This window comes from Helianthus annuus, chromosome 9, assembly GCF_002127325.2.
Source record: "Helianthus annuus cultivar XRQ/B chromosome 9, HanXRQr2.0-SUNRISE, whole genome shotgun sequence".
NCBI lineage: Eukaryota > Viridiplantae > Streptophyta > Magnoliopsida > Asterales > Asteraceae > Helianthus > Helianthus annuus.
This window is the reverse complement of record NC_035441.2, coordinates 13,999,076-14,071,164: the sequence shown is the minus strand read 5'-3', so window position 1 is coordinate 14,071,164 and position 72,089 is coordinate 13,999,076. Positions and strand designations below refer to the sequence as shown.

The window sequence follows — 72,089 nt, the reverse complement described above, 5'->3', positions numbered from 1 at the left end:
ACAAGTGACATCATCATGATGATCTCATGGTGATGTGGCGCCTCGAGAATGCTCGCGGCTCTCCGCGCTTCGCGTGTCGAACTCTAGGGCGCACGACAGAGGAATGTCATGACGTCGAGCTTGAGCCGAACCTAACCGAGTCGAAACCAAGTTGAACCGACTCGAGTCGAGTCGCGTCCACATAAAGTGTACCAACAAACTCCCCCTTGGAAGCTACTCGTGAGGTTCATCTTCCATGTCTTCCATGTCGGAGGATCTTCAAAGTCTTCACGTGTTGTAAGCAGAAAGTGTATCAACAAACTCCCCCTTAACATAAGCTCCCCCTTGAGTTATGCTCGTGAATCTTTTGATCTTCGATTCTTTAGATCCTTGTGGTTTTAATGATGGGTCAGCGGTAACTCAATCATCTTTATCTCTTGAGTGCCTCCATGTCGTGTCTTTATTCCGAAGCTTGTCATCGAACATGTTCTCTTCCCCTTTAGCATCTGCACATGCAAGAAATCTAAACGCGTAATGAGAACAACTGCTTGGAATATAGTTAACATAAATAAATGACACACATGTGACCATTATTCAATCAACTACCGTCCGACAGTTTGAAAGTTTAACAAATTTATCAATTTTAGTTTTTAACTTTCAAAACATGCAAATTTTGACCATTTATGAAGATTTAATCGATTTGGTTTTCAATCAGGTTTCAGGTAACGAAGACTCGAGCTCCAACATCGTACAATCGAAAATAAGATAGAAATAAAATCTTTTTGACTTTTAAAAAGTTTATATTAAAACACACCTAAAATCTTTTTGGAATTTTGAATATTTCAAATGAAGGACAGAAAAGCAGTAAATAAATATATACAAAGATGTAGAAATTGAAAGCATTAAATAAATATTTACAGACATTCTTTTTGTGAGTTTCGAGGGTAAGAGAATCATATCAGTGTACGGTCATGCCAAAACGCTCTTGTTGTTCTTTTAGTTAACATTTAGATAAGCATCCTATAACAATTATCGGTATTGTTGTCCACATAAGGTCAACTTATCAGATGTAATCATGGCGAGGGGATACGTTAAGTTATGATTTATACTTACCGACCGGTGTTCATCCACATCATGACACATTCCCGTATCAAGGTATGCACGAGGGTTCATCTTACCGGTGAGTATACCGATAATCATCTGTTTTGACGTTTATGATGTGAGAAACTCACTTATTTTGATTTTGAAAACAAGCCCTATGTGATAGAATCACTTATTGATGAGGAACTTGATTTTCATATGCATGAGGGCACAGGAGCAAGTCCGTGAACAGGTCAGTACTTTCGTACAGCAGAGAGACGAACTTGACTCCCGAATAAATGTGATATTTTATCACTTATTTTGAGGGACATGTGATTGTTTATCACTTATTGAGGTCGAATGCAATATGTACACGTATGTATGGTATCATCGAAGATCTAGACTTGCGTCCCCGTTATTTTTCGGTAAAAGATACAACCATGATACCCAGATAATAAGCAGCATAAAGACCGAATATCTCAGAACCTCGGCAATCTCTCAAACGAAATTTCGGTACTAAGACCATATGCCCATGAATGGTTCCCACCTGGTCTTCAGTCGATTTAAGTTTATATCACCCTGCACACTTTAAAATGATTGTGAGCCTACCGATACATCTTATATAAAGCTACTTATCGTTTTTCATTTAAGGTTTAAAGAGGTTTGGATAGACCACTGATGTACTATCATATTCTCTTTTGCTCGCTAGGAAACTCATTTTAGTTTTTCTATGGTTTTTGTGTTTTTAAAATTTTTCGATGTTTTTGTATTTTTCAAATTTTGGATTTACTCCCCCTAAAATCAACAAACTAAGATAAATTTAAAACACAAAGGTATTTACAAAAATGATTTTCCGATGTTGGTTTTACTCTTGCTTGACCTTAATGCCGTTCACCAATAATAAAAAGTCAAACCTTGATTTGCACATGAACTCACATGATTAGTTGGTGATGGGGACCCAAGCCATTGTGGTCTTGGGTCTTCCATTTTCATCAACAACAATTACTTCCACTTTTTGATGGCTAGGAAATTGTGATGGTCCCCCTGAATTTGTGGTCATTTTAGGTTTCCAAGTCTGTTGAGTTTTACCAGTTTGATTGTTTGAAAATTTAACTTCGTGATTGTTTGAAGTTTTTGGAAACTTTGAACTTTCTGGTTTAACTGAAATAGATTGTTTTTGAACCACATCAGTTTTAAGTGCTTTCTCAATTACCTTGACACGTTGGCGTTTCTGTTTCTTTTCCCTTTCTCGTACAAGGCGGGGATCTTGTTTTAAGAAAACAGATCGCTTTTGGTAATTTCGTTCACGGGGATCATCAACTTTGTCTTTTAACTTATGAAGATACGGACAATTTCGAATGATATGCTCAATTTCACCACATTCAAAACATGATCTTCGTTCAATAAACGCCGAATAACATGTGATTGTCTTGTCAATGATGAACTTTGTGATCCCGAGGTACTTGGTTTTTGTGACACCTGTGTCACTGTGACCGTCAAACAAATGCCAAACCAATGAAATTTTGTACTTGGGATTTGTGAAAATATGTGTATCATTTGCACATATCAATTCTTATTCGATTTCGGGCCTTAAATCGCTTTCTGGAAGGTTATACGCGACCTGATGCGTAAATATAGCCAGTTTAATGCAACAAACACTCCGGAACAGTGACATAGGCTTAACATACCTTAAATAACCTTTACATAACTTAGAAATAAGTTTTGGATGGTTTGGTATGCCGAAATCAAGTTTATTCGCTTACAGGGACTAAATTCGACAAACTGCGAAAGTATGCCGATTTGTACTGTAATGAACAATCTGGAACTTGACCATAAGTTAAACACACCTTAAATATCCTTTACGTAGCTTATAAATAGGCTTTGAGGGGTTCGGTGTGCTAAAATAAACTCTATGCTCATTCAGGGACTAAAAGTGTCAAAAACGGCGTAAGTTTGCATTTTCGCGCATATCTTACGTTCTGAATACATCCAAACATCCAAAAATTTATGTAATCATTAAAATATTTTATTTTAGTGATTGGCATGATAAAATTCCATTCATCGCTTAATTTGGATCGTTTTTGCGTCCGTTACGACTTTCGTCGTAATTAACCGAACAACGCTATCGTACGACCAAACGAACCGACGTCCGAGATGTTATTGAGCATGTTTTGAGTTCCCAATACTTTAAATTCGTTTTAGAGCCTTGAAATGAGGTTAACGGGGCTTAAACGTGTCAAAAATGGGCCGAAATGCATGTTTTGCAAGTGCAGGGACCCGTTTTGACATTTCTGCCAAACTTTCCTCAGGCGGGGTGGATAAGACTTCTTTGAGTCTTACGCGGGGTGCGTGAGAGTGCCAGCGACCAGAAAGTTTGTTTTTGGCATTCTGTTTGAACTTCAGGGGCTGTTAATGTAAATTCTTTGTGTGGTAACCAAGTTACCACCTCCCCAAGGCTTCTAACCCACATCAAACAAGTGTATGGCTAGGATCTTATGCTTGGAGGTTACACAAACATGTGTAATGATCTTGTGAACTTCCTACAAGTATAAATAGCCATGCTTTCTTCCATTTCCATTGCTCATTTCCTTTTTCTCTTCTCCTCATCTGACTTGGAGAGCTCCCCTTAGTGTTTGGAGCTTTCTAATATCATTGGGAACTTGGTTTTCTTATAGAAAAGATAGGAAGGACCCATTGTGAGTATTCTTTCATTCTTTTTATTTCTTTTCTAGTTTGGAAGTCAAATTTAGTTTGACTTTCAGCTTTGACCACAAGTTGGTCAACGAGTAGTTCGTTTGAACTTTGCAAGGTGAGTGTAATCACGATGGTTATAGTCCTTAGTGACTATACCTACTGATTACCACGTTGATTAGGCGTAGTGACGAGTCGTAGTTTCGGTCAAAATGCGCATTTAAGCGTATTTTGCCACCAAACTACTCTTGGTATCAAAACACTTTGTTTTGATATCAACACCTGTTTTCTAACTTAGTTAAGCATGTTTTAACATGCTTAGCTCGTCACTTTTAGGTTAGTGCTTGTTTAGAGTCGTAAGTCAAGCGGTCTAAACCACCGCTTAGACTTTTGAACTCGACCCGTTTGGTCGATCATTAGGATCCGACCAAGCATGTTTAGTGACCATAGTTGTATAGGGAATAACCTTCCGAGGTTATACCTTATGGTCACATAGTCTAAGTAGTTGTATGATAGGTAGATTATATGTCTTAGGTAAATGACCAAAATGCCCTTTTCATGCATAATTGGATTTTAAGCATACGTAACCTAAGCATTTGTCACCTAACTGATTATGCAACATAATTAAACATGTTTAGGCATATAATACTTCTCATAGGACTAGTTAGACGTCTCGAACGCATTTTACGCGAACGACGCATTAAAGTAGTGTAAGCTACCTAAACGGGTCGTAACGGGTCGAAAGCACTTAGGTTAGGTTTCCTTTTAGGATGTAGGCTTTGTTAAACCATATCACATGAGTTCCAACACTCATTTGGTTTACAAGACCTCATTCTATCCGATCTCCTGATTAGGTCCGGTTATTTACATAGTTACCTATATAGGGTGCCGTTTGATTCCCTGATCACTCTAGCTTTGCTTGGTTGTTGTTCAAGACTTCTAAGCACCCTCAGGTGAGTAAATAGTCCCCTCTTTTACTGTTTTCAAACTGTTTTGGGGTGGAACACATGTGCCTACTTGATACTTTCATGTTTCCCATGTTTTTATATCATATACTTACTATGTTCAATAGTACAGTATTAGTACATGATTTCATTATGTTTTGCTATGTATGTTCACTTAACATGCTAGCACATTGATTTCCGTATATTACATTTTGTCGCATATGCTCAGCCAGCATATGGACACATTGTTTTACATTTTGAACCGTAGTAACGTATGATCCTGTGAACCGTTGTAACCGTTTGATCCTGTGAACCGTTTGTGACTACTTGATTATGTGAACCGTTAGTAACCGTTTGATTATGTGAACCGTTTTTGACTACTTGACTATGTGAACCGTTTGTAATCGCTGATTGACATGAACCGTTTGAAATCTGTTTGAACCGTTGGGTTAGGGAAGTGATTAGGTAACGGGACGGGTGTAATGTGTTAAAAGCATGGCGGATACGCCGCTGGTACTTCCTATATATAAGTGCTTTTAATACATTATATATCGTTGCGTTGTCTAGATTACTTGGGCAATGGTAAACAAAACAAAGTTGTATTACAAGGTTTTTCCAACAATATATTATACTATTCGAGTTTTTATTCCAAAAACGATTTACAAATCTGGATTTAATTAAACAAATGTTTTGGAGTTAAGAATCATGGCTACGAGATTTTGTAAACTGTAACCAATTTGATTTGAGTTGGTTAATTATGTCGCAATACTATACTTTTAAAAACAAGGTTTTTAAATAAGTATTGCAACATGTAAAACGAGCCATGAATTTGAAACTCATACAAAACCTATGTACTCACCGGCATTTTTATGCTGACGTACCTATTTTCACATGTGTTTCAGGTACAATAGTTGATGATGCTTGATGATGATATTGGTGTACTCTCACATAGGAATGGACAAGGCCTTAGCGACTTTAAAACTTGAAAGATAACACTTGTATTTATCTAATTTGTATCAAAAACATTTAGTTCAATAATTCAATAAAACAAAACTGTTTACTCCATGGTTGTGAAACAATGATTCTGTTACAACACTCCCCGACGTTTACGCCACGTTTTGTTGCTTTACGTGGTCGGGGTGTGACAGTTTTGAACTGTTTGGTTCATTTCTTTTCAACACTTTTGCTTGCTTAACAAAATCTAAGTTAGATTTGTTTTCAAATGTTTCAATTTTGTCCGTTCTCTTTGATTTCACAAAGTTCACCTTCTTGTCCCTTTTCTGACTCTGTTTCTTTTGACCTTGAGTAGGTGATTTACCTTTTGGTTTGGTATGCTTTTGCTGCTTTTTCATTGTTGGTAATTTCTGATTGCCATATTGTTTTCGAACTTTGGCCTTTGGAATCGGAGGGCACTGTGTTACCACAACATGTGAACCCGACTTTCCCAAAAACTTACTTGTCGAATCCTCAAAAATTTTACTAATTAAAGATTGATTAACATTCTTAATAGGAAAATCTTTGTCAGGGTAGATTTTATCATCACCAACAAGAGTGTACAGCAAATTCACACTCTCAGACTCTTTTGCAGACGTAGACTCGACCAGAACAGTCTTAGCAGGTTTTGCGGGAGGATCACATAGAATATGATTCTCAAGAGGTATGTCCTCTTCTTTGATCACCGCATCAGACTTTGTTGAGTTAGTATCATAAGATTCATCATCAGAAAAATCAACATCCTCAACAACAACTGGAGGATCCTGATTCTGTTCAGCAGAAGACACACATGTATCTGCTGACACATCCGAATCTGGTGATACTTCCTTCTTGTATCCAAGTCCGGTCGCAAACTCCTCAATGTCTAAAGGAACAGACGGTTCAAAATAAGTTCTATCCTCCTCATCAGGCATGGCATCATAATTGTGTCTAACAGGTGGTGGACATTTCTTATATCCAATGCCTTTGACATCCTTTTTATCTTTCTGAACATCAATGATGTGATCTAACACATAGCTAGAGCTTAAATAGCTGTCTAACTTGAGCTTGATCGCCTCACTTTCAGTTTTCACACAAGCCATCTCTTTTTGCATTATCTCAAGGCGATTGATATACAAATTTATGTCAGTTTGTTTTCTTGAAACCATTTTTGTCAGCTTGGTTTTATCTTTATTTAATTTTTCAATCATCGATTTAAATTCCTTTTCAGGGTTTTCATAAATCATGTTGGCTTCTGTGCATTTAGAAAGATCTACTGTCAACTTTTGGTTGTGGATGAATGTCACATCATACTTGTTTCGCAAAGCCTCATGTTTGCTTTGCAAATCACACCCCTTAGCATCCAAAGAATCATGTTTGTTTTGAAAGTCAAACAAATTAGCTTTTAAAGCATCATGTTTGCCTTGCAACTCAGACATATTTGCATCCAAATCGGCACATTTAATACTTAATCTATCACAATTATCTCAATTAACAAAAGTAGGTTCATCGACACATACCTGACATGACGAACTGCCAACATTAGCCATAAAGGCTGAATGTAGAGAAGAAGAAGAATAAGCAGCTTGATCCACCAGTATAGATGTTCTATGATTTCCTGCTGCAGCTTCTTCCAATAGCTCATCAATATCTGCGTCGACTGACACACTTGACGTGCCATCCAAATGATCATCGCCTGAAGTTGAGGATTCTTCATCTGAGCTTCTACTGTAACCGGAACTATCTTCGTCTTCAGAAGATTCATCACCATTGGTGGAAGATTCTCCACCACTGGCGTGTTTAAGATCCTTGACAACCTCAGCAAAACAAGCTGCTCCATCCGGTACATCATTTCCCAACTGAATTGACCAATCACAACCTTCATCTACTTGTACTACAAGAGCCTGGTTGGCATTTGATGGTCCTGCTTGACTTGGGTTGTTAACATGTATCAACGTACGCTCGTTATTCCTGTTATGATTCTATTGGTTGCCTTGATTGCCTTGATTCCTGAACGGATTCTGGTTCCCATGCTGAGCTGGCTTTGTACATTCTCTCTTGAAGTGACCCCGTTCACCACAATAGAAGCACTTGACAGCCTGCTTATCGAACCCATACTTGGTGTCTTTCTTGCTTTCCAAGCTGGTTCGGCCAGTCCTTTCCATAAAATCCTTTACTCGCCTTACAACACTTGCAAAAACCCATTTGATGTCCATCAAATCCATTTCCTCCTTATCGATCTGCTGATAATCTTCTTGTGTCAGATTGATGTTTCCAATCTGACCTTCTACTAACCCACAATACGCGCTCACCAAAGTGTTCAGTAACTCCATAAGTTCCTTTGCTACTTCAACAGTTACTTTCGAGAAGCTTGAAGTGTCGAGCCGTACTGTATTTGGCTTAGATGGCTGACCAGCAGATGATGTGCTCCCATTACAAGCTTGTTGTTGAAAAGGGAGTCGATTCCCATATAAATCGATTGCTACAGGAGATGGTCGATAGGCTTGTTGTTGTGGAGCCGGTTGTAGAGGATTTCCATACAAGTCTGTTGTTGGAGCTGGCTTTACTGGAACTTTTATCGGATTGCCATATAGATCTGTGCTTGTGATAAACGTTGTTTGAAGTGGAGCATGTGAAACTTGTCTTGCAGAAGAAGTGCTGGAAGTTCCATAATTCATATCAGGATTCTGTGGCACTGGAACCCTCTTCGCCTTTAGGGTTTCTTCCTGATCTTTGTTTTCCAAGAGCTGTACAAAGTCATTGACATTTGTCATAGCCAACACTCCATTGTATTTCAGGATTTCCAAGAAACTATTCCATTGAGGTGGCAATGCATCGGCAAACTTTGTGACTACCTCTACTGGAGTTGTGACTACACCATAATTACCCAATTCAGTCAGCAAGTGATAAAACCGACTAGTCAAATCTCCCAAAGATTCTTTTTCCATACACATGAAGCCATCAAACTATTTCTTGAGTAAGTCGTGTCACAATTGGCGAGTTGCTTCGTTTCCTACCCCTCTCGTCTTCAACGCATCCCATAATCGCTTTGTCGTTTTGAAGCTGACAAATTGATGATAGATATCCTTGCTCAATGCCTGAGTTAGAATAGCATATGCCTTCTTTTCTAAATCATATGCCTTTTTCTGATCTTTCGAAAGATCGGCAAATGTAGCAGCAGTTGAAGCGGCAACCTCGAGAGCTTGATCGAAATCTGTGGTAAAACGTAACCACAATTCCGTGTTTTCCCCAAGGACGTATGTATGGAATCTATCCACCCATCCAGGATATTCGTTTATATGCATCAATTTCGGTGGGCGATTTAGACTTTCGGTTTCGCTTTCTCTCAGGAGAATGCTTTGAATACTTGGAGTTTGATTTGAAACAAACGCCCATTGACCTATCAAAACTGGATTCATTTGCGAAGAAACGGGTGCCGGGGATTCAGCCCACGATGGCGAAAAACCCGTACTTCTATACTTGCTTTCTACGGTAGACGGATTACCCCACCAATCCGGATTCATTTTGAATCAAAAAAAAAAAATACCTGATGAAATCACTTGAAAACACACTATTAAAATAGTTTTGCGAAGCCTCTGTTAAAAAAATTAACAACTTTCGACGAAACTTGTTTGATGTAACTCCAGAGAATTATGGCGAAACTCTTGATGTTTTGTCAAAATCAATTTTTGAAAAGAAAAACAGGTTTCGTCAAAAATAAATTTTGAGAAAGAAAGAAAAAAAATATGGGGTTTTCTTGACTAAAGGTGTATGACAACTTTACTAGAAATAAAAAATAAAAATAAAAATAAAAAGTCAAATCCGTTTAACCCCTGACACAAGGAGTGTTGAGCCACAATTTTCAAACAACCATACCCTTACCTATTTTGTCCATCATCTTTGTCTGACATTAGAACACTCTAGTCTACCAACTCACAACTCACCATACCTTGAAAACACCATTTTCAAACAAGATATATATTTTTTAATTTAACAACAACTTCAACAGTTAATTTGTGAAAGATCAAAAAGTGAACACATATGAACTTTTTGAATGTTTCATGAAGGTATGAAGTTTTTGGTCAAATAGATGATGATTCCGGTGACCGAAGAAATTTCGGAAACACGATTTTGCTTGAAACTTCACTAAAAACCAAATTTTAACATGTGAATATTAAGTTTAATATGGTTTTTATAAGAACTAACAGCAAAATACTAGTATTTTCAAAATTATAAACCGATTTTTCCATAAATTATAAACTTCAAACACTCGAAAAACACCCGGTTTTAACAAGGAGAAGAGCCAAGGCTCTGATACCACTTGTAGGAACGTGTTTCGGGACCGAAACCGTGATTAGTGTGAGATCGGTTCAACACGGGAGAGATTAGAGATGGATAAAGACACTTCTTTGTATTAATCGGTAGTATAACATTACAAATCGGCCCGATTAAAAGCTAACCGAACTAATACCAAAGGAGTATACATCCGGGGAGAGACCAACTGGTGATCTCTCCCTCACAGAATAAAGCAAACTAAGGAATGACCATATAACATGATGGTTTAAACTTTGAATTTATAATACATTCTCTTGTATCTTACATTTTTGTATTACATACGTGCAAGTAATACATATGCGATCATAATCCAAAGGTTTATGGATCATAAGTATTTAGTTAGTTGGCATGACCGGTTAGACCACACCGAGTCATTAATGATAATGTGAAAAGTATCGAAGAACAAGATGTCACACCCCAACCGATGGCGGAAACATCGGGATGAGACGAACAAATTGCTCAAAACAACATAACACTAAATGTGACAATATGAATTAAATCATTTTATTAAAACTAAAGAATAGTACATTGTTTCAAATAGTACATAACACTAAATGTGACATATACCTGCAACATGTATTAAAATAACATCAACAAAAAAATGTTGGCGAGTATACAAGTTTGATACATAGCATAGTAGAATAAAACAAGTTTTGAAGTTGCTCAATATCCAACATGAAGACGATGACACTAGCTACCACTTTTCAACATTGTTCAAGTTGCTTTCAAATATCGTTCAAGTTGCATGTAATGAAGTTGCATTCAAAGAGTGTTGAAGTTGCATTCAAATGAAGTTGCACTCAAAGAGTGTTGAAGTTGCATCCACATGAAGTTGCACTCAAAGAGTGTTGAAGTTGCATTCAAATAAAGTTGCATATAATGAAGTTGCACTCAAAGAGTGTTGAAGTGGCATATAATGAAGTTGCACTCAAAGAGTGTTGAAGTTGCATTGAATGTGGGGTGACAAGCATCAAATCGTTTCACGTTTAAATGTGGATAGAGTGTGACGAAAACAAGACTCAAGTGTTGTGTAATTTGAATATGTAATACATGTTGCACCCAAATGTGTTTAAAACGAAAATGAGATCGAGTATACTCACATTGGTTACGTAGCGTTTTCTTGTAATAACGCACGAGTAAAGATTAGATATCCAAAAGAACGCACAGGATGGTTATCCTAAAGATATAAAATGTCACATAACGAATTCATTATTATTTAAATAAGGTTCATAATATACAATCCTAATATTTATTGTTTAAATAAATTATTAATTTGTATATCATATTTATATCACTATAATCTTTATAGTTATAAAAGAAATAAAGTTAACAATTTATTTTCATTAGAGTTTTGTTATAAAAGGAAAAGAACTAAAATTAACATGATACTTACTTATTTATGGTGATTACGTTTTTAAGAGAAAAGAAGGAATTAAAGGTAAAACTTATTAATTAAGAATATTACTTATTAATAAGGGTTTTATATAAAAATAAAACGAATGGATTTATAATAAAGAAAAAAATCAAAATAAAGACTATGGATTTAAAGGGGTTTGTAAACATTAAGAGAATTAAATGCAAGAGGAATTATAAAGTTTTTATTTTAAAAAAATAAAAAGGGAAAATGAATCTAAATTAAAACACTAACTTAGTTAACCCACTTATTGTTTTATGTAAAAGAGAAAATTATATCAACAGTGCATGAGGCCGGGTTCGAACCCGTGACCTCCGATATACTTGTAACACAATTAACCATTAGAACATGACAAGATTCATGTTGAATTATTATTTGATTTAAGAGAGAAAACAAAAAAGAAAACTTAATGATATTCGCATTAAATAAAATAAGGAAAAATAATATCAAACTAATGCATGCCTTTCTCAACTTTTTGGCTAAAATCAAGTGTAGTACTGTTCTCAGCAGTTTACTAACAAAATTAATAAAGTCCATACTAGACTTCACATTTTTCTTTTTCCCTTTTACATAAACTGTTAATATACATATATGTATTTGTTAAAGGTTCAGTTCATGTGTTCATATATACAAACTATAGGTACTTAGTATTAAAACAAAATAAGTGACAGAACAATAGAAAAGTATACCGAAACTAGCGAGTTAATCTCCGACGTGAAACCCGGTTGTTCCGTCGTCTTCGAATTCCGGTTTGTAGAGATGATACAGATGTGTTGCCGGACTGCCGAACAAGGTTTGCGGGTTTACGATGATCCAAAAACGTCCAGTGGGTGTCAGCAAGCGATGGAACTGAGTTCGTATAATGAGAGTCCGACGTAAAACCCGGCAACGACTCGTAGCTTCGACAAGGGTGTAAGTGACACAGAAAGTGTAGTGAGATAAGGGTGGTAAACGGAATCGAAAACAGGCTGCGTAAATGGGCTCTTCCGGTCGCCAACTCCGAGTCTCCGGTGAGCTTCAAACCTCCAACGGTTTCAGGTATTTCCGGCAACTGATTGCTGCAACGGAGAGTGTAAGAGGGTGTCGAGTTGTGGTGGTGTCGAGATTGCAGGTGGTCTTCCGGCGATGGTTGCAGCGTTCCGACAGGCGGGTTTGAAGGTGGTTGTGGTGCGGTTTTTGGAGGAGGAACGGAGCCGGTATATATAGTAACGGAAGACGTCTTGCATATTTGGAAACAGTTTCGTAATTACGGAAATATATTCGTGATTGATTCTCATATACGGTAAATGGCGAGAAAGAAGAAATGATTGGTGACCGCTCGAAAAAGGAAGGTCACGCTGTTGCTGAACTGTTTCATTTTGGCGGTTTATGTTTAAATTTGGTTCAAACGAATCAGTATATAAAAGTAATTAAGTTTGAGATCTATCAGCTCCTGCCTGGAGGAAAAACTGGCTAAGACACTTGTATTTGAACTGAAGGTCGCGCGTTCGAGTCCCACGCATACCGGTTCCAGGGGGTTTATCCCCTTTTTGCTATTTTTCTTTGACACTAACTGAGTTTTCTAACTGAGTTTTCTAACTGAGTTTTCTAACTCAGTTAGTTGGTTCCTTTATAAAAACTAACCAAGTTAGGCTTAACTTGGTTAAATTCATTGTTTCTAAAGGCTTAGTTAACCTAGTTAGTCTAAACTAACTTAACTTTAATAAAATTCATTTCATTTATTTATTTCGTATAATTTGATAAAATAATTTATTTATTTAATTAAAATATTAATTAATTATTTAATATTAATAATATTGTAATTATTTGATTTATCCCAACTTTCTGGTAAACTACCGAATTAACGTACAAATTCCCGACTTTTGTTCGGTTTAGGGTAATCTCTTGATATTACTTGTTTCGAGGGCCAAGATTAGGATATCTTTCCACTGTTTTTACGTGTTTAACATAGTTTGACGTGTTTTAACGTGTTATCTCATAACATAGAAATCAAACAACCATATGATCAAAACAATGCATTTTTCATTATGATTCAAGTCTCGAAGTACAAAATAGGATGCAACGAGAGTACAACTGTCTAAATTGGGAAAGTTCAACACATATTGCCAAAAATGGAAAGTACAGAAATACGAAACGTTACACAAGAAGATTATCTTGATAATTACATGTCATGTTTGCTCTCAAGTGAAGTTAAGTACTGATCAACAAAAGTAGGGTGTGAATCCCCAAATATTCTGGAAATGATAACGAAAATAAATATACAAACATGATACCATTTGGTATTTTAAAATCGATGCATCATCTAAATGGTTATCAAATCCACAACCTGAAGCTTGTGTGATTGTGGCTTAGCTAATGTGACAGCAAGCATATTAATCCAGAATAGTATATTTATTTGATAATAATGAATTTGATTCACAAACTATTCACAATCATTGGAATAAGTGTTTTTGTTGAGATAATCACTAAACGTCTACTATTGGTTACAAAGCCAATGATCATGAGAGGAGAAAAGGTTCATTTAGGTACATGTAATTTTATATATAGTACCATCAGTTCACATCAAGCCAATAAGTGATAGCTCTCCCCATACAATTGGTTTTTGGTCAGGAACCAAAGATGTCTCATCAAAGATTTTGGTTGTGCGACATATATTGAAACTCATCCACCACACCACACAAAGATGGGACTTCTAAAAAGTTTGAGAATATGTTGGGTATAAATAATCGTATATGATTAAATACTTAAAGCCGTTAGTGAGAAATTCGTTTATGGCTCATTGGTTTTTACTTTAGTGAATGAATGTTCCCAACATTAGGGGGAGATAACAAGCAGTTGGAAAGTGAAAAGTAAAAATGAATTATCATGTCATCTTGATCCTCAGACTTTAAACTATGAACTAGAAGTTTAAAGTATAATTCATTTACCAATATTAAAGTACAAATTACCAGACAAGTTCACTGACCTAAATAAGTGACCAAGTAAGTCACATAATCAACTGCTTATGCTCCAGTTATCTTTGTGTCCTAAGAGGACAACCACATATTTTTGTAATCAGTCTATTGCACGCCTATAGCGTGGTAGACTAGTTGATTCCAACAATAAAATTCCTCGAAAATTGGAGCAGGTAATTAAGATGATCAAGTCGAGGTTATAGTAATAAGATCCCCTGAAGGGACAATAGACATGATGGTTCAAGAAGAACCCCAGGTACCTGAAAATAAAGAGATCTCGCTATGTTGTATCATGTCAAAGATATGTATGGAATCGAAATAAAAATCGGCGTCGTTATACTTTTGTATATATTATAGCGCTTAAAATGATTAAATGATGAGGATCAAGATTTAAGATCTGCCTATGAATGAATATTAAGAAATGATTGGCCAAAATAGAAAGACGCAAATAAGGCAGAGTTTAGTTCTCTAATGAAATGGAAATTTTCTGGACCAACAGTCCATACAACTGAAGTTGTAAAATATGTTGGATACAAAAGTGTCTTTACGCGAATCATGTGAAAATCAAATTAAGTGATATAAGTCAAAATTGGTGGCACAAGAATTTTCACAAATACCTATGATTGATTATGAGAAAACGTATTCTTCAGTGGTGGATGCATTGACTTTCCAATATCTTATTAGTCTGGTTTCTTATGAAAGTTATGTATCACTTGATACTAAGTCATATAAAATAGTTCTCGAGAATATTATGATTATTATATAAATTCAGATCTGAATACATATACATGTTGTATATGTTATTGAATTGAATATAATTGGAACTCCCATAAGTATCCTAAACCATTTGAGTGCTTTAGAGGTTAATTGTAACACCTTATGGATGTAATTACAGTGCACCAATACTCCAATATACATACATAGAAAATGTGTACCTGGTTATTATGGCATCTCAATGTACACTGTGTACAAACATGGCACAATATGAATTTTGGAGATAAAAGCAAATGTTCTTGATATTTTTGCATATGATATAGATATATCTATGTGTTAAAAGGGCAAGTTTATATAGCAAAACTTCTAAGAGTGAAAACACATGCATATTTGGATAAGATAGAAAGAATTCCCTCATGAATTGATAATGCTAGAAGCATTAATGTTGTAAAAACCGCAAGAACGTATTATATGAAGTTGACAAAATACGTATGGACTAAAATAGAAATAGTTGGGTCGAGTGTTGTACAACTCGAGATATTCACATAAAGAGGGATATAAGTTTAATTAAATTAGCCATGTTCTATGAAAATTCTACTTTTAAAAGTTCACTATAATCGCAATTTACAGTAATGATTCTAGACATCATTGAGAGAAATTGTCGAGCTTTTAGAGGGAGAATTTTTTAATGACCTTGGCACGGTCTAATTATTAGCGAACTGCAGTTCGAGTATATATGTAATCATATTTTATTAATCCCTCAAGTACATCTAGAAGATGATGTTTGGATATTTTAGTATGGACATAGTTGAACGTTAAAGTATGTTAAAGGTTGTTAAGTCATTTTTTATAAGAAATGACTATTATCATCTCCTACCAAAGTAGGGATTCTCATTCCAAAAGTACCATGGCTAAAGTGCAATTGTACATTAATATTTATTTCTATCTATGCATAATATGTTTTTCTTTGCAATTGTGCATTAATATTTCTTTCTATCTATGCATAATATGTTTTTCTTATTTGAATTTATCAACATGATATAGCACATGTACAATGAGGAGACATTTGAATGGTAAAGAAGATATGTCGATACCCTAAAGGTAAGAATGATATGTGTTTATATTTTACCAACCTATGAAATCTAGTTTCGTTAGTCTTGTAGATGTAAAGAATGTAACACAACATAGTAGTGGATCTTATGGTATTTGTTTGCAAGAGGAAGCACTAGAAGTCTCACAAAAAGGTTTTACAACATTACTCAATATAAAGTATTGCACTTCAAGGCATCAAACAACAAATTATTCTACAAAAGTTTTGAGTAACATTCGATGAAGATGGACACATGTTACTTAAAGGATACATAATATAATGAGGGGGAGATTTTTTTAAGTTGCACTCTTTTTCCCTTAACTAAGTTTTGTCCCATTGGGTTTTCTTGGTAAGGTTTTTAACGAGGCAACATACCTGATCCAGAAGTATCAGAATAAGAAAATACGTGCTGCACTCTTTTTCCCTTAGCTGAGGTTTTGTCCCACTGGGTTTTCCTAGCAAGGTTTTTAACGAGGCAGTATCACCAAGCGTATTAAAAGTATGTGGATAGTCAAGGGGGAGTGTTATGAATGAGTCATTTATATGGTGACTCTCCACATACATAACTCATATCTCTTTATTTTCTTTGTATTAATGTATATGCCTAAATATATAGAGGCATTTGTATATGGTGAAGATTGATTAATGAATAAGAATTCTCCATGTTCTATTCTCTACATGATTTTATAGTTTTGTTCTCATGTTTATATAATTATATATTAGTAGCTAATAGACCATTGTTTTACAACACATTCTCTATTTTACTACAAATTTTGCTATGGTTTTTATTTAACATTTTATAGATGATTTCTAAATATTTATTTTCATTGTTTTGCTATGGATTTTGCTACAATATTTTCTTTTATATTTATTTTCTGAGTTTTGCCACGGATTTGCTATGAATTTTGCTACGAATATCATTTGCAACGGAATATCTGTAGCAAAATGGTAGCAAAATGTATTTGTAGCTAATCCGTAGCTAATTCGTAGCGAAATTCGCGACCGAATTTTCCCCGTAGCGAAAGTTCATAGCAAATGCCTCTTTTTGTAGTAGTGAATGTGCACGAAGAATCCCAGCTCGTACTTCGTAGGTTTGATCTTTCAGCAACATCAACGAAAAAACCTTCATGTTTAGTGGCTTGAGCTGGGTTATTGGGCTATATATAACAGTTCAGATCCACATTTTAGCTGAGCTTGGATGAGCTAGAGAGAGAGAGTTGTCTGTGTGCTTGTTTTTTGTATAAATCTTGTAACGAAACTCTGCTCGATCTAATACACGAACATGTTAATCGTTGTATCTTTGTATTGTGTTTACTCTCTCGCTTGGTTTGTGTCATTACGGGGATTCCGCACACGTTACGGCATCCGAAACAAGAAATCATCGTAGTCCGACGATCCGTATCGGGGCCTACAACAATGAGTCTGATGTGCAGGTCAAGTTCCTCACCGACTGAATATAATACGCGTATCGGGCGATAGATTAGAGTTATATATACATGCAAATGGAATTCATACTTGAATCTTAAAAAAAATTACACAAATCATGTTAATCAAAAGGATATATGATTTTAAGTAAAACCAAATACTTACAACTTCGCAATCGAAAGAACACAAGTAGGGGTGGCAATAAAAACCATTTGGGTATTTTGGGTCATTTTAAAATAAGAGGCAGGTCACATTGGGCCATGAAATAAGTTGGGATGGGTTAGGATAGGTAAAAAATTACCCTTCTAGTTTTATCACAGGCCAGGATGAGTTTTCTAACTTTCTAACCTAAAAGTAAAAGGTATCAGCATTCTCGCTTGACTTTTGAATCTATCACGCTTGACTCGCTTTTCAATCCCATTCGTGGATTCAAGTTTCTTGCCCTAAATCACCGTCATCGTGAATTCCAAACCCCATAATTTCGTGAATCTATCAGCCGTTTTGCTTGCGTCGCTTGCCATCACTAAATTCGATTTTGGGATAAGGGTTTGTATCCAATTAAGGTTTGATTTCTGAATTTGATTATTATTATTTAATAGATGGAGAGTAGTTTGATGTGTTATTTGTTGAATTTTGAGTTCAATTTGTGAGAAATTTAGGATTGATTGTAAAGATGCGTAGAACCTGTTTGATGAAATGCTTCAAAGAAGTTTAGTCCAAGTTGTAAATGTTATTTGATGTTATTTGTATCTTTGTTTGCATGGTTTTTAGTATTTCTCTATATTGGTTTGTTAATGATGGTGTTATTGAATAATTGTATATTTGCTTGGAAAGGCTTGATTGTTCATTTTTTATATGCCTAACTGCAACTTTGGAGAAATTCATTTACCGCAAACCTTCTCAAAACTCTTCGTGCAGCTTCCAATACTTTCATTGTTTATGAAAATGTTCTCAGTTTGCTCAAACGGAAAAAGACGAGGGACTGATTTCTCACTTTCTTCATTATTTATGTACTTTTTATATACCATGTTTTGGTACAAATTAACATAAACTTTCATATGCATTTTTTAAATATTTGATGAGCAGTTGTGATATCTTTTTGTTCAGCTACTAAATAAACCGTTTGGGTTGGTAGCCGTAGTGGTGTTTAAGTGTTATGGGTCTTTTCGCAAGTTGGACGCATGAACTCAAAAAATCATGTCTAATCTTGATCTGATTATCATCATTTTCTTGTTTGATTAGGCTGGGAATTTTTATGAATTTTGAGTTCTAGTTGAATAAAAGTATACATTTTTTTCATTCTAGGATAAAACCCCTTTTCCTTTTTTTAACTGATTAATAATGCAAAAATTTCCAGTCTTGATCTGGTTGTCATCATTTTCTTGTTTGATTAGGGTGTAGTTAGTCTAGGATTTTTATATATCTTGAGTTCAGAGGCGGACCTAGAGTGGGGGGGGGGGGGGGGATATTCCACGGTCCTCCCAACCGCCGAGGTGATCCCACCTCGCAGACCTAGAGTGATAGAAGGGGTAACCTCCGTTCCCCCTTGACGCTCTGATGACGCTCCGACGCTAGTGTAAATATTGGAAAAATTTGACGTTTTTTCGATTTCGTTACCCCTTTTTATTGAAACGTGTTCTAATTGAATCAAGTTCTAGTCGATTATCATTAATTCTCTAGAGAATGATTAATACAGTATATGTGTTTATTTATTTGTAGGAGACACAAATATTTTTTAGTATTTATTATTTTGATTTTTTTTAATTTTTTTAATTTTTTTAATTTTTTTAATTTTTTTAATTTTTTTGATTTTTTTTTTAATTTTTTTGATTTTTTTTAATTTTTTTGATTTTTTAATTTTTTTTTATTTTTTCTTTATTTATATTTTTAGCCTATCATGCCCAAATCCATCTTGACAAAAACCTATCATGACCTAAACTCATCCTATCTCATTTCTTAATAAAACCATCCTAACCCAAACTCATCCTAACCTATACCCTCAAGTCTCAATCGACAATCAAACCCAATAGAAAAGATGAAGAAAAGAATTTAGATCGTATAATTCTCAATCTTATTAATCAGAAAATAACAAAAAACTGATTACAAACTCTTAAACCCTAACTCAGTTTCTCCCTAGTCTTGTCTCTCTTCTCTTGTCTCTTAATAATGTCTTAACCCCACCTTGGTTTATATAGGCTAACCCTAACTTGGTGACCAAGACATTACCAAATATAATTATAATGTAATTAGGAAACTTAACCAATTATGACCAACTTATCAACATTGATCCCTCAAGTTCACCGACTTGTGACTTGAACTCCTTTATCACCCCTTTCCATCATCGACTTGTGATGAGCCGGGAATTACCGCCAACAATCACCCCCTTAATTTTCGAATCGAAATAAGTAGTTTCTAACATGTCTTCTTTGTTTTGATTCTCATAGAATTCATCTTGATCTCTAGCTGTGTTTTTCGGCATCTTCCTAGCTCAAACATTCTTGCGAACTTGTACTCGACTAGTCATTTCTCCACGACTCGTCCTTTGGTCATAAGAACTCGCACCACCATTGACTCGGTTGCGATCTTGAGCAAACACTCACTTTCTTGGATCATTAAATGTACCTCCTTGGGTTTGAATCCCTTACTTAACCTTTTCTTTGAATTCTTGAACATTTTTCTTTGGACTTTGAATTTTGGTTTTCTTCATTAAACTTGAATCTTTGTGAAGATTTTGACTCGTACTTGGAATATCACCTTTCAGTTCAACTCTTTGTAGACCTCTACCCGCAAAATTCTTTATTCCAATCATGTCAGCTTGTGTATCGAAACTTACTATCTTGAGGTTGATCTTGTACAAATGGTTCTTGGTCCTTGTACCTTCATCATAAGCTTACATGTATCATCATGAATGGTTAGCAAATCACGTTTCATGTGAATATCACATCCACCTTCTGTTGCTTTACCAAGACTTATGATATTGCTTTGCATACTCGGTATGTAGTAAACATCGGTTAACTGGCGCTTTTCCCCCGTTTTCCCTTCAAGTAATACCGATCCCTTTCCCCGTATATCAATACAAGATCCATCTCCAAACTTCACCTTTCCTGTGACATGCTCATTAAGTTCAAAGAAATAAGCTCGATTACCCGTCATGTGATTCGATGCTCCGTTGTCGAGATACCAAGTGTCTTTCTCCATTGGCTCAGTCTCGAAACGCTTTGGATTCACCCATTCTTCATTTAGAAAAACCGTCTCTTGATCACATCTCATCATGAATAATGATGGATCAAAATCATCGGATTTAGCTAAGTTGGCTTCATCTTGTTTCTTCATACGATCCGGACACCCTGACGCGAAGTGACCAAATTTATCACAACGATAACACTGATAACACTGAACCTGTGATCTATCTTTCCTTCCTTTTTGGCGATCATTGGTTCTTTTTTGACCCATCTGTTTTGACCCATGACCTTGACCATCTCGGCTTTGACTTCCATCTTGGTCCTCATTATCCCGGTCTTGACGTCTGCCTCGGTAACTTGAACAGCCTCGCCCACGCTCCCACGTATTTTCATAGGATTTGGATTTTGAGGACGACTCACCATTGGCAAACATTAGATTTCCTTCATTTTCTACTAAAGACTCGATACCTTTAATCCTGTCTTTGAACGTCTTCAGTCTACCGATTGCTGCCTGAAACGTCATTGCCTTCAAATCTGCTAATTGTTCAATTGAAGCTACAATTGGAACATACTTTGCTGGAACAGAGTATAATAACTTTCTAGTTAGCTTTTTTTCCGTAGGTGGTTCCCAAACTGGCTGCTTTGGTCACCAACTGACTTATTCTGCCCGCGAAAGAATCAATCGTCACTGTTTCTTTTATCTTCAAGGAGTCGAACTCATTTTCCAGTTGCTCAATCTTTGCCTCTCGAACCCGTTCAACCCCAATATACGGTGTCTTCAACGCTTCCCAGATTTCCATTACAGTCTGAAACTGAGCTACTTAAAACACGAGCTCTTCGGGTATTGCCTGAAGTAGAAGTGCAACTGCCATGTCATCCTTTTTGGCTTCTACCTCATCTTCACCTGGTTCTAAAGCTTTCTGTATTCCATAAACCTTGAATATCGCTTTGCACCCAGATGTTTTAATTAGTTTCTGTTAATATTGGACATTGTAAGGTGTGGTACTTTGATCCTTAACCACAACCAGTGGTGGTCTGTTCCCGTCCATCATTGATTTCTGAACAACTTTTCAGAACCGAACGTGTTTGCTCGCATAAACCCGGAATAAAGGACAAATCTTGAGTTGAACCCGCTTGTTCAACCCAAATAATAATGAACGTTTAATGATTAAAACCCAAACTTAGTTTAAACCAAAAAATAATTATGATAACCCAACTTGTTATAATATTATTATTTTTGTTTCAGACGTTGTTCCAAAAAAAAACAATAAAACGTTTTGACTTTTGGTTTCTTTCTATACCCAGTTGAATTTTAGCTCCAACTTAATTAATTACCTTCACGAATCATCCATCGCAAAAGACGATCAAAATTTATCAACTTTTCAAAAACGATTTAGCAATGCCTTGTGTCACCACCGGTGTTCCTTTTTCAGTCTCTTTGACGCCGGAAAAACCCCGATGAATTGTGATTCCAGTTACTTCCCTTTAATTGTCGGTTACGTGAACTCCTTCCGGAACAACCTCGCTTGTAGGTATAACTCACCTATTGTCACACCCCGATATTTCCACATATTACCGGTGGGCCCGGTGGGGAGTATCGTGACGTAGTTGATATCATCATGGTCAAACATACACAGAATAGGACAACGGAAGTCTTGGAATATAAAATATTATTACAAACCCGATTGTCTGAAATATCAAAGTATTTATTATAGACGAGCCTGTAATTTCAAATCCACAGGTGGATCTTTACATAATTGTATAAGATGAAGTTTAGCAGACTTTAAGGCATCTTTAACGATTTGCAAGATCCTCTATTTCGACGCCGTGCAGCTACCAGCCTATTACGAGTAGTGTTGGTGCATGCATCTGTCGACTTCGTCTTGTATCGAGTCTTACATTGTACTGTATACATTAGGGCACGTGTTACGAGAAAACAGGATAGCATATGTGTATTAGATGAAGGTTTCGCTTATAGGGACATAGGGGGTTTCGCTTATATGTCAAATGAAGGTTTCGCTCATGTGAACATGTACCTTGGAGCGAAACCTCATGCACTATATATAGGTGCTTATAAGCGAAATTATGTATCAGTTGTGCAATTTCATACTGAGGTGCTGCCGGTGTGAGATTTGAATGTAATCTGTCAGATATCAATACAGAAAGGTGTTAAAAGTGATTTGCTAGTTGTTTCTAAGTCAGATACTTGTTTTCCGCACCTGTATCTGATCAAAACTCCTCTGAACGACTCGTTCGGGTCGAAACACGATCCTACAAGTAGTACCTGTCACTTAGTCTTTGGAAAATACGTCAGTTTTCACTGGTAAATACAATTAACTAACTCTTTTGAAAAGAGTTTGTGAAAATTGATTTAGGCGCACAAGGCACGAAACCATTTATAATTTGGGACAATTATTTAAGATAATCTTGTATACAGTTTTATATGTTTGTCATACATATGGGGCCGGTTTGGAAGCCGATCATGATTAACCGACTTACCACTATAAAACCCACAAAGGAGTTATCCCCAACATGTGGGTTATTTAGCATTTTGCATCTGTCAGGTGTATGCCTACACCCCGTGCATAGGTCGTGGTCATTTACAAATGAAATGAGCCAAGGATATCCAGGACACGGTCGTATTAACCCCCAATGTTTATGTTATCAAACAAAACAGATTAAAACGGGTTATGTAAATTTATTAATCACAGTCCGATTAAATGATTTCATACCCGACCAAGCGGTATTATTATTATAATACCGTATCCCAAGCTCGTATAACGGAAAATAAGTTAAAAGTATTTACCTGAGCTAATACTTGATTCACAGCAAAATAACTCAGTCGTATCCAATCTATCTAAATGTAAGTAGCTTTTACTGGGTGGCTCTAGTCTGGAGTGATGGTAATATATAACCAATTCAGAATGCTAACGGTCTTATTTAAGTCGTAGACTTAGACCGGCTAGCTTAAAGTATCTAAGACGATACGATACGCTAGATTAAGCGATGACCGGAATAGAATGCTATTTAAACCCAACAAGTACGAAGACTTGTATAATATGGGTAAACTAAGTACATTTTGGATTTTGAAGTATAAACGATACCCGTTTCGGCAAACTTACGTAAACTAGTTATGTAAACCGATCTGAACGCGTAAATGCATAACGGGTAACCAAATGAACCATATACAAGTCCCATATGTTATTATGCTTAAAATGTGTTAATACATCAGTAGGATGTTAACATATATGCCCAAAAAGTATTTAAAACCAAATTAAGTCCCTTAGGGGCATTTTGGTCATTTTAATATTTATAAGAGAGGTTTTAAAGCAAACTGAGGTTCTGGTCTAAAATGCTTAGTAAAAATAATTATTTTATCATGTTACATCAGTAAGATATCATACATGTGTGACGTTCACCATTTATGGCCAAACTATGCACCGTAGGGGCATTTTGGTCATTTCACATATGCTTTTAGGGATTGGAAGTCTGAGTTCAAAATTTATACTTACTGTTAAAGTATTAAAATTTATTTATAAAATAAGTAGGTAACAAGTCTTAGGTGCTAAACATGCTTTTAAACCATACTATGCGCCTAATTAGCGTAAAAATCGCTAATTGACGATATTTGTGATATTTGTGTGATTCTGAGATTTTGGACAGCCTTGTATGTTTAAAATATTATTATTTTTCATATCAAGTGAGTAGAAACAGGTTTGGTATGCTAATCACATGTAATTCTCATTTTATTACTTAATAGGGTATTATCATCAATTAAGGAATTAATGCAAGAACTCTATGATATGGTTAGATTATAATCTGATCAAAAATTCTAAAAATCCCTAAAAATAATATCTTAACAGTAAGTAATGAGTTTTGGGTCAAAATCCATGTTTAAACATGCCTTATGCAAGATAGCGTAATTTAATTAATAAAAAGTTCCAATTTCCGATATCTTGCATAACTTTAGTTTGAAACCAGAAACTAATGTCAAATTTTCGGGACATACTTATATATCAGTAATAAAACTTTTTGTCCTCTCATATTTTCAAAAATCTCGTTTATATGACATAAGGGCAAAATGGGCATTTATAAGCATATTAACGGAAACTAGCATATAATTGAAAATATAAATGACCGGTAATATAACTCCAGAGGGTTATACTACAACATAATGTGGTCCTAATGGAAGCTTAAAACATAGAAGAATTAAGCTTAATCGGGTTAGAACTAAAAGTCAAAGCAAAAGTCAAGCTTTTGCAACTTTCAGTTGCGAACCGACCCTAAACTCAGAATTGTCGGGTTGAACATGTTTGAACATGTTCTAATAATAATTACTAAGTTATTAGAGTGTTAGAAGATAATTTATAACCTCTGCATTATTAGTTTTAATTATTATTTGAAATTCTATCCAGTTTAACTTTTTAACTAAATAGTTTGACCCGACAATTAACTAAGGAAACGAAATAATTAGGAGGTGCCCTTTAAAGGGTTTAACACCTACCTAATTATGGTCACATAACCACATTCATTTCGAATAATGGCTGGACAATTTGAGTTTAAACCGAAGGTCAAAGTCAGATTACGATAACTTTGACTTTTCGTTTTAAATTATAAAACTAAACTAAAGAAGGGGCTAAGACACTTACAAAGGATCCAAGCAATCTTTTCTACAAGAATTAGTTTCCTTTTTGGTCAGGAAACTCCAGAATTTGAGAGAAGGAAGATAGAAATCAAATGGTGCAATTGAATGTGATGGAAGAACACCTATTTATAGTGCTTGAGGATTTCATGGATTATTGACATGTGTTTTAGGGGTCCTTAAGATCACAACAGGTGTAATTCCAGCTGTTTAAAACCATCTAATGGCCTCTTGATTCGTTTAACATGGTTTAGGATTGGTTTGGAGTGGAGAGCAAGCAAAAACAAATAACAAAAAAATAAACTACAGATATAAGGCTCTCGCGGCCCGCGTAGTATCTGGGCAGCTCGTTCGCGGCCCGCGAGCTAGCCCAGTTCGGGCTACATGTTTGGCAGCTTAGCTGTTTGGGTCCCTGTGCTTTCTAAATGCCTTTTTAACTTTCAAAAATGACTAAATCAGTCCCTGCACTCATGTTAATCCCTTTTAAACTTTCAGAATGATCAGATCAGTCTTTACACTCTTTTTAAATCCCGTTTACACTTTCAAAAATGTCCAGATCAGTCCCTGACTTCATTAAGCATGCTTTACTTTCAGAATTGACATAATTGGCACATAACTTTCTAATTTCACGTATATCTTCATTATAAGGTGTGAAGGTGTTAGTGGCCAACCTTCGGCACACCCGGGAGTTTGACTGACCATAATGGAGTTCCCGATTCGTTCAAAGGACCTCTCAAACGCGTAGTTTCACCCGTTGACGCGTTTGTCCTTTTAACACATAAAGTGGTGTGTAACATTGTTTACGACATCAAGGTCTTACATAGCCCATATTAGGGATTCCCGAGAATGTACGGAGTTCCTGGTTCTTTTAAAAGGTCACTCGAAACGTAGTTTCGCTTGTTGACGCCTTTAATCCTTTTTACGCACAAAGTTGCGCGTAATATCACGTATCGATATCAAAGCCTTCCAGTTCCCATACTAGGCATTCCCGAGCGTATGCTCAAATATTATGACGCTCCAGTTCGCTTAAATGGTCACTTAAAGGTGTAGTTTTAGATGTTGACGCTTTTGGTCCCTTTAACGCGCAAACTTGCGCGTATCATCATTTAATAGTATCAAAGCCCTATGTAGCCCATATTAAGCATTCTCGAGAGTATGATTGCACATCATAATGCTAAGGGTTCGTTAAAAGGTCATTCAGAGGTATAATTAAACATGTTAACGCTTTTAACCCCTCTAACTTACAAACTTACGCGCAACTTCACTTATTGGCATTAAAGCCTTGAATGGCCAATATTAGGCGTTCCCGAGAATATAATCAAACATTATGAAGCTCTCGGTTTGTTAAAAGGTCACTCAGAGGTAAGAATTAACATGTTGACACTTTTAACCCTTCGTCGCGCAAACTTTCAAATAATTACGCAAATGGCTCCTCTCGTCCAACAAGTGGCTCGTTTGAGAATACGGACACCGTATAAGGTTTTCAAATAATAACGCAAACGGCTCCTCTTGTTCAAATAATTATGCAAACGGAATGTTGAGACTTTCATTCCTTCTATATTCAAGGTTTTCGATTTTTGACGAAATTAGCCCCTCAAAGTCAACATTTGACTTTATTAGGGTTTATTACACATGTCAACACATCATTGGACAAAATTTTACGAGGTGTTACACCTATAGATCTTCAAGAATAGTTCTACGGTTTCTGTTCTCCTTAGCCGTCGATCTCGAGTACACGTTTGATTTCGAAAATTGAACTTGGCTCTGATACAAATTCAAGTCCCCATCGACAATTAAACCATATAGAAAAAATGAAGAAAAGAATATAGATCGAATAACTCTCAATCTTATTAATCAGACTATAACTCAAAACTGATTACAGTCTCTTAACCCATAACTCAGTTTCTCTCTGGTCATGTCTCTCTTCTCTTGTCTCTTAATAATGTATAACCCTACCTTGGTTTATATATGCTAACCCTAACTTGGTGACCAAGACATTACCAAATAACCCTAACTTGGTGACCAAGACATTACCAAATATAATTATAATGTAATTAGTAGACTTAACCAATTATGACCAACTTGTCAGCATTGATCCCTCAAATTCACCGAGTTGTGACTTGAACTCCTTTATCACCCTTTTCCATCAACGACTTGTGATGAGTCGGGAATTACCGCCAACATACCCATCCTAACCCATTACCCAAACCTGTCCAACCCACCCATTTTGCCACCCCTAAACACAAGTGTCATAATAATCAAATAAAAACAAAACATCATTATCATCATACTCAGTAAATCCCATCAATAGCAAAGCAAATGTAGGGTCTGAGGAGGGTAAGATGTAGAAAGTCTTACCTCTACCCCGTAAGAATAGAGAGACTACTTCTAGTGAGACTCCCGGCTCGATAAAAACGATTTCAAATTTACCTGTCAACTATTTCGATAAACCTGTCACCAAAATATATCACATTTAATTTATCCCTTTCTAGTAAATATTTATATCTTCAATTGTGATAACCTTAAGTCCAATAAATCCAATTACAGGGTGTTTTATGTAGCTTTTGGATTAATTACAAAATAACATTATTTTGTAAATTTGTGGAGGACTGCGAGGTTCGTCCCGTTCTTTCGTGTCCTAGTATAAAGAAAATTTCAGAATCAGAGGCAGATTGGTTGGAGGCTCACTTCTCGGTTAATGAGATTAAAAGTATTGTGTTCAAGTGCAGGGATGATCGGGCGCCCGGACCAGATGGTTTTAATTTCAGGTTTTTTAAACGGTTCTGGAGTTTCTTTGTGGGAGATTTTGTAGCTTTGGTGGAGGCGTTCTTTGAGACATGTAATATTAATTGGGTTGTGGTTCTTCTTTTATTGCCTTAATTCCCAAAAAGAAAGATCCTTTGGGTCTTTCATATTATCGACCAATTAGTCTAGTTAGGGTGGTGAATAAGGTGATTTCAAAGTTACTAGCTAATAGACTAAAGAAAGTTCTCGGCTTGGTTATTTCTGATAATTAATCAGTGTTCTTGAGGAATAGGTACATTTTGGATGGGCCCCTTATTATTAATGAGGTTTGGTCGTGGCTTAAAAAAACAAAAAAAAGAAAGCTTTTTTTTACTCAAAATTGATTTTGAAAAGGCCTACGATAACATCAATTGGAGATTTGTGGTGGATGTCTTTCGCCAAATGGGTTTTGGGGATAAGTGGTGTAAGTGGCTCGGAGGAATTCTTTCGTCGGCTCGTGCCTCTGTTTTGGTTAACGGTTCGCCTACTTTTAAGTTCAAATGTGGTAAAGGGATGAGGCAAGGTGATCCCATTTCTCCGTTTCTTTTTGTCACGGTTATCGAAGTCTTGTCTTGTTTAATTGACAAGGCGGGGGAAGTGGGCATTTTTTCATGTATTAAGCTTCCCAACGATGGTCCTTTGTTGTCCCACTTATTCTTTGCGGATGACGCTTTGATAATCGGTGACTGGGATGAAAATAATGCTTTAAATATTATTAGAATTTTAAGGTGCTTCCATGCGTGCTCTGGGTTGAAAATTAATTTGGGGAAGTCTAATTTGATGGGTATTGGTGTCGATGGGTCAGAAGTAGAAGTTATGGCGGATATCGTTGGATGTAAACTAGATTCTCTTCCGTTTAAGTATCTTGGTCTAAAGGTTGGGGCTAATATGAACCGTGTTAATAATTGGAGGCCGGTGTACGACATTTTTGAGGCTAGGCTTGCTTTATGGAAGTGCGCTTTGTTGTCTATAGGAGGGAGAGTTACGCTCATTCGTTCTGTACTTGAGAGTCTTCCAACTTATTACTTCTCTTTGTATAAGGCGCCTATGAAAGTTGTTAAAGATCTTGAAAGCATCATCAAAAAGTTTCTTTGGGGAGGGTCGAATGAGGTAAGAAAGACTCACTAGGTGGCGTGGGATAGAGTTACTCTTCCAAAGAAGTGTGGAGGATTGGGAATTACTAAACTCAGTAGTATTAACAAAGCTCTTTTATGTAAGTGGGGCTGGAGGTATAAAAGAGAAAAAGACAACATGTGGGTTAAGGTGGTGGATGCAATTCACTCAGGTGGTTCTGGTTGGTTGTTTCTTCCGGTTAAAAAAGCTTTAGGAGGAGTTTGGAATAGTATTGCTACGGTCATCAACAAGCCGTTCGTCGGTAGTTCACGGCTTCGGGATTCCTTTAGGGGTTCTGTGGGTAGGGGAGACAGTATTCTGTTTTGGTTGGATCCTTGGCTGATGGAGGTTCCTTTGAAGGATGCATTCCCTAAGATTTTTGCGCTTGAAATTGTGAAGACGTGCTCGGTGAATGATCGGCTGTCCGGTGTTTGGCTTTGGAAATATGATCCCGACATGGTCCGAGTTGGCGGAGTTGCAGGCGCTCAACGAAGCCATCGGTTCGATTTCTTTAAGTGACAGGAAGGATGAGTGGAAATGGTCTCCCGATAAGTCCGGCTCCTTTTCTGTTAGGTCCGTGAAGTATGTTTTGGAAGGTGTTAGCAACAACATCAGCAGTTATGGGGTAGATTGGTGCAAATGGGTTCCGATTAAGTGTAACGTGTTTGTGTGGAGAGCGGAATTAAATAGGATTCCTACTTTCGATGCGTTGCGGCGTAGGGGTATTGTCGTGAGCGACGAGATGTGTCCGCTTTGCAAGATGGACTTTGAATCGGTAGAGCATCTTATCACTTCTTGTGTGACGGTGGTGGTTCTGTGGCAAAAAATAAGTCGTTGGTGCCGAATTCCTCCCATTTTCGCATTTTCTTTTAGAGACTTGTTGGAGATCCATAAGGGGAGTTCCATTAAGTCTGAAGATAAGGTCATTATTCAAGGTATTATATTCATCTCTTGTTGGTGTCTATGGATAGCTCGTAACAGAGCGGTGTTCTCGGGTTCAGAAGTCAAGGTGGAAGGTGTGTTTAGTGAAGTTAGATCTTTAGGCTATTTATGGTTCAAGCATAGATCCAAGTCTAGTTCTGTTTCGTGGTCAGATTGGTATAAATTTGTAAATATATAATTGGTTGTTTGGTGTCTGCCCCGGTTTTCGGGTGTGGGTGAGTTTTAATGAAGTTCTCTTTTCAAAAACAAAAAAACAAAATAACATTGTTTTAATTACTTTAGAAGGCAAAAAAAAAAAAAAAAAAAAAAACTAAAAAACTAAAGCTTTTATCTTTTAATAACCAACCAAAGAAGCAAATTGATTCTAGATATATCACCACCATTACTCTTACTTAACAAACAAAGTGAAAGTTCTTTGTTAGTGGAATGTTTAGGAGGATTAGCAGTTTATCTAGTTCATATGAAACCCGAATCACTTTTAGGACTCGATAACAAACTTAAAGAGCATAAGCGCGAACAAAAGGAAAACATTCACTGCAGCTCCAAACTCCAATTTTTTATATAAATTTGTTTATCCAAAAACCCTCTTTACTATTAATTTGTTCCTTCCACCTCATGTATCTCATATGGAGCACGTATCACATCAAAAAGTAATGCAGAAAGCACATTTATCTCCCCATTAGTTGCTTTGTTTTTTTCTTCCTTTTACCCAAATTTTCAAAGCTCAAGATTATATCAAACAACTATATAGTTTGTACAAAATTTTACTTAACAAATGATCTCACAATGACCATATAAAGGTAGACATATCAAGATTGCTATTTATATAATTTCTGTTCTTACACATAAATAGATAAAGTGATGCATTCAAATTTCCAAATGACAAATTGACAACCGGATGGTCTTTTTTAATGACTAAAGTTATACACGTCACACTATTTCGCCTAAACTACCATCTAAAATTGGGAAATGCAAAGATGGTAAGTGTTTTATATGTTATACTATTATTTAAGAGGGTAAAAGTAGATTAAAAAAAACATAAAAAAACTAAATAAGTGTTTAATCCAATAATAAATTAAAAAAAAACCGAATCTGAAGATTACCTTCTTGGCAACAATATGAGATGTGAAACAAAGATGAGGGCCATCGTTCCTATTGCCGGAGTAAATCAAAAGCACCGCCGATACACCACCGGAACCCTCATGTGAATCCGTCACCAGCGATCGCCTGGAAGCATGGCGAAGGCGGCGGATTCAAGACTGTTGGTCCCCTTTGATGGCCCTGTTCGAATGATGTAACTTTCTTCTCTCGTTGAGATAGGTTTTTGTTAAGTATATAAACATTCAAAAAAAAAAAAAAAAAAGAGACAGTAAGAGTGATATTTCTTCAATGATTAATTCTTATAAAATAAATGTATCATTCTATGAACATAAGAATTAACCTTTGTTTGGCGGAATCAAACAAAGAAGAAGGGGTCGATCCGAGAATAAACTCGAATCTAAATAAGAATTCCTTATGAAAAGATTCTTTTTCTTATGAAAGAAAAGATTATTTTCATCCAAAATGCTTTTCTTACAAAAGGAAAGATTCATTTTCATCATAAATGCTTTTCAAGCTTTTTCCCATAAGAAAAGATTCATTTTATTTTCTATTGAAAGCATTTCTTTTTCTTATGAAAGCCTTTTTCATAGAAAACATATTTAATGTGTTAATAAGATATATTATCTTATTAACACAATTCTTTGACTTTGTATCTTGTATACTTCATAATGTCCCGCTAACATTTTGAAGTCTTGTAACCTTATCGTGATCTTTAATCAAAGAATTTAGAAGCTTGATTTTTTTCTTTCTCGGTCTTCATATTTTGTGCTTCTGTGACAGTTCGTCGGTCGGTTCGTGTTGACGGAATTAATTCTAAGTAACTTAGACTATTTTTAACAACAAATACAATAAAGTTTCCTAACAGTCACCCGTTATTTGTTGTTAAAAATACAAACAATGCATTTATAGTGACAGTAAAACTTACTGTAAAATATAGGTATTTTACAGCATCTGGTGACAGTAAAACTTACTGTTTTAAAAAAAGGTTAAAATCTAGGTAAAGAGGTATTTTACAGCATCTGGTGTAAAATATAGTGACAGTAAAACTTACTGTTTTAAAAAAAGGGTCAACATATTCACACACCCAATGACCTATTTCCACACCTTCAAGACGCCTCGTACATGTCTAGACGAGGCTTCTAGGATTTAAGTCTCCGACCAGTTGGTCAACCTCGTAACACGTCAAATCAATCACTTCATACGCCAGATACAGGGCTAGACGCCCCGTCTTAAAGAAAATGGCAAATTACTATTTTAGCCTTGAGACACCCGCAGTCTAGGCCTAACTCAGAGCTAAAATACTAACTAACCATTTGAGAACTATTCTGCTCAAATTGGTAATTACCATTTTAGCCCTGATTTAGGCCTAGACTAGGGGTGTTTGAGGGCTAAAATGGTAATTTGCCATTTTCTTTTTATAAATATTTAAACTTCAGGGGGGATTTTTGCCGCTCAAAATATACGCCGCATACAGGGCTACACTTGACGTTTAGGATTGTTTAGAAAACTATTATATCCTTAAGGTAAGGCAACACAGGCTATAACGGTTTTAGTATTGTAGGGTTTTAAGAAATATTATCTATATATAGGAAAATAAATCAAGTCAATGGAGCAAGTAGAATCACTTGTTCATTATCTCTTTATCATTCCTTAAAAAACATCATATAACTAGAATTGAGACCCGCCGCAATGCGGCGGGGATTCTTTAGTTATAGCTAAGTCGACCTAGGACCCGTACGTTACGTTAAACCTGTTAAACGGGAGAAAAATAGACGACGTAAAAACGTTCACCCATACACGCACGTTGCGTCATGTTAACTCGCAAAATTTAGAACGAAACGTAAAAATGTTAAACCAAAGAGCACGTCGATGCGTTAAGTCACAAAATTAGAACCAAGCATAAAACGGAAAATTTGCGAAAAATAAAAACTAAAAAGGATTAAAGTTGAAAGTAAAAAAAGTTGTGAGGATAGATTGCAAAAGATAAAAAGTTTCGGGTTAAAAGTAAAAAAAAAAACAAATAGTTTTGGGTTAAAAGTAATTTATGAAATACTTTTGGATGAAAAGTAAACAAAAATCAATTTTTTTTTTGGAAAACCCCGAAAGCCAAGGTTACGACAACCATATGCATAACCATTTTTTCTTTGGAAAACCCCAAAGCACACCCCGCGTTGCGGCGGAGCGTAAAGCAGTGTCAAATAGTACTAATGTCACACAACCGTCATCGACCACCAACCACTGAGTCAACCTAGAATCTGCGTGTTGCGACGAACCTGTCAAACATGAAAAAATAGAGGTAAAAATGTTGAACCAAACATGCACGTTGCGCCGTGTTAACTTGCAAAATTTGAAACAAAACATAAAAAGTTGAACCACATTCGTACATTGCGTCGTATTAACTCGAAAAATTTAGAACTATACGTAACGAAACGTAAAAACGTTAAACCAAAGATGAAAAGTATAATTGACAAAAGTTATAAAGTTAAATTGCAAATAATAAAAAAGTTTTGAGTTAAAGTTAAAAAAACAAATTTTGTAGGATTAAAATTGCAAAAGGTAAAAACCTTTAGGTTAAAATTAAAAAATCAAGTTTTTTTTTTTAAAAAACTCTCAAAGTACATATTACAAGTGCTTATGCACAAAAAGTTTGTTTATTTATATATGGAATAATTTATATTTTGCTGTAATTCTCATCCGCTTCAAGAGTTACTATGAAAACTAAAAGGTAGCAGACTAAAAAGAGTTATTTAACAAATAGTTATTTTGAATGCGGTCCATTGGTAAATGCAGAGCCTTTAAAAACACTTAGGTTGGGAAGAGAAAAGATCTTAAGTTCAAGTTCCACAGACGAAACGAAATGGATTAAAGAAATTAGACGTTAAAAAAAGGGTGTACCTATTGGGACACCAATTTGCCTATCTACACACCTTAAAAGGTGTTTTTTATCCTTATATGCACACCCTGCAGCTTCGACACTGCAGGATGTGCATATAAGGACAAAAACCACCTTTTTGGGGTGACTATCTACACACCAAGTGTGTAGATAGTTTGGGCCTAAAAAAAAGCTAATTAGTTAGCTTCCTTATTTTATGGTTGAAAAGACGGTTTAGAAAATCTGTATCTTATCTTTGACCAAACAACAGTGTATCTTATCTTTGACCAAACAACAGGCTTTACTCTCGCCACGTAATTTCACATATTTCCCCTCAGAAAATCAACTCTTGAGCCTTGAAAGCTTACCCGATCTATCTCATACAAGTTTGTTTGCAATCAGATTATACACAAATTTCACTCAGTTGATAAAGATTTAGTTTTCCCTCTCCTTCAAGCCTACGTACAATGGCTTCTACTTCATCAGTTCCAAAAAGCTTCAAGTACGATGTCTTTTTGAGTTTCAGGGGTGAAGACACCCGTAAAACCTTTGTTGATCATCTCTATCATGCTCTTGTCAATAAAGGCATTATTACTTACAAAGATGATGAGAAAATTGAAAAAGGGGAAAGGATCAATGAGCAGCTAATGAGATCCATCGAAGACTCCAGATTTTACATAATTGTGTTCTCCAAGAACTATGCGGCTTCATCATGGTGCTTAGACGAGCTTGCCAAGATCATGGAGTGCCAAAAGATGACCGAGCATACTGCTTACCCCATCTTCTATGATGTGGAGCCCACCGAAATCCGCAACCAAAGTGGGTCAGTTTGGGAAGCCTTTGAACAATCGACAAGGAAGAGGAAGAGGACGTTGGAAGATGTAGCTCCGGTTACATCTTTATCACTGCACTTGTATTTGTTCAATGAATTGATTTGTTAATACTAAGAAAGTTTTGCACTTTGGCAACATAGGAAAAGGAAGATGATGTTGGAAGATGGAGAGTTGCTCTCAAAGAAGCGGCTGGTCTGGCTGGCTGGGAGTTGAAGAACACCCTTGATGGGTAATGCTTTCATCTTATATTCATATATGATTGTATGTAATATATTTGAATTTAATTCTTTATGTGGGAGTTTGAGTAATCTGGTTGAATTTTCATTAACGCACAGGCATGAAGCAAAATTTATCCAAACAATTGTTAAACATGTTTCACTAAACCCGCATTTCATCAATTCGAGTGTTGATGGGAAGTTAGTAGGCATGGGGACCCGGGTGAACAATATGGTTTCATCTTTAGAAATTAATTCTGATGATGTGCGTATGATAGGGATTTGGGGAATGGGAGGTGGTGGTAAGACGACTTTGGCGAGAGCTGTTTTTGATCATATATCCATTTGGTTTGACGCTAAATGTTTCGTTGAGAATGTCAGGGAAGGCTCAAAAGGCTCTGGTTTGAAAGTGTTGCAAAAAAAGGTCCTTCAATGTGTGTTAAATGATAAAAGCATTAAGGTAGAAAGTGTTTATGACGGGAAAAGGCTGATGGAAAGGATGATGTGTAGTAAAAGGGTACTTGTTGTTCTAGATGATGTGGATGATACAGAGCAACTTGAGGCTTTAGCAGGTGACCATAGTTGGTTTAAGCCAGGAAGTAGAATCATAATCACAACAAGAGATAAGCAAGTGTTGGTAGCTCACGGAGTTCATAATCACAATATTCATGATGTCAGTTTGTTATCACATGAGGAAGCAATTTGCCTCTTCAGTAGGTATGCATTTAATGGAGAGATTCCAAATCAAGGGTATGAAGATCTCTCTGGAAAAGTTGTGCATTATGCTGCTGGTCTTCCCTTAACAATCAAAGTTTTGGGTGCACATCTTTGTGGCAGAAGTGAGTGTGAATGGGTCGATGCCATAGAAAGACTAAAAACATTTCCGTTAGAGAAAACTTTGAAAAGATTGGAACTAAGCTACAATGGTCTAGAGAATGATCAAAAAGAAATATTTCTGGATATTGCTTGCATACTGAAAGGTGAAAAGAAGAAGAAAGCAATCAAAATACTTCAAAGTTGTGGGTTCCATGCTCAGATTGGTCTAAGAGTTCTTGAACAGAAATCCTTGATAACTATATCTAAGGAGGATTATAATGATTATGGTTTTGATGATTCTGATGATGATGATGTTTGGGATGATGTTGAGGGGCGTATGCACCCCGGTGAGGGAGGCAATTCTGAGAAGTTGTTCATGCATGATCATCTAGAAGAATTGGGCAGGAATATTGTTCGGCGTTTGCACCGTGAGGAGCCTAAGAGACATGGTCGATTATGGATTAGAGAGGAAATTGAAGATATACTGGTTAATGAATTGGTAAGGTTCAAGTTTATATACAAGGTGGAAAACTTGAACATCTTTATTTGTTATGACAAATTTCATATAAGCTTTTTTAATGTACAGGGTAATGAAGAAACAAAATGTCTAAAACTCAGGTGTACAGATCTCGAACCTGCAATTATTATGAAAGGTCTTCGAATGATGAAGGAACTTAGATTGCTTTACGTGGAGTGTCTATATAGCATAGATGTAGTTGATGAAGTTGATGAGGTATTCAAATACTTACCAGATGCTTTACAATCTCTTTATTGGTATCCTTACCCATTTAGTTGTTTACCTGAAACATTTCGAGCAAATAAGCTAGTTAACCTTGAAATGCCTGACAGCAACATCTATGAACTTTGGGAAGGGGGAGAAAGAAAGGTGAAATAATGTTTGACTGGTTGCTTTGCATAATGCACAATAATTATTTTTTGTATTATACTAACATTCATCCTGTTTTTTTCTTCATGACAGGTTCTTAAAAACCTTAAATTCCTTGACCTCTCTGGTTCAAAGTTGAGAACCTTTGACCTTATGTTGACTCCACTTCTCGAGGAGTTAAATCTTAAAGGATGCGATCAACTTTTCAAACTCCACATGCCCGATAAATGTCCGAACCTCAAATTCCTCAACCTCAGTTATACTAAGGTGAGTAATATTAATCTACGGATGACTCCACATCTCGGGAACTTAGCTCTTAGAGGATGTGCTGACTTTATAGAACTCCACATGCCCGTTGAATGTCCGAACCTCAAAATCCTCATCCTCCATGTAACAAAGGTGGGTAACCTAAACCTCGGGATGACTCCAAATCTCGAGAAGCTATATCTTGTTGCATGTAATGAGTTCGAACTCGACATGTCTGTTAAATGTCCAAAGCTCATATACCTTAAAATCAGGGGTTCTAAGGTGAGTAACATTAACCTTGAGCTGACTCCAAATCTTAAGAAATTAGATCTTTCAAAATGTCATTCTCTTCTAAAAATTCATGCTCCAGTTGGATGTCTAAACAAGCTTGTCTACTTTCATTTAGGCACTCATTCAAATTTTGAAAGTTTTAAGGTGTATGATAAACACTATAACTCAGCTAACCATTATTCTGTAGCTACATCAGTTATAGAAGCACGATGCATACGTATATGCCCACTGCACCTTAATAATAAATTGCCAAAGATTGGGTTTAAATGTGAAACAGATGAACCTGGATCCTCATGGATGGGAAATCTTGAGAAGCTTGTTTATTCTAGTCTATGCCCTTGCAAATACCTTGAGTATTGGCCTGCAACTATTTCTGGTTCACAACATTTAAGAGGGCTGAAACTTAAAGGCAGTATTCCTGTAGATCTGTGTCAGTTAGAAAGTCTGGAGACGCTTTCTTTGAGTGAAGTAGAGATTCGGCATCTTCCGGAGAGCATTTGTATGTTGAAACATCTGAAAAAACTTCAAATTTCTAATTGTTGGGTTATTGAGCAGTTACCAGAAGATATATGCGGATTAGAATGTTTAGAGAAGTTAGACATATGGTATTGCACATCCTTACGTGATATTCCGAATAGCATATGTAAGATGAAATGTTTAAAATATTTAAGTCTCTGTGGTTGTGAAAAAGTTGAGACATTGCCAGAGAATTTTGGATGTTTAGAATGTTTAGAGAAGTTACACCTAGCAAAGTGTACATCCTTACGAGATATCCCAAACAGCACATGTAAGATGAAATGTTTAAAAGGTTTAGATCTCTCTTATTGTGATCAAGTTAAGAAATTGCCGGAGGAACTTGGTTCTTTAGAATGTTTGAAAGAGTTATATATAGAAGGTTCAGGCATAAGTCGTCTTCCACAGTGCATTTATCAATTGAAAGGCCTGCGTATTATTGGATCTAGAGAGCAGCTTGAGTCGTGTGGTTTTACATCCTTAAGAAATACCTCAGATTGCAGAGACTACGACTACTGCTGCTACTACTGCTTCTATGTAGAGGTGTGAATAAGATAGGCGCTCATAACATGAGCATCCTAAGGGATGATTTGGATGCAAACTCAGGTATTAAAAGTCTTTATATTTGTGATTTATAGAATGTATCAGGGACTTTTTTTCTGATAATAATTTTACATTCATTTGAAATTCTTAATCTTTTTTTCAGCTAAAAGCTCTGGAGCCTTTATCCAAGTTGAACCAGCTATGAAATTGACTAGTTAGGTTTATTTGGATTATTTGTAATGCATTAGGTTTTTAAACATTTGCTTTCATCTTCTATGGAATTATGTTTTGGATTCTAATGAATCAGGCATGCTTGTTGTTAATGTCTTTTGTGATCTCTTCTTTTTTACTATAAATAGACCAATGTTGACCCAAACCGAACCGGTTTGGGAAGGAAAAAGAAACCGCAAATGCTTGTTAATGTCGTTCAATACCTTTGGGCAGATAAAATTAGTGAATGATGCTGCATTTATTTAAAAACATGTTATTCCCAGGTGTAACACATAGGGGTGGGCAGGGTCGCAACGGATCGTGCCAACGCAGAACTGGAACCAATAAGGGGTTAAAAGTTAACCAAGAACAGAACCGTGTAAGGTAAGGAGGGTTCGGGTTTTAGTGGGTATCACCAGAGGCGAAGCTTGACGTTTTCGACCGTTCTGGGGCTGCAAATCAGTAGATCTTGATGGAGATAGTCAGAGCGTGACTATAGTAATGCAGAAAGAAGTCGGATGGTTTGTGTTAATCGAGCCTTTTAACTCCTAGAAACTAACTTTTTTACGTTCGGCTGTTTTTTAATGATCCTTGGTGAGTCAGAACCGGGACCAGACGACCAGTGAACTAGAAAACTAGGAACCGAGACAACCCTCATTTGATACACGGTTCCTGCTAATAGGTGTAAAAACTACAATTGTGTTCTTCATGTTTGTTTTATTTTAGCAAAGGCAAATTGCATTGGTTTAAATTTAGTTGAGGATACGACACTGTAATGCTTTGGTTGAATTTTAATCGAGGATACGACACTTAGTTATCCCACACTGGCACTAGGTGAAAGAATTGAAAAATAAATCGAGCTATAAAAGAACATGCTTGTTTGGCTAATTGGCTGGTTGGAGGGCAACTGACTCGTTCTGAGTCTTCAGATGAAAACACAACGATTCTTTGTACAATGAAGAATTTCAACATTCTTATAACAAATAAGTACACATAACATTTATAAAATTTAATAAAAATGTTGGAAAGGTTGTATTCATCAATAACTCAGTATGTTTTATATTTGAGGTATCTAATCATTTCATTTTGTAGGTCCCTCTCGGAGGATGAGGTTTAACCTTAACCTTGTTATGCTAACCCACTAGCAAGTGCGGAATCCAAGCTAGTGAGCAAACCGAGTTGAAACAAGCACAAACACAAGACACACAAAGTTCACCGATTAACACCACTTGTATTAATGCGAATGAAAGGTTCCGGTTACAAGCTCAATGTTTACAAATCAGTTTTGCAAACTCTCTAATGTGTGTGTGTGTTTTTGGACAGAATGCTCTCAATGTGTGTATGTCTATGTCTCTGTCTCTTGTGCATCTATCTCTGTCACTTCTCAAAAGAACACATACTGCATGGGTATATATATACCCAGCACAGCAAGTCTGGTCGAAGGATCATGCAGAATGACCGTAAGATCATCTGTCGATCACAAAGCCATCGAAGGATCCACATATACCTCGAAGGATGGTATATCCTTCGAGGTCCATCAGTATCCTTCGTGGGATGTCTTTCGAACTCATCGAAGGATAGACATAATCCTTCGATGACACATCTTTCGACACAGAACATTTTACAACCATATAACAACTGTTTGGCCAAGTCAAACCAGGAGGATGGTTGACTTGGTCAACTTACAGAACTAACAAGGACATCGTTTTACACTGTGACCGAATACAGACAAAGTACAGACACAAGTGCACCAACAAACTCCCCCTTGGCTGTAGCTTTGTCTCGATCTTCGATGGTTGTAGATTTGTCTCGATTTTGATCATCTTTGATCTTCAAGTCTTCAAGACTCTGATGTCCTTTCAAGTCTTCAATGTCGGAGGATCTTCAAGGTCTTCACGTCTTGAAAGCAGAGAGTGTATCAACAGACTACCCGTATCATGTAGGAAGTGTGTTGACAAACTCCCCCTTAACATAAGCTCCCCCTTGAGTTATGCTCGCGACAGACTTGATCATTAATGCTTGAGATCCTTGTGGAGTTGATGATGGTCAGCGGCAACTCGATCATCTTCATCTTTTGAGCGCCTTCACGTCGTGTCTTCATTCCGAAGCTTTGTCATCGACCATGTTCTCCTTGCCTTTAGAATCTGCACATGCAAGAAATCTAAACGCATAATGAGAACAACTGCTTGGAATATAGTTAGTATAAACAAATGACACACGTATGACTATGTCACAATCAAACACCATCAGACAGTTTGAAAGTTTAATAAATTTATCAATTTTAGTTTCCAACTTTCAAAGCTTGCAAATTTCGACCGCTTATGAAGATTTAGTCAGTTTCGGTTTTCGTTCAGGTTTCAGGCAACGAAGACTCGAGTTCCAACATCGTACGATCGAAAATAAAATAGAAATAAAATCTTTTTGGTATTTTTGAATTTTTCAAATGTAAAGACTGAAAGCAGTAAATAAATATATACAGACATTCTTTTTGCGAGTTTCGAGGGTAAGAGAATCATATCAGTGTACGGTCATGCCAAAACGCTCTTGTTGTTCAGTTAGTTAACATTAAGATAAGCATCCTATAACAATTATCGGTATTGTTGTCCACTTAAGCTCAACTTATCAGATGTAATCATGGCGAGAGGATACGTTAAGGTATGATTTATACTTACCGACCGGTGTTCATCCACGTCACGACACATTCCCGTATCAAGGTATGCACGAGGGTTCATCTTACCGGTGAGTATACCGATTATCATCTGTTTGACCGTATATGATGTGAGATTCTCACTTATTTTGTTTTGAAAACAAGCCCTATGTGATATAATCACTTATTGATGAGGAACTTGATTTTCATATGCATGAGGGCATAGGAGCAAGTCTGTGAACAGGTCAGTACTTTCGTACAGCAGAGAGACGAACTTGACTCCCGGATAAATGTGATATTTTATCACTTATTGGTTGGACATGTGATTGTTGATCACTTATTGAGGTCGAATGCAGTATGTACACGTATGTATAGTATCATGGAAGATCTAGACTTGCGTCCCCGTTATTTTTCGAAAAAAGATACAACCATGATACCCAGATGATAAGCAGCATAAAGACCGAATATCTCAGAACCTCGGCAATCTATCAAACGAAATTTCGGTACTAAGACCATATGGCAATGAATGGTTCCCACCTGGTCTTCAGTCGGTTTAAGTTTATATCACCCTGCACACTTTAAAATGATTGTGAGCCTACCGATACATCTTATATAGGGCTGCTTATCGTTTTTCATTTAAGGTTTAAAGAGGTTTGGATACACCACTGATGTACTATCACTTTCTCTTTTGCTCGCCAGGAAACTCATTTTTGTTTTTCTATTGTTTTTGAGTTTTGAAATTTTTCGATGTTTTTGGATTTTCAGAATTTGGATTTACTCCCCCTAAAATCAATAAACTAAGATAAAATTTAAAAACACAAAGGTATTTACAAAAATGATTTTCCGATGTTGGTTTTACTCTGGCTTGACCTTAATGCCGTTTACCAATAATAAAAAGTCAAATCTTGATTTGTCAAATGCTTTGGTAAAAAGGTCGGCACGTTGGTCATCGGTGTGGACCTTAACAACATCGATTAGCCTTTTATCAAAGCAATCACGTATGAAGTGATATTTGATTTCGATGTGTTTGGTCTTTGAGTGCTGCACAGGATTTCTAGTGATCTGTAATGCAGCAGAATTATCAACGTAAATAGGAGTAGTTAGGAATTCAAAACCGTAGTCGCGTAATTGTTGTTGGATCCAAAGAACTTGGGAGCAACAACTTGAGGCAGCAATGTATTCAGCTTCGCATGTTGATGTGGCGACGCACGTCTGCTTCTTGCACTGCCATGTGACTAGGCGATTTCCCAAAAACTGACATCCAGCCGTTGTGGATTTGCCGTCGATTTTGCATCCGCCAAAATCAGAATCACTGAAAGCGACTAATTCAAAGTTATTATCCCTAGGGTACCATAGACCGGTGTCAGGGTAACCCTTCAAATAACGAAAAATCCTTTTTACAGCTGCAAGATGTGAGGCCTTCGGGTTGACTTGGTATCTGGCAAGCAGGCACGTTGGGTACATTATGTCTGGCCTTGATGCTGTGAGGTACATAAGAGATCCGATCATAGCGCGATAGTATGAGGGGCTAACAGCTTCACCCTTCAAGTCTGGAGTAATTCCGTGATTTATTGGCAATGGGGTACCAATGGGCGTTGCATCGGACATCTGGAAACGGCTCAAGATGTCACCAACATATTTAGTCTGATGGATGAATATCCCAGACTCAGTTTGCTGCACTTGTAGGCCCAAAAAGAAGGTCATTTCCCCCATAGCACTCATCTCGAATTTATCCTGCATAATGCGCTCGAAATTCCTACACAAGACATCATTAGTAGAACCAAAAATAATATCATCAACATATACCTGTACCAGTAAAAGATCTCCATCTTGTTCTTTGATGAAAAGAGTACAGTCGATAAGACCCCTTCGAAAACCATTCTCCAGCAGATAATTTGATAAGGTTGCATACCAAGCTCGCGGTGCTTGATGAAGACCATAGAGAGCTTTGTTGAGCAACCAAACCCGATCGGGATGGATAGGATCTTCAAAACCTGGGGGTTGTTCGACGTATACCTCTTCTTCAACCACACCATGTAAGCATGCACTTTTCACGTCCATCTGATAAACCTTGAATCCTTTGAAAGATGCATAGGCTAGAAAGATTCGAATTGCATCGAGACGTGCAACGGTGCATAGACTTCGTTGTAGTCGATCCCTTCTATCTGACGAAAACCTTGAACGACTAATCGTGCTTTGTTCCGGATAACAACTCCGCGGTCATCCTTTTTGCATTTGAAAACCCAACGGGTACCAATCTTCTTATACCCAGCAGGTTTCTCTACAAGTTTCCAGACACCCAGCTTCTGGAATTGTTGCAATTCTTCCTGCATGGCTTCCACCCAAGAGTTATCTTTCATGGCTTCTTTCCAAGTTCTTGGTTCTTCCTGTGAGACATAACACACGAAAGACCAATCATTCTGTTGCCCGGATTCTCGAATAGCTGCATACAAGCCTGCATTGTTGTTGTTCCGCAACATGTTTCTTGTTTGAATGCCACTTTGCACATTTCTGATGATGTTTTGTTGAGGATGGGTATTATGAATCCTTGTTTCAGGATTATCTCGAACTGGAATATTTATACCCAGGTTGTTGAGATTGAGATCAACAACCAAATCAATGCCCGGAATTGACGAAGAGGATGATGCAGTAGCTTCAGCTGTTCTAGGGGCGTCCACTGGAGGAGTACCCTCTGAAGTACCATGAACTGCTGTTGTAGGAGCTTCTTGATCTGCATCTAGAAATTCATCATCCTCTGAAGATTCGTTCAATTCGGTTGCATCATGAAAATCCTCATTGTTGAGAGTATTATTGTTCACCGAAGAAGGTTCTTGATTGACAAGAATTGGACGAACCACCGGTGAGACTGTTGCATTGTCACTCTCGAAAAACATCCTTGCCGCAGCATTTTCTTCAACGGCTTCAACATTGATCGAATTGAAAAAGTCATCGCACTCAAACATCCAAGGCTGACCAGGACATTTGACTGGCAAGGTGTGCCTTTGTACTCTGACCTCAGACCATTCTTCGACCCTTTTTGTCTCTAGATTCCAGACACGTAAATTAGGGGTGGCATACCCAAGAAAGTATCCCTCAATTGCTTTTGCCCCAAATTTTCCGTTAGGATCGATCATTGTGCATGGAGCTCCAAACGGTTCAAGATAAGACAAATCTGGTTTCCGTTTATTAAGAAGCTCAAAGCAGGTCTTGTTGTGCCTTTTGACTGTAAGGACTCGATTCAATGTATAACATGCAGAGGCCACAGCTTCAGTCCATAATGGAATGGGCAACTGCGACTCTACCAACATTGTCCTAGCAGTCTCGATCAATGTGCGGTTCTTACGTTCAGCGACGCCATTCTGTTGAGGAGTATAAGCTGCACTAAATTCATGAAGAATACCTTTTGAAGTGCAAAACTCCGCCATGGCATGATTCTTAAATTCAGTACCATTGTCGCTACGTATCCGCCTAACCTTCAACTTATACAAATTCTCAATCTGAACGATCAAGTTTTTGATAATTCCAAAGGTTTCACTCTTGTGTGCCATGAACGCTACCCAAGAAAATCTTGAATAATCATCAGTAATCACGAGACAGTATTGATCACCCCGAATACTTTTGTGCTTGACAGGACCAAACAAATCCATGTGCAAACGTTCAAGAGGAACTGCCACCGTGTTGATCTTCTTTGTAGGGTGCTTCTTCTTTGTTTGTTTACCCTTTTGGCACGAAACGCAGACATCTTGAAGATGGAAATTTTTGAGAACACCATTCACCAATTCATTTGAAACCAAATGATTCATTTTGCGTAAGTGAATGTGACCCATTCGTCTGTGCCAAGAAATAGTGTCTTTTTCTGTGGCTTTAGAAACGAAACATGTTGCTTGTGCAGACGTAGTAATAGCCTGGCTCATATCAAGGACGTACAAATCATTTATCCTTGGAGCTGACAAGAGAATCCATTCTTTTGGAATTTTGAAGCCGGGTTTCAGCACATAACATCCATTAGCATCAAAGTGTACTGAGAATTGCTTGTCATAAATTTGAGAAACACTAAGAAGATTGTGATCAAGTTGTTGCACAAAGTTGATCTTGTCAAAACTGACAATCCCGTTGGATATCATTCCTTCACCCGTAATATAACCACCCTTATCTCCAGCAAAAGCAACATAACCTCCTCTAATAGATTTGACGTCGTAGAGAAGCTTCATGTCGCCTGTCATGTGCCTGGATGCCCCACTATCAACAATCCAATGACTACTGATAGTTCCTCCTGGAACACCCTGCACATGAACTCAGATGATTAGTTGGAGATGGGGACCCAAGCCATTGTGGTCTTGGGTCTTCCATTTTCATCAATAACAATAACTTCTTGTCTTTGATGATTGGTAAATTGTGATGGTCCCCCTGTTTTAACAACCGTTTTTGGTTTCTAGGTCTGTTTTGTTTCACCAGTGTTGTTCTTTAAAAGTTTAACTTCATGGTTATTTGAAGTTTTTGATTTTCCTGGTTTGACAGAAACAGATGTTTTGTTAACCACATCGGTTTTAATTGCTTTTTCAATCTTCTTGACCTGTTGGCGTTTCTGTTTCTTTTCCCTTTCTTTTACAAGGCGGGGATCTTGTTTTACAGAAACAGATCGCCTTCGGTCAGTTTGGTCACGGGGAACATCAACCTTTTCTTTTTGCTTATGAAGATATGGACAGTTTCGAACTATATGTCCAATTGTTCCACACTCAAAACATGATCTTCGTTCAACAAACCCCGAAGTATCATGTGTTCGTCTAGCCGATGATGATGAACTTTGTGAACCTGAGGTACTAGGTTTTGAACTACTTAGTTCATTTCTTTTCTGTACCATCGCTTTCTTGACAAAATCTAAGTTAGATTTGTGTTCAAACGTCTCAATTTTGTCCGTTCCCGTCGATTTCACAAAGTTAACATTTTTCTTCTTCTTTTGATTCGGCTTCCTTTGTGCTTGAGCCGGTGATTTTCCTTTTGGCTTGGTGTGATTTTGCTGTTTTTCAACCGTTGGTAATTTCTTGTTACCAAATTGTTTTCGAATTTCAGCCTTTGGAATAGGAGGACACTGTGTAACTGTAACATGTGGTCCTGTCTTTCCCAAAAACTTACTCGTCGAATTTTCAAAGACTTTACTGATTAAGGATTGATTAACATTCTTAATAGGAAAATCTTTGTCTGAGTAAATTTTATCATCACCAACAAGAGTGTACAGCAAGTTCACACTCTCCGACTCTTCTTCAGACAAGGACTCGACTGCAACAGTCTTAGCGGGTTTTGCAGGAGGATCACATAGAATGTAATTCTCGAGAGGTATGTCCTCATCTTTGACTACCGCATCAGACTTTGCTGTGATAGCAACAACAGATTCATCATCAGAAGAATCAGCATCCTCAATAATGACAGGAGGATCCTGATCCAGTTCAGCAGAAGACACACATGCATCTGCTGAAGTATCTGAATCTGGTGATACTTCTTTCTTGTATCCGAGTCCTGCTGCAAATTCCTTAACATCTAAAGGAACAGATGGCTCAAAATGAGTTCTATACTCCTCATCAGGCATGGCATCATAATTGTGTCTCACTGGTGGTGGACATTTCTTGTAGCCTATGCATGTGACATCCCTTTTCTCTTTTTGAACGTCAATGATGTGATCCAACACATAGCTAGAACTCAAATAACTGTCTAGCTTAAGTTGAATCGCATCACTTTCGGTTTTCACACAATCCATTTCTTTTTGCAGAATTTCAAGGCGAGATATGTACAAATTAATGTCAGTTTGTTTTTTAGAAACCATTTTTGTCAGTTCTGTTTTATCTTTCTTTAACGTTTCAATTACTGACTTAAACTCTTTTTCATGGTTTTCGTAAAACATATTGGCTTCAGTGCATTTGGAAAGATCCACAGTCAGCTTCTGGTTGTGGATGAATGTCACATCATATTTTTCTTGCAAAGCCTCGTGTTTGCTTTGCAATTCACACCACTTGGCACTCAAGGAACCATGTTTGTCTTGCAAGTCAAACAAACTAGCTTGTAAAGCATCATGTTTGCCTTGCAACTCAGACATGTTTGCCTCTAAATCAGCACATTTAACATGCAAACAATCACAGTTATCACAGTTAATAGCAGTGGGTTCTGTCACACCCTGGCTTTGCGGAAGCGTGGTTATTTTGGTGTGACTTCTTAATACCATAGCTTAATCATAACAAAGCTACATGAATTAAAAATATGCAAGATCATCCATTAAAAATAAAAATATCAAAACATTGTCTTAATGGGTTAACACCCTAACAACCATAATCTTGTCTAAACATTACAAATTCAAACATAAACACGAATTCAAGGACTGTGACTTGTCCAGGCAAGAGTCACATTCCCCGAACCCTGGATGACCTCGGTGCCTAATGCAGCGGAAAACATGCCATACCGCGCCGGATCATTAGTTTCCTGAAATACATGTAAGTTGAAAAATCAACAATAATGTTGAGCGAGTTCATGCGATAATGAGTAAATAAACCGTTATCTTTATCAAAAACCTGGTATGTAGCAAATAAGGAAAAAGAGATCACCAATGGTTTGCAAGGCCATTGATATGTGTGAAATGCAAGTAGGAAGGCTCAAACCTAGCAAATTTATGCGTCGGGAACAAAGTCATCCCAAGGTCCGTTATGCTGGACCTGGGACTGGGCTCGCTACACCCAAATAGATCTACCGCTCCTGCCCCTCGATCCTACCCTGAGGATTAATAACCTCAAGTTTCCGCCTACCCATTCACATGATCTAGAAAGTAACCCTCCTTACGCTAATCATACCGTGTAATAAGTAATCATAATCATTGTAACATGTATTTCACCCCCGCAGTTAGAAAACTGAAAACAGTTAAGAGAAAAGGGGGACATGAACTCACAGTGAGTGCGTCGCTAAATCAAGCACTCCAAATGTCCAACAGCTGAGCAACGACCTACATGTGCTAATTCTATTAGACGGACGACCGTGCTTTAGCTTTATAGTTTAGATTTCGGGAAACAGTTAGACAACCGTTCCTTGTATATATTTGGTAGTTAATCTCCTTCCCAAGGATGGGGGATTTAATACATGCGCGTTTATAATATTAAGTCTCACTTAATATATTTTTACTTCTCATTCCAAAATATAAATATCTTTCTCAAAAATATTATATTTTCTCTTCACATAATAATTTCCAAAATAATACGTGGACAAATTACGCGTTTATGAATATTTCCGTATAAAGCGTAAGTTACGTTTTGGCGATTTAGTGTTAATAATAATTACCGTTGTAACTTATAGGTTTGTCGTGTAAGCGTTGGTATTATTTTTGGTTCGTCAAAGTTTGTAAATATTATTTTTACTCTAAAAATAATATTTATATATTTTCACAAAATAATCATAAACAGTGTGGTGAAAAATATATTTATCGAATAAATATTTATCACGTTTAATTTTTGTGAAAATCCCACCTCCGATTATTTAATAAATAAAGTCTTGGCGAAACGTATTTTGAAAACATCTCAAAATAGTTTAACACTTGCAAATAATTCTAAGTGTTAGATTTTAGAAAAATTTCGCCAGAGTTTCCCCTGTAACTGGAGGTGGCCACGCTTTCAAGCGTATCATTTTCTTTTACAAAATCACTTCAACAATTTCTTGATTTCAATCAAACAATTTCCGACACATCAAACTAGTTTCAACAAGTATGTAAATCGCATTATTACATGAACTTGTAGTTTTTCCGAAAACTATTTTGTAGATCTCTTTATATTTGGTGGATCTATGTGTAAAATAGTTTAATCTTGTAAAAACCCCGTTTTTAGAATAAATCATTCTTTACAACTTCCCGACAAATTTTGTAAAAATTGTTACTTTGTCGGATCTTTCGTTTCACTAGTGTTTATACACTTGTGGTTTGTAAAAATCATATTTGTTAACATGTCACCCAACTTTTATAAAACATGATTTTCTCGACACTTGGTTCTACGAATATACCACTTGTACATACGTAGATCGGCTCGTTTTAAATACTATTTTACAAGTCAAAATATTTTTACACAAGTTCATGTTTCTCGTGTGGTGGAGTTTCACCTTTTAACCCTCGTACCGATAGGAACAAGCTTATGCCAAGATTCATGATCTTAACAAAGTCGGGTTAAACGATGATAAGAGCCACCACAACGTAGATCGGGCCTCAATAATCAACATATTCGAATACTACAACATTTACACATGTTATGAGCTCTTAACCAACAAAATTCAAGTTTTAGTAGACTTTATAGATTCAAAACGCATGATTTCGACTTTTAACCGTTAATAATCATATTAACCACTTTAGATAGGATCGAGAGCGGGTTTTAAACATTATACCTCTAGCTCGGGGCTAGGGAAGAATCTAGTCGAAAATGGCGTGGATAAAAGCAAAGAAACGAGGTCCTTCAACTTCCGCTTGCTTCAAGGCTCCTTATACGTGATCCTCGACACTTGTATATACTTGGAACTTGCTTGGTTCCCTTGGTTTGGCCGATTTCCAATGGGGGGGGGGGGGTATCCGGTTGGTTTTCAATCGTTCAGTTAGTGTCTAGTTATGTTAATAGGTTAACTTTAGAGATTAACCCCGTTAGTTGCATGATGCGTTATAAAGCGGGTGTTAGGGTAATCAGGGACCCTAACTGGCTCAGAAACAGGCTAACAATATTTCTGACAATATTTTTATGTTCCGGGTATAGTCCGGTTGTTCGGTTGGATAGTAATCCGTTAAAGTGCTTAAGTAACCTTTTAAGCGTCGTAAATAATATTTTTAGCGACACAATTTATTCTGCAAAGTGTCAGGAATATTTCCTCATGTTTTGGCACTTTATTAGTTAGCTAGAAGCTAGTATGTTAATAAAAGTGCTGTGTTTTGTGCTTAGAGTACGTTTTAGGCACATCCCATCATTATATCTTATTCCTAAAGACGCAGTTCGACAACCCTTGTATCCCTACACGCACTATGGGTGTAGTAAAATATTTCTGGCTCATACAGGCCCTTAGAGGCAGTGTCTGCCTGATGCTGGCTATATCAGCATGTTCAATAGGTTATCCGTTTAAATGCTACTGTGCTTTTGTGCATCATGTTTGTCACTAGAGTTCAGTAAATAAATAATGTAGTGACGGAAATCAAGGTATGATGCAGACATGTACAAGTATCAACAGTCAAGTAGCAGTTTATCAGAAATCTCAATTAAGCACAGTAATTAGGCAGCAATTAATAATTAATTATGTCGTACGGATACCTGGTTTTGTGAGGGTTGTCACATTCTCCCCCTGTTAAAGAAATTTCGTCCCGAAATTTAAGCTCTGCTTGTAGAAGCAGGGTTCTCAGGAAATAAGTGTGGGTATTTCTCTTTCATTCGGTCTTCACGCTCCCAGGTGAATTCAGGACCATGTCTGGCATTCCAACGAACTTTGACGAGCTTGACACTGCTCCGGCGGGTCTTGTTCACTTTCCAATCCGTGACCTCGACAGGTTCTTCAACGAAGTGGAGCGTGTCATCAACATGAATTTCGTCGGTAGGAATGGCAACGTTAACTTGAGTTGGACTTCTCTTCAGATTGGATACATGAAATGTATCGTGAACATTATTCAGTTCGGCAGGTAGATCCAACTTGTATGCTACGGTCCCAATTCTTTCCAAAACCTTGAAAGGACCAATGTAGCGCGGATTCAACTTCCCATGCTTCCCAAAGCGTGCCACACCCTTCCAGGGTGATACCTTTAACAAAACCATATTACCAACCTCGAACTCCTGAGGTTTCCTTTTCAGATCTGCGTAGGTTTTCTGACGGTCACGAGCCGCACTAATGCGATCTCGGATTTGCGCAATCTTATCTGTAGTTTCCTGAACTACATCGGGACCTACCAATTGTCTATCACCCGCGTCAGACCAACAGAGCGGCGACCTGCACTTGCGCCCATATAAAGCTTCGAATGGCGCGGCACCAATACTGGTATGGTAGCTGTTGTTGTATGAAAATTCAACCAGGGGTAAATGCTTATCCCAGCTACCGCCTAAATCCATAACACATGCTCTCAGCATGTCCTCCAACGTCTGAATCGTCCGCTCACTTTGTCCGTCGGTCTGTGGGTGAAACGCAGTGCTCATATTCAGCTTTGAGCCAAAAGCTTCCTGGAAGGTTTGCCATATCCTCGATACGAACCTCCCGTCTCTATCAGAAATAATCGAGAGAGGTACTCCATGGCGTGTAACAATCTCTCTCATGTAAATTTCAGCCAATTTGCTTGTATTATCTTTCTCGCGGATAGGTAAGAAGTGTGCTGACTTCGTTAAGCGATCCACTATCACCCAGATAGTGTCATGGCCTTTTGGCGCTCTTGGCAACTTCGTAATAAAATCCATGGAGATTTGTTCCCACTTCCACTGGGGAATTTTTGGTTGCTGCAGAAGTCCCGAAGGCTTCTAGTATTCCGCCTTAACTTTGGCGCAAGTTAAACATTGGCTCACATAGATAGCAACATCGCCTTTCATCCTAGGCCACCAGTAATAATCTTTAAGATCCTGGTACATCTTATCGGCTCCAGGGTGGATAGAGTACCGCGACTTGTGAGCTTCATCAAAAATAACCTCTCTTAAACCACCAAACAGAGGAACCCAAATCCCTTTCTCAAAACACAACGTTCCTTCCCTGTTTGGCACCAATATCTTCTCCATCCCACGGAGATATTCTTCCTCAAGGTTTCCCTCCTTGAGAGCTTCCTTCTGTGCTGCACGAATGCGCGAGGAAAGGTCGGTTTGAATTATCATTTCCATAGCCCTAACCCTTATGGGCTTGATTCTCTCTTTACGACTTAGGGCATCAGCGACCACATTCGCCTTCCCTGGATGATACTTGATCTCGCAGTCGTAATCGTTCAACAACTCGACCCATCGCCTTTGCCTCATATTCAACTCCTTCTGGTTGAATATATGCTGGAGGCTCTTGTGATGAGTGAAGATCGTACACTTTGTACCGTAAAGGTAGTTGTTAGAGCTTATGAGATCGTTGGTACTTGTGCTGGATTAGTTTGATAGTAGTTTGTATGCATTTTGAATGTTTAGGGGGTTATTTTGTAATTATCTAGAAGTTGTAATCCTGACTTAGTGTAGTTAAGATTCCAGCAAATTTATAAATTTGCTGGCAAGTCAGGAGGCTAGTATATATACCCCAAGCATTGTAACTTATTCAAGCTTTTGGCTCTTGGTTGAATCAAGTGTTGTTTACATTCATATTTGTGCTTAGATCTGATTTCCAAGGTTATTCATTGTTATATCTTATTGTTTGGATTCAATACAACACTAGTTGTATTCATCAATCCATTAGCTTCACCTTCATCTTCATTCTTGATCTTTCTTGACTCTTCATAGTTCAAACACTTAATCAATAGGTGTTTTGGACTAAAACAACCAACCACTGTGATCCGAATACGTTTTGGGAACTACAATTTGGTATCAGAGCCTTTGTGCTCTTGGTTGTTGTGTTCTTGTTGAGATTTTTCATTGTTTTGAAGGTTTTTCAAAGTTTCAAGGTTTTTCAAATTTTTGGGCTTAAAATGGATTGATTTGGTGTGTTTAATCGATATGTTGTTGTTAATACTTGATTAGGGAGTTATTTTGGTCATTTTGGTGCATCAAAACATGGTTTTTGGGCTGTTTTTGAGTGATTAGAGGGTTTAGTTCGTGTTAAACCCTCTGTCCAGCGAAATTATCTTGAAGACAGCGAAGAATATTTGAATACAGCGAATTTATATTTTGAATACAACGATCTTGGCGTTGAATATAGCGAAATAATTCAATCGCTAAGTGTTTTATCGCATAATCAACAAATTCGCCGACTATCGTTCGAGCGAATTTGCTGATCATCAGCGAAATAGCACCATTTGTCCCTTAAGCGAAATTATCGAAGGCGACTTCGAGAACCGTGCTAGCGAATCACAGAGTTCCTATCACGGTTTCCGGCAAATTTAACCTAACTCGGTTTGTGTTTGATTTGTCAGCGTAGATAAGTTGATTGCTCGTGCAGGACTCACAACTTATCAGCGAAGGTAGCGAACCAGTCAGCGAAGATCATCAGTCAACATCGCTCACCGGCGAATTTAAAGCTCTGTCGGCGAATTTAAGTCTGTTCAGCACTCGTTTGTCAAAAACAAAGAAAAATGTCGCTAAATCAACTAAGTCCAATCGCTCAAGCGGAACTTGAAACTGGAACCACAACTCGCCCACCAAAGTTGAAAGGAGCGGAAGATTTTAGCACTTGGAAAACGCGCATTCAATCGTTCTTCGAGTACACAGATTACAATCTGTGGCTCTCTGTTACCGCCAGACCTCACGTTCTAACGGTAGTTAGAGGAGATGCGGTAGTTACTAACAACGATGCTACTACCTTCACTGACGAAGACAAGGCCCTCATTCAACGTGATCGTCGTGCACACGCCGCTCTAACCATGGCTTTATCAACAAACGATTGCAACATGTTTGAAGAACACCGAACTGCAAATGCACTCTGGAATGCATTGATCGAGTACTATGAGGGAAATGAAGAACTGATCGAAAGCAAGAGAGATATGGTGCAGAAGCAATACGACATGTTTTGCGGAGTCCGTGGAGAAAGCTTGTCTGATCACATTAGCCGCTTCCTAAACATGATGACCAAAATGAAGAAAGCAGGAAATCCTGTTACCAATCGTGCTGCAATAAAGAAACTGCTTGATTCGCTCCCCAAGGAATGGAGCCTGCAGTGTATGATGATCAAGAAGGATTTCCTCAACAATCCTAATCCTGTCACTCTGTCAGATCTGATCAACACCCTAAGGGCATTTGAAATGGATGTTAACAAGAGAGAGATGAACACTGCTGGATATCAACCTAAAGCAACTCAACCTTCAGCAGGATTGAAGAATGTAGCATTTCTCGCTTCAGGGGGCATCACTCCACAAGCTTCTGACCTAATTTACGCAAATGCTTCCGCAAGCGCATCTAAAGCCCCACAACTTGTTGAGAAGACTATCACTGTCGATACTCAAGCATTGAAAGTTTCCACCGAGAATGTGGCACTCTTCAACACATTTCTGAGCAGCTATGAAGCCCTAATGTCTGGGGAACTGAAGAAGGAAATGTTTACTGCCGAAGACATGTATCAGGTTGATCCAGATGATATGGAAGAAATGGATCTAAAATGGCAAATGGCCATGATCACTCTGAGGTTAAAGAAATTTCAAGACAAGACAGGCAAGCGATTGGGTCTTGGAAAAGCTGGCTTTGACAAGTCTAAGCTGAGGTGCTACAACTGCAAGAATCTTGGACACTTCAAGCGTGACTGTCCGTTGTTGAAAGAGGGAAACAGTGAAACTACTCCTGCTGTTAAACAGATCACTGTTGAAGAGAACAAAAGCAACGCATCTCCCAGCACGCCAAAGGCTTTAGTTGTTGAAGACTATGATTGGAGCGAAGAGATCACTGAAGCTAAGGAACAAGTCAGCAAAGCCCTGATGGCCAAAATCTCAAGTGAGTCATCTGCAAGGCAGTTTGAGAAGCAGACAACTGGAATCCCAACTGGAAACAATGATGCTGACAAGGGATTGAAAGGTATTCTGCCTTCAGTGAAGTCTGGTGATCAAGCTAAAAAGGATGCTGAGAAAGGAAAGGATAAAGCTCAAGCTACAGCCATGAAAGCAGATGCATCAAAAGAGAAGGCTGACAAAGACTTGGTAAATAGTATTCCACTCAGTTTCAAGGAGAAATTATGCTCCGAAGCATGCGTTGATGTCGTGGCACATTATAAATTCTTAAATCTGGAGTTTGAAAGGCAAAAGGACAAAGCTTTAAAAATTAATAACGAGCTTAAACAAAATGAGGCTGCATATCAGAGAAAGTTGAACTCAACTTTGGCTGAAATGCAAACTCTTAAAGAATTTGTGTTTAGAAAAGATTTTATCATAAATGATCTTACAGAAAGATTAGAAAAAGCTTTAAATGAAAAGAACAAACTTCAAATTATAATAGATAAATGGAATGTCAGTCAAAAGGCCTTTACTGACATCAAAAATTGCCAACGACCAACGTTTGTGAAAGACGGGATTGGTTATAAGGATAGGCACGGAAATGAAAGAAAACTTTTCTTTCCTCCTCACAGCAAAAACTACGTGCCTATGCCTACCCCTCATCCCGAAAATGATCTCATAAATGAAAAGTCCTCAGTTGAACAAAATGAATTTTCTGAAAATGAAACAACTGCTAACTGTTCTAAAAGCAATGCAGATTCCATTGAGTGTAAAGAGGATGTGTGCGATGATGATGGAGACTGCGGAGGGTCAAAAATAGGAATTGGTTACTCAGGCGACAGTTATTCCACCGTTAACTGGTTCGTCTGGAATTGTTCTAAAAACAATGTTAAGGATGAATGTAATAGTTTAAATAGGTTGGATGACTGTAATGGCCAAGTGCCTAAAATTAAATCCGTGGATGACTGTAAAGGCCATGTGCCTACATTTGAGACTCGTGATCATGAACCTTATGCGTCTGAATGTCATGATTTGAATTATGATAATGTTGCTTGTGAATCTCCTGTATTTGTGCCAGAATTGAAAAGGAATAGCTTTGGAAAATTCCTTACAAAGGAAATTCCCGAGTTTATTCCTTCCAGAACAGGTATGACAAAATCGGAAAAGAGCGTTACTGAAGATCAAGATAACGTAGATTCAAGCTTCACTACCACAGAAGACGAACAAACATCAGAAAGTTCGCACTCAGAAACCTCAACTGAAGATCAAGCAACTAGTGATGAAAGCTTCGAATGTTCAAGTTATGAAGCTAGTGAAGAACAAAGTTCAAGCGAGGATAACACGTCTGAAAGCTCACTCGATTCAGACAGTGATGAAGAATATCCCGAAGATGAAAGCAGAGTGGACAAGAAAACAAAGAAAGCTGAAAGCTCAAGACTCTCATCACATACATCATCTTCTCACACCAAAAGACCCATACATAAAAGATGTTTTCGCTGTAGTCATTTAGGACATACAGCGAAACATTGTAAAACCAAAAAGTTTCCTAAACCAGAGCATGATTTTATTACAAACGTCACGCATCAACTAAATTATCTTAAGAAATCTGTTAAAAATCTGGTTGAGTCAACTGCGTATCTTTGGAAACAAAAAGAGGTCAAAGTGGGTCAAAACCACGATAGATTCGAAATGAAACAGATTTGGGTTCCTAAATCAAACTAATATGTATATTTGTATATTTGTGTATATATCAGAATAAACTCCAGAAATGGCTTCGAATGCTCATGGAATACATCTGGCACGTCGACAGCGGGTGTTCAAGACACATGACAGGGTTAAGAGAACTGTTAAAGAACTTCCGCTTTATTGATGGAGATTTCGTGTCTTTCGCTGGCGACGAAAAGGGAGGGAAGATTGTTGGAGTAGGAGATGTTGTGTCCGAATCCCTCACACTGGAAAATGTCAACTATGTTCCAGAATTGTGCTAAAATCTCATGAGCGTCTCTCAAGTTTGTGATAAAGGAATCTCGGTGCTGTTCAATGACATGGAATGCCTGTTCCTGAAGCCGGGTTATGTTGTTCCTGCAGAAATGATCATGCTCACTGCTCCAAGAAAGAACAACACATATGTGCTCAACATGAAGAATGCCAAGACAAATGACAATCTAACATGCTTAATTTCTAAAGCTTCAGAATCGGAATCACTGCTTTGGCATAGACGACTGGGCCATGTCAATTTCAAAAGTATGAATAAACTATCTAAGTTAAACTTAGTTAGAGGTCTTCCGATTAAAGAATTTCCATTTTCTGAAAAATGTATTGCATGCGCCCAGGGAAAACAGCATAAGAAACCTCACAAGTCCAAAGCAGTGAACACGATTTCTGCACCACTTCAGTTATTGCACATGGATCTTTTTGGTCCTATCAGTGTTAAAAGTCTCGCTAAAAGCTCTTATTGTTTGGTTGTAACAGATGATTTCTCTCGATTTTCATGGGTATATTTTCTGGAAGCAAAGAGCGAGACTGCTGAAGTGTTAAAAGCATTCATTCCCCTGATAGAGAACGTAACCAAGCGGAAAGTGAAGTCCATAAGAAGCGACAACGGGTCTGAATTCAAAAATCAGACTTTTATATCATTCTGCGCAGAAAAAGGAATTCATCTTCAATACAGTGCAGCCAGAACTCCTCAGCAAAATGGAGTCGCTGAACGCAAGAACAGAACGCTGATTGAAGCTGCAAGAACCATGCTGGTGGACTCCAAGCTTCCAATTATCTTCTGGGCTGAAGCAGTTAATACAGCATGCTACGTTCTGAACAGGGTGCTCATCGTGAAACCTCATGGAAAGACAGCATACGAGCTTCTCTTCAAAAGAAAGCCTCTTATAGATTTCTTCAGGCCATTCGGATGTTCGTGCACTCTGTTGAACACTCAAGAAAATCTCGTCAAGTTTGAAGCAGTGGGTGATATCTGCTACTTTATGGGGTATTCATCCACTCAAAAGGCTTATCGTGTTTACAACAAACGAACAAAGATGGTGATCGAATCGTACTACGTGGACTTTCAAGAAGGAAATTACACCAACACTGGCAGCACTCCTGACTGGTTCTATGATGTGAGTGTGATCTTCAATAACTTTGAAATTCCTGAAACTGCGTCTGACCCTGAGCCAGTCGAAGACACTCAAGTTGAACCTTTGTTTGACTCGTCTGACATTGGTTTAACTCCTTTCACCACCCGATTATCTCCATCATCTGCTGATCCGATTATGGCTGTAAATGAATCAAATGGTGACACTTCGCCTGAGAACACCCAAGACAATGGTGCTTCTTCTTCACAGGCGAATGTGAATGAGCCAACTCAAGACGATGATCCACCAATAATTTATGTCGACGAACATTTCACCAACCTTCCGCAGCAAATCGAATCTCTAACAAATGCAGGATACAAGACAAATAGAAATCATCCTCTTGAAAATGTCATCGGCGCAGTAGAAGAAGGAGTACGTACTCGAGGGCAGTCAGCAAGCATCAACAAAGGTCTCTTCGCAGCTTTTCTATCACAATCAGTTCCACGTGACATCGAAGACGCTATTCAAGACTCCAGCTGGGTTCAGGCGATGCAAGAAGAATTATCTCAATTCAGGAAACTCAAAGTGTGGGAACTTGTAGATCTACCTGAAGGAAAGTTTCCTATCGGTACTAAATGGATTTCAGAAACAAGAAAGAAATCAAGAGGGGTGGTCTCACCCGGGATTGGAGGTTTATTGTTCACGTGATCTCGATGAGCCTAGCTCATCGAAAAGGCGGATTTGACGGGCTGAATCTAGAATGGTCTGCAGCCATGCTGAGCTTGTGTATCAATCAAAAATTCAATCTCTCGGGACTAATATTCAATTATATGCGAGAGAATGCAAATGGAGCAACATGGGCAATGTACCCGAGATTTATTCAAATGCTCATTAATGATCAACAAAAAGACCTCCCAAATGACGGAAATACCTACAAATTTCACGTGCCCACAAGCAGACAGTACACAGAAATAAAAACCAACGAATGGGTTCTGCTGCATGACTGGATGTATAGAGCTGAAAGATTACCAATCGTTAAAGCAGCATATCAGGAATACAAAGAAGGTGTCAAAGCTAAACAACAGAAAGCTGCACAGGCTTAGGCCGAAGCAGCTGCCAAAGAAGAAATAAGCAAACGAAAGAGAAAAGACAAGCAACCTGCTGAAGGAGAACCTCCAAAGAAGAAAAAGACAACGGAAGGTTCTGAGCGTCTCATGAGTTCAGCAATCAGGGCGGCAGAAACTGAAGAGCATCGTAAACATATTCAAGATCTAAAAGCCATTCATGCAATGCAGGAGAAAGAGAAAAGAGAGAAGAGTCTGAAGCGTAAAGAAATATCTTCCTCTGAGATGCCCGAAATAGTTCCAGAAGAAACTCAAACTCTCAATGATTTCGTTGACCAAATTCTTGTTGATCCATATGAGGCACAGGCAGGCCAAGGCACATCAAAGGTGTCCCCAGTCAAACCAACAAGAATTTCAAAGCCTCCTGTTGTTCCACAAAGGCTCCGTCCCTTTCAAGACTTGTATGACCGATTGATCAAAGACACCGGGCCTTCTGTGGCGAAAGAAATTTGTTTATTAAAGAATCAAGTTAATGATACAAACATCCTGAGAGAAAAACTCAAAGATCAGAGGAAGAAGAACAAGGAGACGACGGCATACATGGCCAAGCAAGCGAAATTTATCAGATTTCAGCAAGCTGGCTTAGAGAAACTCTACAGGATGATGCGCGGGATATGTGAAAAGACGAAAATTGAGCCGATGTTTACATTCGATGAAATCTTCGACTTTGATGCTTTCATTCAGGAAGAAACAGCTCGCAAAGAAAAGGAAGCTGAAGTAAAGAAAAGGAGATTAGAATCTGTTGATAAAGCATCGGAGGGAAATGAAAGCGAAGAAGAGGAGGTGGATCGAGAAGTCATGCCACCAACCTTTATTGAATGGGGGCTCGAGGATGAAGTCCTGTATGAGCAAGAAGACGGCAAAACATTTACTCCAGAGCACCCCGAATGGTTTAGAAAGGAACGAGAAAAGCTTCCTGATCTTCATCAAGTGATAAGAGTCGTAAAATCTGAGGAAACTGAGAAAATCATCAGTTGGATGTATGACAATCTCAGAGGCATGTTTGTAGTGAAGAGATGTGGTGGAGTGATTCAGTATTTTGAAACAGGATTTGATCTCTTCACTCTCCCAAGGTGGGATCTGAGAGAGCTTGGGCGTCTGAATCTGCTAAACCATAGTGACAGAGGCATCGGAAGGGATTTTGAACGACTAATTGCGAACGAATGTAACAGAGATTTCCTAAATCATGCCCCGCAGCGCCCAAGACGCCGAGTGTCAAAAACTACCTTCGATCCAGTAACAGGCAAAGGAAAGGTGACGTGGGTAGTCAACCCTGCTAAAGTTGTCACCAGAGTCAAGTTTCCAGAAGAAATCCATGTAGCCCTCAAGGATTTCAAGAAATGGTTTTATGATAGTCAAACCGGTGAAGCGGTGATCAGGTCAAATGATAATGTTGATATTCGCGTACTGGATCCGATGGATGTGTTTAAATTCGGGCTTTCAGATCTCACCATGCTGAATGCAAGTCGTATTAACGTCGGAGCTGGCAATGCCAATCTTGAAGAGGCAGCACTGTTTCAACGAGCAGTGGAGCGTGCCTGGAGATTAAAAAGATATATGCTCGACATGGTAGACAAAATGGAGAAGCGAAAAGAGAAAGAACAGAAAAAGAAAGAAGCTCGGAGGAAAAAGAAACACGAGAAAACAGTGGGAGGAAGCTCTACTTCAACAGCAGATCCAACCACCACCACCTCTCAAGCAACACCAACACCAACACCTCCGGCCTCATCCACATATGAGGCCGCTAAGGAGGACAAACAATCAAGTGAAGCTAACATTAATCAGGAAACTCCGTTAGCACCAACGGAGACTGTTACACCACCAGAAACGATAGTTCTTGAAGAAAATCCAACCGAGCCTGAAAAGCAAACTACGGAAGATCCAGCAGTTACCACGGAAGAATGAGAAGACAAGCACGCAACGATCTAGGGGGGATATTGTTAGAGCTTATGAGATCGTTGGTACTTGTGCTGGATTAGTTTGATAGTAGTTTGTATGCATTTTGAATGTTTAGGGGGTTATTTTGTAATTATCTAGAAGTTGTAATCCTGACTTAGTGTAGTTAAGATTCCAGCAAATTTATAAATTTGCTGGCAAGTCAGGAGGCTAGTATATATACCCCAAGCATTGTAACTTATTCAAGCTTTTGGCTCTTGGTTGAATCAAGTGTTGTTTACATTCATATTTGTGCTTAGATCTGATTTCCAAGGTTATTCATTGTTATATCTTATTGTTTGGATTCAATACAACACTAGTTGTATTCATCAATCCATTAGCTTCACCTTCATCTTCATTCTTGATCTTTCTTGACTCTTCATAGTTCAAACACTTAATCAATAGGTGTTTTGGACTAAAACAACCAACCACTGTGATCCGAATACGTTTTGGGAACTACAGTAGTGTCTCCAGATCTTTAAGGCAAAAACTACTGCACCTAGCTCCAAATCGTGTGTGGTATAGTTCTTTTCATGCACCTTCAGTTGGCGTGATGCGTAGGCGATAACCTTTTGACGTTCCATCAACACACAACCCAATCCTTGACGCGATGCGTCGTAGTATACCACAAAATCATCAGTGCCTTCTGGTAGAGCTAATATTGGCGTGTTACAAAGCTTATTCTTCAATATCTGAAATGCTTCATCCTGTTTGATTCCCCAATCAAACTTCTTATCCTTTTGCGTGAGGAGCGTCAATGGTTGAGCGATTTTCGAAAAATCCTCAATAAATCTTCGGTAGTAGCCAGCCAAACCCAAGAATTGCCGGATTTCGGTTGGCGTCTTTGGCACTTCCCAATTCTTGATCGCCTCGATCTTAGTGGGGTCCACGTGGATTCCATTTCCATTTACCACGTGTCCAAGAAATTGCACCTCTCGCAGCCAAAACTCACACTTAGAGAACTTGGCATACAACTGTTCCTTCTTCAGCAACTCTAGAATAGCTCTAAGATGTTGCTCGTGCTCAGCCTTTGTCTTTGAATATATCAAGATCTCGTCAATGAATACAATCACGAACTTATCCAGGTACGGCTTACAAACTCGGTTCATCAAATCCATGAACACAGCAGGTGCGTTTGTCAGACCAAATGGCATAACGAGAAACTCGTAGTGTCCATATCGAGTTCTGAAGGCTGTCTTTGGGATACTCTCCTCTTGTATCCGTAGTTGATGATATCCAGATCGAAGATCGATCTTTGAGTAGAAACTTGAACCTTGAAGTTGGTCGAACAGATCATCAATCCTTGGCAAAGGATACCTATTCTTGATCGTCAGCTTGTTCAACTCTCTGTAGTCAATGCACATACGGAAACTACCGTCCTTCTTCTTGACGAACAAAACTGGAGCTCCCCAAGGCGAGAAGCTTGGTCGGATAAAACCCTTGTCTAACAACTCTTGAAGTTGTGTCGACAGCTCTTGCATCTCAGACGGAGCAAGTCTATAGGGTGCCTTAGCCACAGGCGCGGCGCCTGGAACTAAGTCGATGCGAAACTCCACTTGTCTCTGAGGCGGCAAGCCAGGTAAGTCTTCTGGGAAGACTTCCGGGTACTCCCTCACGACAGGGATGTCTTCGATCTTCGGCTCAGTAGCCTTTTTATCCACAATGTGTGCTAGAAAAGCAACACATCCTTTCCGCAAACACTTTCTTGCTTTCAAGCAGCTGATAATCCGCAACGGCGTCTCACGCTTCTCTCCATGAACAACAATGGTCTCACCATCTTCGATCGGAATACGAATTATCTTCTCGTGACAAACTATCTCTGCTTTGTTACTCGATAACCAATCCATCCCTACTACCACGTCGAAACTTCCCAACTGGACTGGTAGTAGATCGAGAGCAAACTCACGTTCTCCCAATTCAATCACACCACCTCGAATCACTTCATTGGCTTCTACCAACTTCCCATTTGCTAATTCGATCGAGTACGGAATATCTAACTTACTAGCAGCTAAACCAAGCATGTTTTTAAATTCTAGCGATACGAAGCTATAATCGGCACCAGTATCAAACAAAACGGATGCATAGCGTTGGTTTACAGGGAACGTACCAGTGACAACATTGGGATCCTGGCGCGCTTCCCTGGCTTCCATGTTAAAAACTCTTCCGCGTGCCTGGTTTAATTCTGGGCAATTCCTTTTGTAATGCCCTTGATCTCCGCAGTTAAAACATCCGGGCCTCTGCCCGTTTCCACCATTGTTTCCAGCTTGATGGTTTCCCTGGTTCCGATTCATGGCGCCCGCTTGGTTAGCATGATTGGCACGGTTTCCGTCACTTCCGTGGTTTCCTTGTGGGCGGTTTCCATCACCACGATTGTTCTTATTCCCATATCCTCCTTGGCCTCCCTGGCCAGCAGTGGCCCAACAAGTCTCCTTCAGGTGGCCAGCCTTTCCACATGCTTCACAAACTTTTATCCCACAACGACCAGAGTGATGTCGTTGGCATGAGTTGCACTTGGGCTGTGCACCCATATATCCCTTACTTTTCCTTCTACCACCAGCTAAATTCTGAGTTGGCGTATTCGATTCCCCTTTCTTAACCACCATCCCGGTGCCCTGCTTGAAATTCGAAAATTTTCGCTTGTTACCACCTGACGACTCCACATGAGTCTCCTTCTTCTTCGGCTCGACTTCATCAAACTTGTTCAACCGAATTGCCTCTTTGGTGAGAGCCACACTCAAATCAATGGCTTCAGTGATTGTCGCTGGTTTGGAAGAGGTCACCATACTAATGATTTGAGGAGCTAGTCCCCAAATGAAACGTTCAATTCTCTTGAACTCTGGTGTAACCATATATGGTACCACATGCGACAAGTCGTGGAACCTCTGGACATATTCAGCTATCCTCGAACCTTCCATTTTCAGGTGCCAGAACTCGGTCTCTAACCTCTGGATTTCCGCGCGAGAACAGTACTTCTTGCGCATGAATTCTTTTAGTTCAGCCCAGGTCAGCGCGTAAGCAGCAGCTTCGCCAAGTGTCTGGACTTGTAGATTCCACCAGGATAGGGCTCCATCCACAAATAGCCCTGAGGTATAAGTGACTTGTTGATCTAGCGCGCATTTGCTCATGCGAAGTACGGACTCGGTTTTCTCAGCCCAGCGAACGAAAGAGACAGCACCTCCTGTGCCATCGAAGTTTACGGGCTTACAGTCCAAGAATTGTTTGTAGGTGCACCCTGCACATACATTACAACATAGGAACGACATTAGCATTTGCTAAAGGAATCCATTTAGGCCATGGTATGTCTTTAATGACTTAGGGTTACCATGAGGAGGATTTTGGTTGCCGTTAATGTTCGAGCTACTTCCGTTTAGTCCTCCTTGAGAGGCAGCATATTGAGCAATGGCAACAGCAATGACTTGCTGTAGTTCTTCATGAGTGGTAGGCATCGGCTGTGGTTGACGTCTTGGCGCCATCTTCTAAAGATGTGTACGTTGGTCAAGCCATAGTAAGCATACGAATATAGTAATAGTAATAGCACATAACATCTCATGTTATCAATATATCACACACAACATCCCATGTTACAATCATTATACACACAACATCCCATGTCCCAACATCCCATGTCCCAACATCCCATGTCACAAGTATTATATACACAACATCCCATGTCCCAACATCCCATGTCACAAAAATATAAATAAGCAATCAAGTGAATCAGATATGGTGAGAATACCGCGATTGCTATATATATCGAGACCATAATGTAGTAAGTGTGGCATACAACCATCAATCAAATAGGGGCTACATCACCCCTGTACAAAACTATATCATGTCAATGTCACATACATCAAGTACATCAAATAAGTATCAACAAAAGTCAGTAACATCAGATGGTCTCCAAAAGGCTGTGCAATCACAATCGCTGTCGTCTCACCAACGTCTACCTCTATAGCACCGATGAACTCTATGCGGATGGGGGTGGAGGAGGGGGAAAGTGAGTGTAGAGTAAGCGGCGTAGATGAAGCCAGTCCTCCTCCATCGCCTGCTGAGTGCGAATAACAGAAGCGATCTGCTGCTCCAAAGTCAAAAGTCGGGCAGCGAAATCCGGGGGTAATGATCGAAACGGCTGAAAAGGTGAGGATGTATGTCCATGACATGGACCTAGTGACAGCTGAGCTCTCTCGAGCTCCTGGAGACGCTGTGTATGGGACTCATGCTGATGGACGAAGGACATCAAGACGTCCTCTATGGTGTGCCCCATATGGAATGGATGATATGGATCAGTAGGTGGCATAGGAGAGGAAGATGACCAAAGCAGTGGCGTGCTGGTGGGATCGAATGGTGCTGCATGAATAGGTGAAATAGAAGGTGGAACAGATGACATCTGGGGCACGAAAGGAATAGACATCGGTATGTGCCCAAAAGGGTGGGCTGAAGAGCCCTCTCCAGGCCTCGCTGGAGGTATAATCTGAGGGATCGGAAAGGTGAAATCATCAGATCGGGTCACAGGGATCTGAAATGAGAAATCAGCATGATGTGCATCAGTATGATGTGGGGGAAACGGTGGAACATCCTCGTCAGCAGGTATCCAACCGTGCTGAGCGTCCTCATCGGGTGGATCCAGGTGATCAGCAAACAGAGCGTGCTCAGGCTCGAGGGGAACAAGATCAAATGGAGCAATGACAGGGTCAACTGGTGCAACATGCTCAACTGGGTGGTCAACAGGGATATCAGCAATCAAAGGGGGATCAACAAAAGGTGGATCAACAACAGGATCATCAGCTATAACATGGTCGTCAGCAATCAAAGGAATGTCCACAAGATGGTCACCAACAGGTGGGTCTGCTAATATAGGCTCAACAGGAACGCCGGCATGTACCAGGTCATGCTCATGCACAGGATCTAGAGCAACTGCTTGCTCTGGGGCCAAGGCAGGCTCTGGGTTATCAAAAGCCATATCAAAATCAAACTCTGGATCAAAGGGATCAACAGGATCAACGGGATCAACAGGGTCCTCCATATGCTGGTCCATAGGAATATACTCAATATCGTGGTCAGGATCAAATCCTGGAGGAAAAACGGGATCAGAATCCTCAATGTCGTCGTGCTCGAATGTAAAGCTCGGAATGGGTGCGGCAGAAGATGCCTGATCGGGGTCCGAGTCATGTATGAAATGCTGCGTGCTCACCTCGTGAGACGGTGCAGATGCCACAGACTCAAAGGAGTCTGGGACTGGCGAATGGGCGGGCGAGTCCTCAACAGGAGCACCAGCGATCATCAAAAGCTCGCCAGCGGGAAGAGGGGCTGCATCAGGAATCTCATCCTCAAAAGGCTCGTCCTCAAAGAGATCAACATCGCCGTCAGCCTCGGCGTCGGGCAGCAAGTCGTATGCTGGATACGAAGCAAGGGGTATGGGAGCTGGAATCGCTACCAAGGGAAGATACTCAGCAGGTGGGTCATCGATATGCTCATCAGCGCCACCGGGCAGAGCGAAGGGCTGGAAGTCATCATCATCGGTGTTGGTGAAGTCGGAGGTATGCACCTCGTGCTCTGAAGACACAATGTCGTCCGATACTATGGGTAAAGGTCCGGTGGTATCTGAATCACCCGTGGCTGGTGAGTCCATGGGTCTGTAACACAAACACAAACATGCACAAAAATCAGTAAATCAGGTAATCACACAAGTTACCAAGTAATAATCACATAATCCTCCTAGTCCCACTAGCCTCCCAGCCTCCCAGACTGTCCTTCCTAGTCCCACTAGCCTCCCAGCCTCCCAGACTGTCCTTCCTAGTCCCACTAGCCAATTTTCCCAGCCTCCCAGACTGACTCCCTAGTCCCACTAGCCAATTCTCCCAGCCTCCCAGACTGATTCCCTAGTCCCACTAGCCAATTCTTCCCAGCCTCCCAGACTGACTCCCTAGTCCCACTAGACAACTACCTCGATCCAGTAGATCGAGCCTCGGCCTCCCAGACCGAGCCTCGGCCTCTCAGACCGAGCCTCAGCCTCCCAGACTGAGCCTAAAAATAAAATAAAATGTGCTCAACATTTTTTTATAAAAACGTTTTGGATCTGGACTTAAGTGGTATGCAGTAAAAATGTTTTCGTGAGAGCCCTAGTGATCATAGTCTAGACTCAAGAAAGAATCCTAGTTCGCTATGATCAGAGCTTTGATACCAAGCTGTCACACCCTGGCTTTGCGGAAGCGTGGTTATTTTGGTGTGACTTCTTAATACCATAGCTTAATCATAACAAAGCTACATGAATTAAAAATATGCAAGATCATCCATTAAAAATAAAAATATCAAAACATTGTATTAATGGGTTAACACCCTAACAACCATAATCTTGTCTAAACATTACAAATTCAAACATAAACACGAATTCAAGGACTGTGACTTGTCCAGGCAAGAGTCACATTCCCCGAACCCTGGATGACCTCGGTGCCTAATGCAGCGGAAAACATGCCATACCGCGCCAGATCATTAGTTTCCTGAAATACATGTAAGTTGAAAAATCAACAATAATGTTGAGCGAGTTCATGCGATAGTGAGTAAATAAACCGTTATCTTTATCAAAAACCTGGTATGTAGCAAATAAGGAAAAAGAGATCACCAATGGTTTGCAAGGCCATTGATATGTGTGAAATGCAAGTAGGAAGGCTCAAACCTAGCAAATTTATGCGTCGGGAACAAAGTCATCCCAAGGTCCGTTATGTTGGACCTGGGACTGGGCTCGCTACACCCAAATAGATCTACCGCTCCTGCCCCTCGGTCCTACCCTGAGGATTAATGACCTCAAGTTTCCGCCTACCCATTCACATGATCTAGAAAGTAACCCTCCTTACGCTAATCATACCGTGTAATAAGTAATCATAATCATTGTAACATGTATTTCACCCCCGCAGTTAGAAAACTGAAAACAGTTAAGAGAAAAGGGGGACATGAACTCACAGTCAGTGCGTCGCTAAATCAAGCACTCCAAATGTCCAACAGCTGAGCAACGACCTACATGTGCTAATTCTATTAGACGGACGGCCGTGCTTTAGCTTTATAGTTTAGATTTCGGGAAACAGTTAGACAACCGTTCCTTGTATATATTTGGTAGTTAATCTCCTTCCCAAGGATGGGGGATTTAATACATGCGCGTTTATAATATTAAGTCTCACTTAATATATTTTTACTTCTCATTCCAAAATATAAATATCTTTCTCAAAAATATTATATTTTCTCTTCACATAATAATTTCCAAAATAATACGTGGACAAATTACGCGTTTATGAATATTTCCGTATAAAGCGTAAGTTACGTTTTGGCGATTTAGTGGTAATAATAATTACCGTTGTAACTTATAGGTTTGTCGTGTAAGCGTTGGTATTATTTTGGGTTCGTCAAAGTTTGTAAATATTATTTTTACTCTAAAAATAATATTTATATATTTTCACAAAATAATCATAAACAGTGTGGTGAAAAATATATTTATCGAATAGATATTTATCACGTTTAGTTTTTGTGAAAATCCCACCTCCGATTATTTAATAAATAAAGTCTTGGCGAAATGTATTTTGAAAACATCTCAAAATAGTTTAACACTTGCAAATAATTCTAAGTGTTAGATTTTAGAAAAATTTCGCCAGAGTTTCCCCTGTAACTGGAGGTGGCCACGCTTTCAAGCGTATCATTTTCTTTTACAAAATCACTTCAACAATTTCTTGATTTCAATCAAACAATTTCCGACACATCAAACTAGTTTCAACAAGTATGTAAATCGCATTATTACATGAACTTGTAGTTTTTCCGAAAACTATTTTGTAGATCTCTTTATATTTGGTGGATCTATGTGTAAAATAGTTTAACCTTGTAAAAACCCCGTTTTTAGAATAAATCATTCTTTACAACTTCCCGACAAATTTTGTAAAAATTGTTACTTTGTCGGATCTTTCGTTTCACAAGTGTTTATACACTTGTGGTTTGTAAAAATCATATTTGTTAAAATGTCACCCAACTTTTATAAAACATGATTTTCTTGACACTTGGTTCTACGAATATACCACTTGTACATACGTAGATCGGCTCGTTTTAAATACTATTTTACAAGTCAAAATATTTTTACACAAGTTCATGTTTCTCGTGTGGTGGAGTTTCACCTTTTAACCCTCGTACCGATAGGAACAAGCTTATGCCAAGATTCATGATCTTAACAAAGTCGGGTTAAACGATGATAAGAGCCACCACAACGTAGATCGGGCCTCAATAATCAACATATTCGAATACTACAACATTTACACATGTTATGAGCTTTTAACCAACAAAATTCAAGTTTTAGTAGACTTTATAGATTCAAAACGCATGATTTCGACTTTTAACCGTTAATAATCATATTAACCACTTTAGATAGGATCGAGAGCGGGTTTTAAACATTATACCTCTAGCTCGGGGCTAGGGAAGAATCTAGTCGAAAATGGCGTGGATAAAAGCAAAGAAACGAGGTCCTTCAACTTCCGCTTGCTTCAAGGCTCCTTATGCGTGATCCTCGACACTTGTATATACTTGGAACTTGCTTGGTTCCCTTGGTTTGGCCGATTTCCAATGGGGGGGGGGTATCCGGTTGGTTTTCAATCGTTCAGTTAGTGTCTAGTTATGTTAATAGGTTAACTTTAGAGATTAACCCCGTTAGTTGCATGATGCGTTATAAAGCGGGTGTTAGGGTAATCAGGGACCCTAACTGGCTCAGAAACAGGCTAACAATATTTCTGACAATATTTTTATGTTCCGGGTATAGTCCGGTTGTTCGGTTGGATAGTAATCCGTTAAAGTGCTTAAGTAACCTTTTAAGCGTCGTAAATAATATTTTTAGCGACACAATTTATTCTGCAAAGTGTCAGGAATATTTCCTCATGTTTTGGCACTTTATTAGTTAGCTAGAAGCTAGTATGTTAATAAAAGTGCTGTGTTTTGTGCTTAGAGTACGTTTTAGGCACATCCCATCATTATATCTTATTCCTAAAGACGCAGTTCGACAACCCTTGTATCCCTACACGCACTATGGGTGTAGTAAAATATTTCTGGCTCATACAGGCCCTTAGAGGCAGTGTCTGCCTGATGCTGGCTATATCAGCATGTTCAATAGGTTATCCGTTTAAATGCTACTGTGCTTTTGTGCATCATGTTTGTCACTAGAGTTCAGTAAATAAATAATGTAGTGACGGAAATCAAGGTATGATGCAGACATGTACAAGTATCAACAGTCAAGTAGCAGTTTATCAGAAATCTCAGTTAAGCACAGTAATTAGGCAGCAATTAATAATTAATTATGTCGTACGGATACCTGGTTTTGTGAGGGTTGTCACAGGTTCATCGACACATACCTGACTTGAGGAACTGTCGACATTAGCCATAAAGGCTGAATGGAGAGAAGACGAAGAATAAGCAGCTTGATCCACCAAAATAGATCTTCTATCAGTTCTTGCTGCAACTTCCTCCAAAAGTTCATCAATATCAGCATCAACCGAAGCACTAGATGTCTCACCCACATGATTATCACCTGAATTCGAGGATTCTTCATCTGAACTCCTGCTATAACCCGAAGAGTCTTCATCCTCAGAAGATTCACCACCATTGGCGGAAGATTCTCCACCACTGGTGTGAACTTGATCCTTCACAACCTTAGCAAAACATGCTGTACCATCTGGAGCATCACTACTCAGTTGGATTGACCAATCACAACCTTCATCAACTTGAACCACAAGTGCCTGGTTGGCATTTGATGGTCCCACTTGGCTTTGGTTGTTAACGGGCACCAATGTACGCTCATTGTTCCTCGCTTGAGTCTGATTTGCCCTGTTCCCTTGACCTCTGAAAGGGTTCTGGTTTCCATGTTGAGATGGTCTCGTACACTCACGCTTGAAATGGCCACGTTCTCCACAATTAAAGCATTTCACAGCCTGTTTATCGAACCCATACTTGGTGTCCTTCTTGCTTTCCAAGCTGGTTCTGCCTGTTCTCTCCATGAAATCCTTTGCTCGTCTAACAGCACTGGCAAAGGCCCACTTGATGTCCATCATCTCCATCTCCTCCTTATCGATCTGCTGATAGTCTTCTTGTGTCAGATTAATGTTGCCAATCTGACCTTCTACTAGCCCGCAGTACGCACTTACTAAAGTGTTAAGCAGCTCCATGTGTTCCTTTGCTACTTCCACACTGACCTTTGAGAAGCTTGAAGTGTTGAGCCGTACTGTATCTGGCTTTGATTGCTGACCAGCAGATGATGTACCTCCATAACATGCTTGAGCAGGAGCAGGAGAAGGTGGTTGTATTGGATTTCCATACATGTCTGTGGTGGGAGGAGGCTTAACAGGGACTTGCACTGGATTGCCATACATATCCGTGCTTGTGACAAAAGCCGTCTGAAGTGGAGCATGAGAACCAGGGTTGCTTGGCACAATGGATCTTACAGAAGAAGTACTTGAAGTTCCGTAATACATTTCCGGATTCTGTGGCACTAGAACTCTTTTTGCTTTCAAGGTTTCCTCCTGATCCTTGTTTTCCAAGAGCTCCACGAAGTCGTTGATGTTTGTAGTAGCCAAAACCCCGTTATATTTCAAAATCTCCAAGAAACTGTTCCATTGGGGTGGCAGAGCATCAGCAAACTTCTTCACCACTTCTGCTTGAGTTGTCGCTACACCCAAATTGTTCAACTCAGTAAGCAAATGATAAAACCGACTTGTCATGTCTCCCAAGGACTCCTTATCTAAGCATGCGAAACCGTCAAATTCCTTCTTGAGAAGATCATGACGCAATTGACGTGTTGCCTCATTCCCTACTCCTCTGGTTTTCAAACCGTCCCACAACTTCTTCGTAGTCTTGAAGCTGACAAACTGATGATAAATATCTTTGCTTAACGCCTGAGTGAGAATGGCGTATGCTTTCTTTTCCAGATCATAAGTTTTCTTTTGATC

General features: G+C 38.6%; 2 protein-coding genes across 2 annotated transcripts; both read left to right on the top strand.

Annotated features, from left to right (window-relative positions):
- Nucleotides 1-34,701: 34,701 nt before the first annotated feature.
- Nucleotides 34,702-38,782, top strand: LOC110874027 (disease resistance protein RPV1). Its single transcript, XM_035976831.1, has 6 exons — nt 34,702-35,124; nt 35,208-35,296; nt 35,403-36,597; nt 36,685-36,984; nt 37,078-38,577; nt 38,741-38,782. The coding sequence occupies exons 1-6, from the start codon at nt 34,702-34,704 to the stop codon at nt 38,780-38,782; spliced, it is 3,549 nt and encodes a 1,182-aa protein (XP_035832724.1).
- Nucleotides 38,783-53,845: 15,063 nt separating this feature from the next.
- Nucleotides 53,846-55,988, top strand: LOC118481974. Its single transcript, XM_035977336.1, has 2 exons — nt 53,846-55,208; nt 55,759-55,988. The coding sequence occupies exons 1-2, from the start codon at nt 53,946-53,948 to the stop codon at nt 55,819-55,821; spliced, it is 1,326 nt and encodes a 441-aa protein (XP_035833229.1). The 5' UTR covers nt 53,846-53,945; the 3' UTR covers nt 55,822-55,988.
- Nucleotides 55,989-72,089: the final 16,101 nt, after the last annotated feature.

What these genes read in the sequence shown, in the direction of transcription:
- LOC110874027 (XM_035976831.1), top strand. Translation starts at nt 34,702, where the DNA reads ATGGCTTCTACTTCATCAGTTCCAAAAAGCTTCAAGTACGATGTCTTT. An exon ending in CGTTGGAAGATGTAGCTCCG is followed by an intron (nt 35,125 to 35,207) that starts GTTACATCTTTA and finishes TTGGCAACATAG; the next exon opens with GAAAAGGAAGATGATGTTGG. An exon ending in ACTACTGCTTCTATGTAGAG is followed by an intron (nt 38,578 to 38,740) that starts GTGTGAATAAGA and finishes TCTTTTTTTCAG; the next exon opens with CTAAAAGCTCTGGAGCCTTT.
- LOC118481974 (XM_035977336.1), top strand. Translation starts at nt 53,946, where the DNA reads ATGGCTTTATCAACAAACGATTGCAACATGTTTGAAGAACACCGAACT. An exon ending in AGAAGGCTGACAAAGACTTG is followed by an intron (nt 55,209 to 55,758) that starts GTAAATAGTATT and finishes AAAGCAATGCAG; the next exon opens with ATTCCATTGAGTGTAAAGAG.